Source organism: Bombina bombina, chromosome 3 (assembly GCF_027579735.1).
Source record: "Bombina bombina isolate aBomBom1 chromosome 3, aBomBom1.pri, whole genome shotgun sequence".
Taxonomy (NCBI): domain Eukaryota; kingdom Metazoa; phylum Chordata; class Amphibia; order Anura; family Bombinatoridae; genus Bombina; species Bombina bombina.
In genome coordinates, this window is record NC_069501.1 from 1026940469 (window position 1) to 1027012557 (window position 72089).

A 72089-nucleotide genomic window follows, 5' to 3' on the forward strand; every position below is an offset into this window, starting at 1 on the left:
AAGAGAGAAGCGCTCAACCTGGGAACGAACAATAGCATAATAGCTTGTTCTATGGCTAGTGGATCCATTCACTCAGCCTCAACGAATTTCAACGTTATTGAGATTGTGCCAAAGGATACTTTGTATACAAGCAGTCACTCTGAAATACAATGTATTGTTCCGGTTTACTTCGCATTCAAGTTAACCAGAACAATACATTGTAGTTCATAGTGACTGCTTTATAGAGCTTCCACGTTTGTCTAAGAAACAGGATCTTTGGTATTTATGTGTGAGATCTGTGTGCTCTCTAGGTATCTATTCTTGTATACAAAAGGATCCTTTGGCACAATCTCAATCGTGTTGAAACGCAGTGAGACTTTTATGACTATACAGGCAGTCAAGAGAAGTCAGTAGAAGTCATTAACCCCTTACCAGAAGCATATATATCCTGTATGTCAACTACCTGTTGTGCTTCCAGGGGACTAAGAGTGTGGGTCTGCCACTATTTCTGCATCAGGCAGACATATGCTATTATGGCCCTTGAAGCCTCTTGCCATTGCCACAGGTGATGTACAGGGTACCTAGTTGTCATTAAAGGATTAACACACTGTGCAATAATATGCTAAATTACTCTGGCAGTAAAGGGGTTAATGTGTAGCAAGGCTCACTGGACAATGGCATTAGACAAAGGTCAGTGTAATCCGAAGTCTCATCTTCTGAACATCCATTTTCTGTGTGTGATGAAAAAAATTAAGCCTCACAAACTTCGACATTTCTCTAGATTAAGCTTAAAATGCAATTCTGGAGTTTATTTCATGATATATATATATAGAGATATATATATATATATATATATATATATATATATATATATATATATATATATATATATATATATATATATACACATACATACATATATATACATACACCATGTAAGGTTTGGAAAAGGTAGAATTATACGTGCAATTTATTTGTTTTAGCTATAATATTTTTAAGCAGGGACCTAAGTTTATTAAATATAGTAAGCACAGCAGACAAGCAACAAGCAAAGGTAAGTTGTATAAAGGTAGTAAAACTCATAGACACAGTAATCAGTAATGTACACATAAGGTATATAGTAAATCCAATAGATGGCTTACCCATAGCTAGGCCAATAATAAACTATAATCTCTGAAATACCAGTATGATTAGTCTAGAATAGATATTGATGTATTAAACAAGGATATCTTTACAAAGCTGAAAATGCTAATTTCATAAAAAGTCATAAAAAGTATCAAACCTTAAAAAGAAGGTTTAGATAATTACTCAGAAATAAAGCTTAGAACATCAGTAGAAAATAGGGTATCAGGCATTAACGTTATAAAATACCGTAATAATAAAAAAGAAGGACAGCTGGGTGATCAATGTTATTACTACCATTAAAATATAAAATGCTATTAATTACTAGATAAGAGTGCTTAACAACAGCCAAATACAAATAAATAGTCTCAATTTGCCAGGTATAACAAAAAATACTTGTCATTAATATTACTTGTAATCATACTGAATATGCATTAAGAAAAACTAGATGTTGAGTGTTCAGTTGTACTAAGGTCTCAAAAATAATCCTCTCAGTAGTCAGAGAATAATCCTGATTTCCTAACTGATAGCTAAAATTATGATGTGGGAGAATTAACACAAAAGAACATTTTGATAGATCTTAGAACACGTTTTGTGACTCTTACTGTTTTTAAGATTTTAACAGATATTTATTTCAAATTGACTGGCCGATAAAAACAGGAGAGATTGTTTTAATAATTTGCCAGTTGACTGCTATTAAATGCTCTTATCTAGTATTAATAAATGTTTAAACATTGTTTTCCTAGAATTCTAAAGATAATTGAGCAAAAGTGTTCAAGTGTATTTCCTTTAATAAATAACCTAATAAAAATATTAACAAATACATTAATTGTGTCTGTGCTCTTGGCCCTGTACACGTACACATAACTAATCGTTCAAGTTTATTAAAAGAATAACTGACTTAAAAGGGTCATTTTTATAAATACATTTTAAAATATTCATGCTCTGTATACTAATAAAATATATATGCTTGTACACTTTATCTGTTGCTAATTGTCCTCAGTAGAAGAGGTTAGATAGGGGAAATCTAGATGGTGGTATCCATAATTTTATAGAAACTAAAAGTACTTTATAGAAAACATTCACACGTATTTCACACACACACATACATAGAGGGGTGGAAAAAAAATAGTACGGGTGACATGGGCACAGGAAAGCCTTTTATTTAGATTATTTCTGTTTATTTTATTTTTTAATTATATTTAAATTATCACCTGTGCTCAGGGATTTATAAAGGCAGGAGGACTAAAGTGGGTGGAGCAGCGCGGCTATCCAGAAATAGGTGCTGCATTACCCTAAAGTACACCGCTGCTGAAGTCAGAGGCTGCAGGTCAGGAGGGGATCCAGGTGGGCTCTCAATCAACAGCAAGCTATGGTGCACATTACTCCCGTGTGTAACCGGTTAGTTCGTTATTCTTATATATTCTAGAGCGTCCTTATCCACACTCAGCAGAAGAAGAGTCTGAAGGTGCACGATCACGCTGCTTCCTCTTAGGCTCTGTACATCTTGGCCAAAAATCAGATGGTTTACAGGAAGAAGAAATAGCAGTTTGTAATTTTATTGTGTCTTTAATTATAGAAACAGAAAACCAGGCCTGTCTTTTGGGCAGGGCAAGAGGGGCGCCAGCCCAGGGCCCTGCATTATTAGGGGTGAGGTTATGAGAAGGAGCAACGTATATCCTGTATTAGTTTATGAAGACGTTTTTATAGAATCAGGAGATGTGTGTCCCTGAAGAAAATTGTATCTGACAATAACACAACAATATTACCCTCCAGTTACGGCTCCCTTGTTGTAAAAGACTGCGTGGGCACCATCACATTCCATACCTTCGCCCTGCAGTGCTATCTTGGAAAGAAGCAGCTGCCTTATAATATACAAGGGTGCCACTAAACGCTCAAAGCAGGTGGCTGACTCGCACTGTGAATTGCCGGCTTTCTCCCTGCTCATTCTGCTGTGTTCTGACTGCCACTATGCCCAGAGACCCCAGCCGGGCAACCCACCAGGAGAGGGCTGGAATGTGATGGTGCCCCCACAGTCTTTTACAACAAGGACAACATCTTGAACACACTGACTCACAACATAGTAAAGCCACACTTAATTTTGAAGCAAGACTGGAAGACCTGGAGGACCGCTCCAGGCGAAATAACATAAGAATTATTAGGGTACAAGAAACCGTAGAATATCAAAATCTAATGTATTTCATCACAGATACCCTTCCAAACTTACTTAAAGGGACATTAAGTGCAGCTCGCTCCTGCTGTCTGACAGCAGGAGCGAGCTGCACTTAATCTTATGGCGCGGTCGGGCCGGGCTGTGACTATACAGCTGGCCCTATGCGCTGTGTAAAAAAAGCAGACCCGCTCAGCAGAGCGCAGAGAGCGGGTCTGTAAAACAGCGTTTTTTGTTAAAAATGAAAAGGGAATATTATGTGTTATAAAGTGTGGCTAATATAATGTTATATAATTCTGCACTATGTGCAGAATTATATAACATTAATTTTAAGGTTTACTGACCCTTTAATATAACAACACCTACACATCCTATTCAAGTAGAGAGGATTCATAGAATAGGCCCTATACGAAAAAATTCAGATGGAACAATCAGACCAAGACCAATTATAGCTAGGTTCCTGAATTTCCAGGATAAAGTAAATTACTTTAGGAGCTATAGGAGGAACATTCCCTTAATGATGCAGCAGGAAAATAATTTTTCTATTCCAGGATTTCTCGGCAACCTCTCCCAAGAGGAAGGAAATGTCCCCCTATTGCTCCAGGTTAATGGAAGCTAAAATTAATGTCAGACTAGAATATCCAGCAAAATTAATAACTAAAAATGGAGACATAAGAACCCTAAAAAATGTTCAAGAAGCACAAGATTTTTGTAAAAATATGGGATTAGACTAAATTCATAATGTCCTTCTCTTTTTTTTTTTTATCCTGTTTTTGCCGATTTAAAAGAATGGAACGTTACGATTTTAAATTTGTTTACACCGTTTTTAATTTCTCTTATTTGTGCGCTATTTTATTTTTTCCCTCTTTTGTGTTTTTATATATTTTGGCACACCATAGAGTATATGGGTTTGATATACAGATATATGTGCGTGTGCTGTTCTGGAAGAATATATCCTAACTAGGTTTTTTTTGGTTTATGCAGGTTCTTATTTTTCCTTTTACATTAGACTATGAGGCCCATACGGAGCTTGAGGGCCCGTGTTTCTGGCGAGTCTCCAGACTCGCCAGAAACAGCAGTTATGAAGCAGGCGGACAGGCATCTGAGCAGGCGGACAGGCATCGTCACAATTCAACCCGATCGAGTACGATCGAGTTAATTGACACCCCCTGCAGGCGGCCGATTGGCCGCAAGTCTGCAGGGGGCGGCGTTGCACCAGCAGCTCATGAGCTGCTGGTGCAATGCTGAATACGGAGAACGTATTGCTCTCCGCATTCAGCGAGGTCTTGCGGACCTGATCTGCACTGTCGGATCAGGTCCGCAAGACCTTTGATAATTCGGCCTCCATGTGTCTTCTGCTTTTGTGTATTAGAGAATATATGAATCTGATAGGCAGACATGTGTATGTAATGTATTTATAAGATGTATTCTAGCTAGGCCTTACCCTGGTACATGTAAGTTTTTATTTCTGTTTTTTTTTTGCTTTTTTTCCTTCTCTCTCCCCTTCCCGTGCCCCCCATCCCCGCCTCTTCTAATATGGTAATATTCAACATCATTAAGCATTTCATGATACAGACGTAAAAAGCATGCTTAAGATCCTATCTTGGAATGTGGGGGGGATTACCTCCCCAATTAAGAGGAAGGCGATCATCAGAGAATTAGCACAATACAAACCAGATGTAGCAATGCTACAAGAAACTCACTTGAATGACCAAGAAACAGCTAAACTAAGGTACAAATGGATTGGAGAGGTTATTGCCTCCCCAGGTAAGGAAATGAAGAGAGGATCAGCTATTTTAATCAGTAAACATTTGACATATCAAATCCTAGACCAAATAGCAGACCCAGAAGGCAGGTTTCAAATTATAAATATGGAAATAGATAAAATTAACTTTACCTTCTGTAATGTCTATGGCCCCAATAAAACTGATCATTTCTGGGATAATTTGGCATTAAAACTCATGGACTATACTGAGAAGAATTTAATAGTGGGGGGAGATATGAGCTGGTACAAGAGATAGGAAAATACGCACCTTACACAGATTCTGTAGCAAGACCGGCCTTCGGGACATATGGCAAATCCAAAACCCAGATCTAAAAGCATTTACATGTTTGTCAAAAGGACATCAAACTATGTCTAGAATAGATATGTTTTTGATATCAGATAGGTTGGCTGGCCTAGAAATAAAAACAGACATTAAAGATATATGCTTATTAGACCACGCCATTATTTCCTTGGAAGTGCAAGTAAAAGCCCTTCAACAAGTTCACTCCAATAATTTTTTCTTCCCAAAATATCTTGTACAGAACCCCAAATTTCAGAACTGGTTAAAAAATAAATGGCAGGAATTTACAAATTTCAACCATGCATACATAGATAAAGTAGAAATCTTTTGGGAAACTGGGAAGGCGGTTAAGCATACCTTTGTGGAAAGGTAAAATATAAACAGAACATACCACTATCAAATTGTGTTAAGAATACCTATAATAAGTATCTGGCTAAGCCCATTAAAATCAATTGGGACAAGTATATAAATGCGAAAACACAACGTGATCTCTTCCTTAAACAAAACATAATCCAAGAAGAACTACGTCTCAAAGCACTATATGGGGGATTTAGGGGTAGAGCAGCCAAATACCTAGCCTATATTACGAAACAAAAAACACGCAATCAGATTACAGCAATTAAAGCGGGTCCCAATAGATACACAACAAATACAAATATTAAAAAGATTTTCTATATTTTTTTCCAAAAATTATACAAAGAGGAGGGAATCAACATGGAACAATAAAATGCCTTTTGGAGAGATGTTAAAGTACTGAAACTGCACACTGAAGTAGTCCAAGAATTAAATCAGATAATAACGCAGGAAATAGCAAATGGGATAAAAGCAGCTAAATTAAATAAAGCCCCTGGGCCTGATGCACTTCCAACAGAATTTTATAGAATTCTGTATCAGCAGGTGACACCGATTTTACATAAATTGTATAATGCCTACTTTAATAAAGACATTGCACTTGCAGCCAATTTCACTATATTTAACATAACATTAATACCTAAAAAAGGCAAAGACCCAGAAAACCCAACATCCTATAGACCGATAGCCCTACTCAATGTGGATTACAAAATTTTAACATCAATAATTGCCAATCGGTTAAAACCACACCTACATAAAATAATCCATGAAGATCAAACAGGGTTTATACCTAATAGGAACCCAGTCAGGAACATACGTAAAACTATGTTGCTACTAGATTTTTGCTGGAATGAGCTTAGACATAAAAATGTATCTAAGAAAGAAAATGCTGCAATCTTGACAGTCGACGCCGAGAAGGCTTTCGACTACATAAATTGGGATCATCTATTCCATACACCAGAGCGAGGTGGCTTTTCAGGTAATATTTACAATCTTAGGCCTAGATTTAGAGTTGGGCGGTAGCCGTGAAAACCAGAGTTAGAGGCTCCTAACGCTGGTTTTGGGCTACCGCCGGTATTTGGAGTCAGACGCTCACTTTCCAGCCGCGACTTTTCCATACCGCAGATCCCCTTACGTCATTTGCGTATCCTATCTTTTCAATGGGATCTTTCTAACGCCGGTATTTAGAGTCGTGGCTGAAGTGAGCGTTAGAAATCGAACGACAAGACTCCAGCCGCAGAAAAAAGTCAGTAGTTAAGAGCTTTCTGGGCTAACGCCGGTTTATAAAGCTCTTAACTACTGTGCTCTAAAGTACACTAACACCCATAAACTACCTATGTACCCCTAAACCGAGGTCCCCCCACATCGCCGCCACTTGATTCAATTTTTTTAACCCCTAATCTGCCGACCGCCACCTACGTTATACTTATGTACCCCTAATCTGCTGCCCCTAACACCACCGACCCCTATATTATATTTATTAACCCCTAACCTGCCCCCCACAACGTCGCCGCCAGCTACCTACAATAATTAACCCCTAATCTGCCGACCGCAAAGCGCCGCCAAGATGGCGTCCCTCGAATTGCGAATGGCTGATAGGATTCTATCAGCCAATTGGAATTAAGGTAGGAGAATTCTGATTGGCTGATGGAATCAGCCAATCAGAATCAAGTTCAATCCGATTGGCTGATCCGATCAGCCAATCAGATTGAGCTTGCATTCTATTGGCTGATCGGAACAGCCAATAGAATGCGAGCTCAATCTGATTTTCCTACATTAATTCCGATTGGCTGATAGAATCCTATCAGCCAATCGGAATTCGAGGGACGCCATCTTGGATGACGTCCCTTAAAGGAACCGTCATTCATCAGGAAGTCGTCGGAAGAAGAAGATGGGTCCGCGGTGGAGGTCTTCAAGATGGAGCCGGTCCTCATCGGATGAAGATAGAAGATGCCGCTTGGATCAAGATGGTTGCCGGTCCGGATCGCCTCTTCTTCCCGGATAGGATGAAGACTTGAGCCTCTTCTGGACCTCTTCAGCCGCCGGATGATGGATGTCTAGCCCCCGCTTGGGCTTGGATCAAGACATCGGAGCCAGGACGGATCGGTGTGATACACGGCGAGGTGAAGACAAGGTAGGAAGATCTTCAGGGGCTTAGTGTTAGGTTTATTTAAGGGGGGTTTGGGTTAGATTAGGGGTATGTGGGTGGTGGGTTGTAATGTTGGGGGGGGGTATTGTATGGTTTTTTTTTACAGGCAAAAGAGCTGAATTCTTTGGGGCATGCCCACACAAAAGGTCCTTTTAAGGGCTGGTAAGGTAAAAGAGCTTTGAACTTTTGTAATTTAGAATAGGGTAGGGCATTTTTTTATTTTGGGGGTCTTTGTTATTTTATTAGGGGGCTTAGAGTAGGTGTAATTAGTTTAAAATTGTTGTAATATTTTTCTAATGTTTGTAAATATTTTTTTATTTTTTGAAACTTAGTTCTTTTTTATTTTTTGTACTTTAGTTAGCTTATTTAATTGTATTTATTTGTAGGAATTGTATTTAATTTATTTATTGATAGTGTAGTGTTAGGTTTGATTGTAGATAATTGTAGGTAGTTTATTTAATTTATTTATTGATAGTGTAGTGTTAGGTTTAATTGTAACTTAGGTTAGGATTTATTTTACAGGTAATTTTGTAATTATTTTAACTATTTTAGCTATTAAATAGTTATTAACTATTTAATAGCTATTGTACCTGGTTAAAATAAATACAAAGTTACCTATAAAATAAATATAAATCCTAAAATAGCTATAATATAATTATAATTTATATTGTAGCTATATTAGGGTTTATTTTACAGGTAAGTATTTAGCTTTAAATAGGAATAATTTATTTAATAAGAGTTAATTTATTTCGTTAGATTTAAATTATATTTAACTAAGGGGGGTGTTAGGGTTAGACTTAGCTTTAGGGGTTAATCCATTTATTACAGTAGCGGTGAGCTCCTGTCGGCAGATTAGGTCTTAATACTTGAAGTTAGGTGTCGGCAATGTTAGGGAGGGCAGATTAGGGGTTAATACTATTTATTATAGGGTTATTGAGGCGGGAGTGAGGCGGATTAGGGGTTAATACATTTATTATAGTAGCGCTCAGGTCCGGTCGGCAGATTAGCGGTTAATAAGTGTAGTTAGGTGGAGGCGACGTTGGGGGCGGCAGATTAGGGGTTAATAAATATAATATAGGGGTCGGCGATGTTAAGGCAGCAGATTAGGGGTACATAGGGATAATGTAGGTGGCGGGGGTGTACGGAGCGGCAGATTAGGGGTTAAATATAATATGCAGCAGTCAGCGATAGCGGGGGCGGCAGATTAGGGGTTAATAAGTGTAAGGTTAGGGGTGTTTAGACTCGGGGTACATGTTAGGGTGTTAGGTGCAGACGTAGGAAGTGTTTCCCCATAGAAAACAATGGGGCTGCGTTAGGAGCTGAACGCGGCTTTTTTGCAGGTGTTAGGTTTTTTTTCAGCTCAAACAGCCCCATTGTTTTCTATGGGGGAATCGTGCATGAGCACGTTTTTGAAGCTGGCCGCGTCCGTAAGCACCGCTGGTATCGAGAGTTGAAGTTGCGGTAAATATGCTATACGCTCCTTTTTTGGAGCCTAACGCAGCCCTTCTGTGAACTCTAAATAGCACGTGTAGCTAACGCACCCCTTTGGCCACAAAACTCTAAATCTAGGCGTTATTAAATTAATTTATAGTAAACCAACATCAGGTATTATAATTAACGGCATAGTCTCCGAACGTTTTAACCTTTATTGAGGCACCAGACAGGGCTGCCCTCTCTCGCCCCTCCTTTTTAACATCTCCCTGGAACCCCTAGCAATATTACTTAGACAACAACTACAAGGCATTAAAATAGGTGGACAACATTTCATCCTCTGTCTATATACAGATTATATAATACTATACCTAAGTAATTTAGAAACAACTTTGCCAATACTGATTAAGGCCATTAAGCACTTTGGCTCCATATCTGGCTATAAGATTAATATTGAAAAATCAGAACTGCTATGGCTAAATCAACCAACTAAATTACTCTACAAACACTCGTTTAAAGAAGTACAACAAATAAAATACTTAGGAGTAACCCTAACTCGAGACCCACAAGAATGGTATGAACGGAATTTTGCCCAATTCTTTATAGAATGTAAAAAGAAAACTACAGATTGGATAAATCTTCCAATTTCTATTACTGCTCGGACAATGCTGGTTAAAACAATTTTATTTACTAAACTACTTTACCTGCTCCAAAACATCCTTCTCTTTCTAAATAAATCTGATCTAAACAAATTTAATCAAAATATGTACAAAATTTATCTGGGGTGGAAAAATACCTTGAATTGCCATAAATAAATTGTTGAGAACCAAAGAGTTTGCTGGATTGACCTTTGCAAGTGTAAAATTTTATAATTTAGTAACATTGCTCAAATTTGCCTTCGATTGGGTGACTGAACAAGACTACGTGACATTCACTTCATGTGAAAATAATATGATTGCACCATATAATTTAAAAGCTGTACTACATTGCCATAAATCCAAACTACCAACTATAATTACTAGAATGTTTACCTTCAAACACATAATACTAGCATGGCAAAAATATTGCTCAGAAAATAAGATTACATTCTCACTGTTCAGAATATTTAACAATCACTGGGAACCCCGAATTTACACCAGGTCTCTCTCACTGGGTTTTTTCACAATGGAAATCCAAGGGTTTAATATATATTAAACAACTTCTATTACCAAATTTAATTATTGATTCTTTCCAAAATATAGCAAGTCAATTCAATCTACTCAACCAAGATTTTTTGGCCTATCTACAAGTAAGGCATTATATCAATGCGCTACAAACAAAATACAATTCAGATTGGACATTGGGGATACTAGAAAGTAGAATCAAACTATATCAAGGTGGAATACATTCAATATCTTACCTATATGATCTGATTAACTCCAATTCTAATTTAAGTCAGATAGAGGGAATCTGTGATAAATGGTGTCAGGACTTCCCTACCATAAATAGTTTAGACATACAAGAGAGTCTTAAAATAATAAATAAAACGTGGGTACCAACTACATGGCGTGAATCGCACCTAAAACTAATTAACAAGACGTATATAACAGCATACAATATAAAGAAGTGGTATAAGACAAATCATGCTTGTCCAAAATGTAATGCACAAGTAGCAGATATTCTACATTACTTCTGGGCATGTCCCAAGAGCCATCAGCTGTGGTCACAAATTAACTATTGGCTGAAAAGGAATTTGGTAATAGGAGATGAGATTCTAAGACAACATGTTTTTTTCTTAATAAAATATTCAGAACAATATAAGGATAATGACTTACTTAACACAATAATATTATCAGTACGGAATTTTATATTAAAAAGATGGAAGTCCTCAAAAGCACCTAAGTTTATAGAATGTAAAAAGGCACTGATAACTCAATGTACTATTGAACAATTATCCCTACAATATCCTGCTAATACCCAAATTCAAAAGTTTTTTTTAAAAATGGACAAAAGTTATCAGAAGCCTCCCAGAAAATGCACAAACTCAATTAGTAAAGCCATTTAGTACCACTGAATATGTATTGCAAAATATTTATACTGGCCAATTTCCAGAGTATTGGGTAGAGATGTAGGGGGTGACGGGTGAGAGGAAAGGGGATTTTATTTATTTTAATTTGTGCAAGATTATTATTTAGTAGCTATGCATGTGTACCAGAACATATATTTTTTTTCTGTGTTTTGTTTATTATGATCCATGTTGGAAAATGTTTTTCCATATTTTTTCTTTTCTCGTGTGCCTATCTTGAAAACTAATAAAATATATTTAAAAAAAACACAAAACAAAACCCAGTAAAACATGGGTTCACTCACACTCCATTCAACACAAATCACCTTGCATATATTAACACAAAACTACCAGCACTGAAATTAATACTTTGGTCACTTTCACTACCCTGTATGGGTGAATTTACATTCCCACATATTATCACTGTCATTACTCTAGATGAGTGAATTCACATACACATATCCCTGCACGGGTACACTCACATTACTCTGTTTGGGACCACTCACACTTGCATTGCATTGGATCTCCCATTCTGAGTTTCTGAATGTGTAAGCCTCTCAGATCACATGGGCTCCTGCGGATTGGTTGCATAATAGATTGTGAAAAAGTTTAAATTAAAATCTTTCCATTGTCACTTTTAATTACCTGCTCTATTTAAAACATGCAATAAAAATGAGCTTCGTTTAGCACACATTAAATAAACTAAGGGCACTTCTCTGGTCGATTATGTGAAATTGTAGAATAATGAATATCTGAAGTTTAGAAAACTCAGTATGGGTGTATATTTGCTGTGGACATGAAAAGAGTAAATACCTGGTTTTTGGTTTTGTTTAGGGAAAAAACTCTTACAATTAGGGGAATAATTTCTATACATTATCAGCAGTAAATTAATTGTGTATGTATATATATATATATATATATATATATATATATATATATATATTTGATACGTCTCAGGAGTGTCCTTCAGTAATGTTGGTGTATTTACCAGCAGCAATTGCTGCCAACGCGTTACATATTGTAATTATGAATATTAATAATTAATAGCAGTATAAAATTATTGTCAGCGATATATATCCAATTAATATAGCAGAATCTCTTCAATACACTTCAGTAAGATGCTAAAATTCTCTGTAGTGTACCCCAAAATAAACACTATTGTGATATCTATAAATTTGACAACAATATTATTATTTAAATTATTATTTAATCTCAATATAAAATATTCCTAAATTCTGATCAGTTAATCTTTATATAGCTGAATTTCACCTATGACCAGTTATATCTATCAATTGATCAGTACAATATTAGAATATAAAGCAGGCTATAGAGATATTTAGATTAATTACTATTCACTAGATATTGTCTATTATCCCATAAATAGATTAACATTTTCTATAAAATGAACCTTAACTCAAAATGAATCACTTAACAAATAGAATTTTGTTAGAACCAATATAATATATATACATATATATCTATATATATACATATACATATATATATATATACACATATATATATACATATATATAATACAAAAAGGAAACGAGGAACCGTAAAACTTAGATGCCAAAGTGGTTTATTCAAACGAAAAGGTGTGTAGCACAAAAACAGTGTGCAAGGGGGGCTGGATCTGACGCGTTTCGTGCATGCTCACATGTGCCTCATCAGAGATCTACAGGTGTTCACCTGTGGTGTGTTTAAATGCTGTATGATAGCCAATGGCCTCATAATTAAACAATGCAAATCACATGGGTACTTAAATAATAATGATGTCAAGTGTGAAACTATATAAGTGCAATGATAATCAAAAAATATATGTAAATACATGTGATCCATAATTAACACATTTTCCAAAAAGAAAGAAAAATGATTTGTTTATAATCTTAACAATTAACAGTATTTATCACTCTTAAAAATCTTATCTAAAACTCCTATAACCCATATAAAATGGGATATTACTAAAGCCACTAAAAAAAACTCTATTTTAAATATTCCCTCACCAAAAAGGGGAGGGAGAAAAAGAACAGGAAATTTAATCAAGAAGACTACTAGCTGAGTAATTCTGAAACTACAAATGCTCTTAGTATGCTAATAAGAGTCTGCATGCCTAGAAAAATAGCCTCCTGGTGTACCTGTGTGTGCAAGAATAATGTTGTAAGGAAAAAATAAAAATAAAAATTATTATAATTTAAATGTATGAATTTTAATTAAATTCAGTTAGATTTAATTTTATTGTATATTTGATGTATTATGTTTGTATTATACACATTGAAGGGACAGACGTGTTTAACGTATAAATAGTAAATACTTTGTCAACTGCTAAACAGTCCCTAATGTGTGAATAATCCCTATGTGGGAGGGAAAGGAGTACATAATGCACTGATTTAACAGTTACACTAGTTACTGAAACAAAATACAATAAAATATTCTGAAGGAGAGTACTGGTGAAGAAACAACAAAAGTTCAATCCTAACTACTATAAGTAGTAGAGTAATTCATATAAAAGAAAAATTAAAATTCAGGTAGGAAAATTGACATTAATAATAAAAACATGAGAAAATAGAAAGATGATATGATAAATGAGTGAGAAAAAAATAAGAAAAATATTTTAAATATTTTATATATTTTGGAAAAAAATAAAATAGGATGGAGCAAAAGAATAATAATAGGAATAAAAAATTAGTGATAAGGGGCGAACACTAAAAAATATATAGGTTAAACTTATGTACCTAGGGGCTAAAGACTAAGAAAAGGGGAACTAATGGTGACAAGGGATTAGGATGTAATCCCATGTGCATTACTAAGGGTACCATGGACTAATCTATAAATAAGTCCAAATCATGTCTCCTATTGATTCCCTTAGGAAATTTAGTCTGTTGGATAAAAATCCAATATGCTTCTTTTCTTTGAAGCTTGCCTATTCTATCCCCTCCTCTAATGTCTTTGCTAATATATTCGATGCCTACAAAATGAGAGATGCTTAATGTGTCTACCATGGGAACGGAAATGTTTTGCCACAGATGTTCTTGGGATATCTTCTTCTAATGATAATAAATGTTCCCTAATCCGATTTTTGAGGGGGCGTGTGGTAAGGCCTACATATTGTTGGGAACACTGATGGCATGTGACTAAATACACTACAAATTGACTAGTGCAATCAATTCTCTGCCTAATCGGAAAGACTATTCCTGTAATGGAAGATGTAAAATGATCAGTTTTTTGTGTGTAGTTACAACTTTTACATATATGGCCACATTTGAAGAAGCCTTTAGTGATGGTTAGCCAATTCGTACTATGCGGTGACTTACTAGTAAAGTGTTTCCTAACTCTGTCTCCCACTGTGGGGGCTTTTTTGGCTACACACTTAATTTGTTGTCTGGTTATATTATTTAATTTATTGTCACTCTGAAGAATGGGAAGGTATTTATGTACTATTTTACAGATGTCTTCAAATATATATATATTTATATTATAATGATATTGGTTCTATCAAAATTCTATTGCAGGTAGCATACTTATATCGCAGTTTATTATCCTGCGCCTACCTTGATTGTAGTTCTTCTCTATGGCTTACTTCTTTACCCACACAGGGAAGATACCGCTGCAATGTCCTCCATAGTTCCTGCAGTTTGCTTAGTCAAATGTTGTGTCCCTCCGTGAGCGTGCCTGTATCTCTACCATTTCTGTATTGACGGTGAGCATTAGCAGAGGGTTCAGCTGTAACCTTCTTACAGATTGAATTGTACTTGCGACATGCCTTTCACTGTGTGTGTGTGTGTGTGTATGTATATATATATATATATATATATATATATATATATACACACACATACACACCGAAATTCATTAAAATTATGGGGGGAGATAAAAAACTGAAATTAAAATCCTCCATGTCTCAAAATTAAATCAATCTAAATATTTGCATAGGAAATTAGCACAACTAGGCAAGAATCCCTGCTTGCTTTTTCCCCAGAAATAACTCATATACAATGTTACCAATGCACAAGAGAATTCTGGGTAAGCTATGCAAATTAGATATGCAAATTCTCAGTTTTTTGCTTCAAAAATACTGTTTTAACACAGCTATCCTTTTAACAGAATTATAGCAGCAAATCAGAAATCACTCCTAGACAGCCTGTTTTGTTCTATTTGGAACTCGTTCCAAAAAGAGAAATGTGCCAGGCTTGAGGGGAAAGAGATCCATGAATGGGAGAAAAAAGTTATACGCCTGCACATCTTCTTAAAAGTCCACATCTTTAAATCAGTGAAGTTAAAAATAGTAACAGCAATCATCAGTGGCAAAAGTCTAACATGTTTCGGGCTGGGTACATTCTCATAGACATACACTTGAAAATAATACTGCCAAAATTTAAAAGTAATAACTGACGTTCATTGACCGATACCTAAACACATAGGTTAATTGCACATTCATAATAGCAGTGTTAATTACATTTACTCAAAGAACCATCACTTAAGTTTATGATATTTGAAACTCTATCTGCATATACAATTTGAAAGCAAGTTAATCTTGTCTGAACACATATATTGATGCAAAATCAAGATAGCAAATGAGCAAAGACAAAATAATAAACAACAACATTACATTCCTCTAATATGTACAAAAAACATAATTTATGTAAGAATTTACCTGATAAATTAATTTCTTTCATATTGGCAAGAGTCCATGAGCTAGTGATGTATGGGATATACAATCCTACCAGGAGGGGCAAAGTTTCCCAAACCTAAAAATACCTATAAATACACCCCTCACCACACCCACAATTCAGTTTAATGGGGTGATAAACAAAGAAGCTAAAAGCATCAACAAAGGAATTTGGAAACAATTGTGCTTCTCAAGAGTCACTAGAGAGGGAGGAATAAAAATAAAAAAACAGCCATTTTCTGCTGAAAAAATAATCCACAACCCAAATTATAAGTTTGTTCTTAATGACAAGAAAAACTTAAAACAACATCAGCAGAAGAATCAAACTGAAACAGCTGCCTAAATAACTTTTCTACCAAAAACTGCTTCTGAAGAAGCAAATACATTAAAACGGTAGAATTTAGTAAATGTATGCAAAGAGGACTAAGTTGCCGCTTTGCAAATCTGAATTTATGAGAAGAACACCATGAAATCTAAATCTTCCAAACTCGATAATAAATCTTCTTAGAGAAAGATTTACAAGCTTGTAACATAGTATTAATCACTGAGTCAGAGAAACCTCTATGACTTAGCACTATGCGTTCAATTTCCACACCTTCAAATTTAATGATTTGAGATCCTGATGGAAAAACAGACCTTGAGACAATAGGTCTGGCCTTAACGGAAGTGGCCAAGGTTGGCAACTGGACATCCGAACAAGATTTGCATACCAAAACCTGTGAGGCCATGCTGGAGCCACGAGCAATACAAACTATTGTTCCATGATGATTTTGGAGATCACTCTTGGAAGAAGAACTAGAGGCGGGAAAATATAAGCAGGTTGATAACACCAAGGAAGTGTCAATGCATCCACTGCTTCCGCCTGAAAATCCCTGGACCTGGACAGGTATCTGGGAAGTTTCCTGTTTAGATGAGAGGCCATCAGATCTATCTCTGGAAGACCCCACATCTGAACAATCTGAGAAAAACACATCTGGATGGAGAGACCACTCCCCCGGATGTAAAGTCTGACGGCTGAGATAATCCACCTCCCAATTGTCTACACCTGGTATATGTACCGCAGAGATTAGACAGGAGCTGGATTCCGCCCAAACAAGTATCCAAGATACTTCTTTCATAGCTTGGCGACTGTGAGTCCCACCCTGATGATTGACATATGCCACTGTTGTGATATTGTCTGTCTGAAAACAAATGAACAGTTCTCTCTTCAACCGAGGCCAAAACTGAAGAGCTCTGAGAATTGCACGGAGTTCTAAAATATTGATTGGTAATCTCGCCTCTTGAGATTTCCAAACCCCTTGTGCTGTCAGAGATCCCCAAACCGCTCCCCAACCTGAAAGACTCGCATCTGTTGTGATCACCGTCCAGGTTGGCCGAACAAAAGAAGCCTCTTGAACTAAACGCTGGTGATGTAACCACCACGTCAGAGAGTGTCGAACATTGGGATTTAAGGATATTAATTGTGATATCTTTGTATAATCCCTGCACCAATGATTCAGCATACAAAGCTGGAGAGGTCTCATGTGAAAACGAGCAAAGGGAATCGCGTCCAATGCTGCAGTCATGAGACCTAAAACTTCCATGCACATAGCCACTGAAGGGAATGACTGAGACTGAAGGTGCCGACAGGCTGCAACCAATTTTAAACATCTCTTGTCTGTTAGAGACAGTCATGGACACTGAATCTATCTGGAAGCCTAAAAAGGTGACCCTTGTCTGAGGAATCAAGAAACTTTTTGGTAAATTGATCCTCCAACCATGTTTTCGAAGAAACAACACTAGTTGATTCGTGTGAGATTCTGCAGAACATAAAGACTGAGCTAGTACCAAGATATCGTCCAAATAAGGAAACACCGCAATACCCTGCTTTCAGGTTACAGAGAGCAGGGCACCGAGAACCTTTGAAAAGATCCTTGGAGCTGTTGCTAGGCCAAATGGAAGAGCAACAAATTGGTAATGCTTGTCTAGAAAAGAGAATCTCGGGAACTGATAATGATCTGGATGAATCGGAATATGAAGGTATGCATCCTGCAAGTCTATTGTAGACATATAATGTCCTTGCTGAACAAACGGCAGAATAGTCCTTATAGTCACCATCTTGAAAGTTGGTACTCTTAAATAACGATTCAAAATTTTCAGATCCAGAACTGGTCTAAATGAATTTTCCTTCTTTGGGACAATGAATAGATTTTAATAAAACCCCAGACCCTGTTCCTGAACAGGAACTGGCATGATTACCCCTGAAAATTCCAGGTCTGAAACACACTTCAGGAAAGCCTGAGCTTTTACTGGATTTGCTGGGATGTGTGAGAGAAAAAAATCTTCTCTCAGGAGGTCTTACTCTGAATCCTATTTGATACCCCTGAGAGACAATGCTCTTAATCCATTTATTTTGGACAGAATTTATCCAAACATCCTTGAAAAACCTTAATCTGCCCCCTAACAGCTGAGCTGGAATGAGGGCCGCACCTTCATGCGGACTTAGGGGCTGACTTTGGTTTCTTAAATGGCTTGGATTTATTCCAATTTGAGGAAGGCTTCCAATTGGAAGCAGATTCCTTGGGGGAAGGATTAGGTTTTTGTTCCTTATTTTGACAAAAGGAACGAAAACGATTAGAAGCCTTAGATTTACCCTTAGGTCTTTTATCCTGAGGCAGAAAAACTCCCTTTCCCCCAGTAACAGTTTAAATAAGAGAATCCAACTTGAACCAAATAAATTATTACCTTGGAAAGAAAGAGATAGCAATCTAGACTTAGATGTCATATCAGCATTCCATGATTTAAGCCACAAAGCTCTTCTAGCTAAAATAGCTAAAGACATGGATCTAACATCAATTTTAATAATATCAAAAATGGCATCACAAATAAAATGATTAGCATGTTGCAGTAAGCAAACAATGCTAGATAAGTCAGAATCCAATTCTTGTTGCGCTAAATTTTCCAACCAAAAAGTTGATACAGCTGCAACATCAGCTAAAGAAATTGCAGGCCTGAGAAGATGACCTGAATATAAAATAAGCTTTCCTTAGATAAGATTCAAGTTTCCTATCTAAAGGATCCTTTAAAGAAGTACTATCTTCCAAAGGACTAGTGGTACGTTTAGCAAGAGTAGAAATAGCCCCATCAACTTTGGGGATCTTTTCCCAAAACTATATTGAAATTGCTGGTAAAGGATACAATATATTAAACCTTAAAGAAGGAATAAAAGAAGTACCCGGCTTATTCCATTCCTTAGAAATCATATCAGAAATAGCATCAGGAATAGGAAAAACCTCTGGCGTAACCACAGGAGGTTTAAAAACAGAATCTAAACGTTTACTAGTATTAATGTCAAGAGGACTAGTTTCCTCAATATCCAAAGAAATTAACACTTCTTTTAACAAAGAACGAATATACTCCATTTTAAATAAGTAGATTTGTCAATGTCAATATCTGAGGAAGGATCTTCTGAATCAGATAGATCCTCCTCAGAGGAGGATAATTCATTATGTTGTCGGTCATTTGAAATTTCATCAATCTTATGAGAAGTTTTAAAATACCTTTTATGCTTATTAGAAGGCGGAAAAGCAGACAGAGCCTTCTGAATAGAATCAGTAACAAATTCTTTAAAATTCATAGGAATACCATGTACATTAGAAGTTGAAGGAACTGCAACCGGCAATGTACTATTACTGATGGACACATTATCTGCATGTAAAAGTTTATCATAACAACTATTACAAATGACATTCGGAGATATAATCTCCACAAGTTTACAACAAATGCACTTAGCTTTGCTAGAACCGATATCAGGCAGCAAAGTTCCAACAGATACTTCTGAGACAGGATCAGATTGAGACATCTTGCAAAATGTAAAAGAAAAAACAACATATAAAGCAAAATTATCAATTTCCTTATATGACAGTTTCAGGAATGGGAAAAAATGCAAATAGCATAGCCCTCTGACATAGAAAAAGGCAAGAGGCAAATAGCAATGGGGTGACAAAACAATGTCCGGATACTCGTGTCACTAACGACGCAACCTTGTGTAAGGAACTCGGCGTCAACTATGACGCCAGAAATGCCGAACATGCATCAACGGACGTACTTTCGCGCCAAAAAATTCTCGCGCCAAGAATGACGCAATAAAGTCTAGCATTTGGCGCACCCGCGGACCTAATCCTGCCCGCAATTTGCAAAGAAAAAACAGAATTTATGCTTACCTGATAAATTACTTTCTCCAACGGTGTGTCTGGTCCACGGCGTCATCCTTACTTGTGGGAATATCTCTTCCCCAACAGGAAATGGCAAAGAGTCCCAGCAAAAGCTGTCCATATAGTCCCTCCTAGGCTCCGCCCACCCCAGTCATTCGACCAACGGACAGGAGGAAAAAACAGGAGAAACTATAGGGTGCCGTGGTGACTGCAGTTAGAGAAATTAATTCATCAAACCTGATTAAAAAACCAGGGCGGGCAGTGGACCGGACACACCGTTGGAGAAAGTAATTTATCAGGTAAGCATAAATTCTGTTTTCTCCAACATTGGTGTGTCCGATCCACGGCGTCATCCTTACTTGTGGGAACCAATACCAAAGCTTTAGGACACGGATGAAGGGAGGGAGCAAATAAGGTTACCTAAATAGAAGGCACCACGGCTTGCAAAACCTTCTCCCAAAAATAGCCTCCGAAGAAGCAAAAGTATCAAATTTGTAAAATTTGGCAAAAGTGTGCAGGGAAGACCAAGTCGCTGCCTTACATATCTGATTAACAGAAGCCTCGTTCTTGAAGGCCCATGTGGAAGCCACAGCCCTAGTAGAGTGAGCCGTGATTCTTTCAGGAGGCTGCCGTCCGGCAGTCTCGTAAGCCAATCGGATGATGCTTTTAAGCCAAAAGGAAAGAGAGGTAGAAGTCGCTTTTTGACCTCTCCTTTTACCAGAATAGACGACAAACAGAGAAGATGTTTGTCTGAACTCTTTTGTAGCTTCTAAATAGAATTTTAGAGCACGGACTACATCTAAATAGTGTAACAAACGTTCCTTCTTTGAAACTGGATTCGGACACAAAGAAGGTACAACTATCTCCTGGTTAATATTTTTGTTGGAAACAACCTTTGGAAGAAAACCAGGCTTAGTACGCAAAACAACCTTATCTGAATGGAACACCAGATAGGGCGGAGTACACTGCAGAGCAGATAACTCAAACTCTTCTAGCAGAAAAAATAGCAACCAAAAACAAAACTTTCCAAGATAACAACTTAATATCTATGGAATGTAAAGGTTCAAACGGAACCCCTTGGAGAACTGAAAGAACTAGATTTAAACTCCAGGGAGGAGTCAAAGGTCTGTAAACAGGCTTGATCCTAACCAGAGCCTGAACAAATGCTTGAACATCTGGCACAGTTGCCAGTCGTTTGTGTAATAAGACAGATAAAGCAGAAATCTGTCCCTTTAGAGAACTCGCTGATAATCCTTTATCCAAACCTTCTTGTAGAAAGGAAAGGATCTTAGGAATTTTGATCTTATTCCATAAGAATCCCTTGGATTCACACCAGCAGATATATCTTTTCCATATTTTATGGTAAATTTTTCTAGTTACCGGTTTTCTGGCTTGAACCAGAGTATCTATCACAGAATCTGAAAACCCACGCTTTGATAGAATCAAGCGTTCAATTTCCAAGCCGTCAGCTGGAGGGAGACCAGATTTGGATGTTCGAATGGACCCTGTACAAGAAGATCCTGTCTCAAAGGTAGCTTCCATGGTGGAACCGATGACATATTCACCAGGTCTGCATACCAAGTCCTGCATGGCCACGCAGGAGCTATCAAGATCACCGAGGCCCTCTCCTGCTTGATCCTGGCTATGAGCCTGGGAATGAGAGGAAACGGTGGAAACACATAAGCTAGGTTGAAGGTCCAAGGCGCTACTAGTGCATCCACTAGAGTCGCCTTGGGATCCCTGGATCTGTACCCGTAGCAAGGAACCTTGAAGTTCTGACGAGACGCCATCAGATCCATGTCTGGAATGCCCCATAATTGAGTCAACTGGGCAAAGATCTCCGGGTGGAGTTCCCACTCCCCTGGATGGAATGTCTGACGACTCAGATAATCCGCCTCCCAGTTTTCCACTCCTGGGATGTGGATCGCAGATAGGTGGCAGGAGTGATCCTCCGCCCATTTTATTATTTTGGTCACTTCTCTCATCGCCAGGGAACTCCTTGTTCCCCCCTGATATAAGCAACAGTCGTCATGTTGTCTGATTGGAATCTTATGAATCTGGCCTTTGCTAGTTGAGGCCAAGCCCTGAGAGCATTGAATATCGCTCTCAGTTCCAGAATGTTTATCGGGAGAAGAGACTCTTCCCGAGACCCTAGTCCCTGAGCTTTCAGGGAGTCCCAGACCGCGTCCCAGCCCACTAGACTGGCATCGGTCGTGACGATGACCCACTTTGGTTTGCGGAAGCTCATTCCCTGGGACAGGTGGTCCAGGGTTAGCCACCAACGGAGTGAGTCTCTGGTCTTCTGATCTACTTGAATCACTGGAGACAAGTCTGTATAGTCCCCATTCCACTGTTTCAGCATGCACAGTTGTAATGGTCTTAGATGAATTTGTGCAAAAGGAACTATGTCCATTGCTGCAACCATCAATCCTACCACTTCCATGCACTGAGCTACAGAAGGACAAGGAATAGAATGAAGAACTTGACAAGCGTTTAGAAGTTTGGACTTTCTGACTTCTGTCAGGAAAATCCTCATTTCTAAAGAATCTATTATTGTTCCCAAGAAAGGAACTCTTGTCGACGGAGACAGGGAACTTTTTTCTATGTTCACCTTCCATCCGTGAGATCTGAGAAAGGCCAGAATGATGTCTGTGTGAGCCTTTGCCTTTGAAAGAGACGACGCTTGTATTAGAATGTCGTCCAAGTAAGGTACTACTGCAATGCCCCTTGGTCTTAGAACCGCTAGAAGGGACCCGAGTACCTTTGCGAAAATCCTTGGAGCAGTGGCTAATCCGAATGGGAGGGTCACAAACTGGTAATGTTTGTCCAGAAAGGCGAACATTAGGAACTGATGATGATCCTTGTGGATAGGAATATGTAGATATGCATCCTTTAGATCCACGGCAGTCATAAATTGACCTTCCTGGATTGTAGGTAGAATTGTTCGAATGGTTTCCATTTTGAACGATGGAACCCTGAGAAATTTGTTTAGGATCTTTAAATCCAGAATTGGTCTGAAAGTTCCATCTTTTTTGGGAACTACAAACAGATTTGAGTAAAATCCCATCCCCTGTTCCGCCTTTGGAACTGGGTGTATCACTCCCATTTTTAACAGGTCTTTTACACAATGTAAGAATGCCTGTCTCTTTATTTGGTTTGAGGATAAGTGAGACATGTGGAACCTTCCCCTTGGGGGTAGTTCCTTGAATTCCAGAAGATAACCCTGAGAGACTATTTCTAGTGCCCAGGGATCCTGAACATCTCTTGCCCAAGCAAAGAGAGAGAGTCTGCCCCCTACTAGATCCGGTCCCGGATCGGGGGCTACTCCTTCATGCTGTTTTGTTAGAAGCAGCAGGCTTCTTGGCCTGCTTACCCTTGTTCCAGCCTTGCATCGGTTTCCAGGCTGGCTTGGTTTGTGAAGCATTACCCTCTTGTTTAGAGGATGCAGAATTAGAGGCCGGTCCATTCCTGAAATTGCGAAAGGAACGAAAATTAGGCTTATTCTTGGCTTTGAAAGGCCTATCTTGTGGGAGGGCGTGGCCCTTTCCCCCAGTGATGTCTGAGATAATCTCTTTCAATTCTGGCCCAAAGAGAGTTTTACCCTTGAAGGGGATATTAAGCAATTTTGTCTTGGAAGATACATCCGCTGACCAAGACTTTAGCCAAAGCGCTCTGCGCGCCACAATTGCAAACCCTGAATTTTTCGCCGCTAATCTAGCTAATTGCAAAGCGGCATCTAAAATAAAAGAATTAGCCAACTTGAGTGCGTGAACTCTGTCCATAACCTCCTCATACGGAGTTTCTCTACTGAGCGACTTTTCTAGTTCCTCGAACCAGAACCACGCTGCTGTAGTGACAGGAACAATGCACGAAAATGGGTTGCAGGAGGTAACCTTGCTGTACAAAAATCTTTTTAAGCAAACCCTCCAATTTTTTATCCATAGGATCTTTGAAAGCACAATTATCCTCGATAGGGATAGTAGTACGCTTGTTTAGAGTAGAAACTGCCCCCTCGACCTTAGGGACTGTCTGCCAGAAGTCCTTTCTGGGGTCGACCATAGGAAATAATTTCTTAAACATAGGAGGGGGAACAAAAGGTATGCCGGGCTTCTCCCACTCCTTATTCACTATGTCCGCCACCCGCTTGGGTATAGGAAAAGCGTCGGGGTGCACCGGAACCTCTAGGAACTTGTCCATCTTGCATAATTTTTCTGGAATGACCAGGTTGTCACAATCATCCAGAGTAGATAACACCTCCTTAAGCAGTGCGCGGAGATGCTCTAATTTAAATTTAAATGTCACAACATCAGGTTCAGCCTGTTGAGAAATTTTTCCTGAATCTGAAATTTCCCCATCTGACAAAACCTCCCTCATGGCCCCTTCAGATTGGTGTGAGGGTATGACAGAGCAATTATCATCAGCGCCCTCTTGCTCTTCAGTGTTTAAAACAGAGCAATCGCGCTTTCTCTGATATGCAGGCATTTTGGATAAAATATTTGCTATGGAGTTATCCATTACTGCCGTCAATTGTTGCATAGTAATAAGCATTGGCGCGCTAGAAGTACTAGGGGCCTCCTGCGTGGGCAAAACTGGTGTAGACACAGAAGGAGATGATGTAGAACTATGTCTACTCCCTTCATCTGATGAATCATCTTGGGCAACTTTACTATCTGTGGCAGTACTGTCCTTACTTTGTTTGGACGCTATGGCACAATTATCACACAATTTTGAAGGGGGGGACACATTGATCTTCAAACATATAGAACATAGCTTATCTGAAGGTGCAGACATGTTAAACAGGCTTAAACTTGTCAATAAAGTACAAAAACCGTTTTAAAACAAAACCGTTACTGTCTCTTTAAATTTTAAACAGTGCACACTTTATTACTGAATATGTGAAAAAGTATGAAGGAATTGTTCAAAATTTACCAAATTTTCACCACAGTGTCTTAAAGCATTAAAAGTATTGCACACCAATTTTCAGAGCATTAACCCTTAAAATAAAGAAACCGGAGCCTGTTACAGTTTTAACCCCTCTACAGTCCCAGCTACAGCCTTTGCTGCGACTTTACCAAACCCAGGGGGGAATACGATACCAAATGAAGCCTTCTAGGAACTTTTCCAACCACTTTCAGATCCACACACATGCATCTGCATGTCTTGCTCCCAAAAGTAACTGCGCAGTAATGGCGCGAAAATGAGGCTCAGCCTACAACTGGGAAGGTCCTTCCTGACTGGAAAGGTGTCTTACTCAGTGCCTGACGTTAAAAAAACGTTCCCCAAGCTTATAAGTGTGAATTTCAAACATAAACATGTATAAAATGCTCAAATAAAGCAATCGATTTTGCCCATAAAAGTGTCTACCAGTTTTACAGCCCATATTAAGCCCTTTATTCTGTTTGAGACTAAGAAAAATGGCTTACCGGTCCCCATGAGGGGAAAATGACAGCCTTCCAGCATTACACAGTCTTGTTAGAAATATGGCTAGTCATACCTTAAGCAGCAAAGTCTGCTAACTGTTTCCCCCAACTGAAGTTACTTCATCTCAACAGTCCTATGTGGAAACAGCAAACGATTTTAGTTACTGCTGCTAAAATCATCTTCCTCTCACAAACAGAACTCTTCATCTTTTTCTGTTTCAGAGTAAATAGTACATACCAGCACTATTTTAAAATAACAAACTCTTGATAGTAGAATAAAAAACTACAACTAAACACCACATACTCTTAACCATCTCCGTGGAGATGTTGCCTGTGCAACGGCAAAGAGAATGACTGGGGTGGGCAGAGCCTAGGAGGGACTATATGGACAGCTTTTGCTGGGACTCTTTGCCATTTCCTGTTGGGGAAGAGATATTCCCACAAGTAAGGATGACGCCGTGGACCGGACACACCAATGTTGGAGAAATGTAGTCAATTTAAAACCCCAGGTAAGAAAAATATTTAATATGTTTATTTTCCCAAATATGAAACTGACAGTCTGCAAAAAGGAAATACATGAACCTGACTCATGGTAAATATAAGTACAATACATATATTTCGAACTTTATATTAATGCATAAAGTGCCAAACCATAGCTGAGGTGTCTTAAGTAATGAAAACATACTTACCGAAAGACACCCATCCACATATAGCAGATAGCCAAACCAGTACTGAAACAGTTATCAGTAGAGATAATGGTATATGAGAGTATATAGTCGATCTGAAAAGGGAAGTAGGAGATGAAACTCTATGACCGATAACAGAGAACCTATGAAATAGATCTCCCGTGAGGAAAACCATTGCATTCAATAGGTGATACTCCCTTCACATCCCTATGACATTCGCTGTACTCTGAGAGGAATCGGGCTTCAAATGCTGAGAACCGCATGTAACGTAGAAATCTTAGCACAAACTTACTTCACCACCTCCATAGGAGGCAAAGTTTGTAAAACTGAATTGTGGGTGTGGTGAGGGGTGTATTTTGAAGTTTTGAGGTTTGGGAAACTTTGCCCCTCCTGGTAGGATTGTATAGCCCATACGTCACTAGCTCATGGACTCTTGCCAATTACATGAAATAAATATATTCTATACTTCTGGATTATGACTCAGTAAGAAAAATCAGAGTGAGAAATAGATAAGGAGAAATTTAGACATAATTAATTATGTATATAGAAAAGTTAAAAGTTCAGTCAAGAGAAATGATACAGGGAAATAGACAAAAATAGAACAATACATTTCAAATAAAAAGAGAATTTGTTCTCATCCGTCTGTCACAAACGATCCCTGATAAATCTCATAATCTCAAGTATAGTACAACAATATGTAAATATTTAAAGTAAACTCTCAAGGGGAGAGTTATAGTTAACAACATCATACTAGAAACTCAGAAGAATAATATGTATAATAGACACAAATCATTCCCCAAAATTGATGACGTCATAGAGAGAGTTATAGCCCTTGGGGGTACGTGACTCTAGTGTAAATATCCAGTATGCTTCCCTCTTAAAGAGGATTTTATTGGTATCCCCTCCTCATTTAGGTGCTGCAACTTGCTCTATGATCATCACTTAAAGGTTGTATTTGAACTCTTATGTTCATTTATAAAATGTTTAGCCATCTCAGAACAGGGGTCGGGCCTTTTGATGTCTGACAAATGCTGCCTTATTCTTTCCCTGACTTCTCTTGATGTACATCCTACATACTGTCTATTTGTACAAGTGCACCATATTAGGTATACTGCATTTTTGGTCCTGCAGTTGACACATGACGTCACTTTATAATTCTTCCCTGTGGAGCATGATTGAAAAGAATCACCTCTCTGAATAAAGGTGCATGGTATACAGGCACTGTATCCGCATCTGTACATTCCCTTAGAGACCAACCACAAACTGGTTGCTTTTAATGTAGGTAACACACTTGGTGAAATTTGGTTTCCAATAGTTTCCCCTCTTCTATAGGATAATCTACAGCCTTGTCTTATGGTTTCCACCAAACCATCGTCTGCCAAAAGCATAGGTAAGTTTTTGTGAATAAGTTTGCAGACATCAACCACAACAGGCGATACCAATACTGTAGGTAACACTATGAAGTTAGACACAAACACTAGCCATGATCTTAACAACAACATTATTAACTTAACAGATTATCAGATAAGTAGGTCAGAAAAGAAAGTACTTAACTATGGTTTAGGGTTAGTTCCAACTAGTAGGTTTAACCGGTTTCAAACGTTGGTTGATGTGAATAGATTGATCTTATTATTAACCCTAAAAAAAAATTTCATACAGAAATTGACGACACGTTGAACGTGGGTTTACATAAAGAATTTCAGGTACAAGAATCGGATCCATCTGTTCACATTGATTTTACGGAAGTCAGAGATGTGCATAGACTTACCACTCTAAGAAGAGAAAATGAACTAGAAACAGGCCATACAAATTCACATATTGGTTTTAAGCCGAGATCAATTTTTTACCTGTTACAATCACATGGTGATATACTGGTTAATTTCCAGAAGCATATTGAGGCAGACCTTATTGAACTCTCTACAAAACCTTCTAAAGGTTCACAAAATCTTACCAAGGAAGAAAAACTTGCCCTTAAAACTCTTAAATCAAATAGTAATTTGGTGATAAGAAATGCAGATAAGGGAGGAAGTGAAGTTATATGGGATAGAGTATCCTACACCACCGAAATTCTCAGACAGTTAAATAGTGCTAATGATTACAAACTACTTACATGTAATCCGGTTTATAAATTTAAGAGAGATCTGAGATCTCTTCTTGATGATGGACTAAGTGAAGGGCATATAGACCAACATACCTTTGATTTTTTATATGTTGATAATCCAGTCATACCCATTTTTCACGTCTTACCTAAAGTCCATAAACGTATATATGACATGAAGGGCAGACCCATCGTGTCTGGAATAGGCTTACTATGTGAGCTATTATCTGAATGGCTTGACAGCATTTTACAGCCTCTGGACCTTACGCTACACAGCTACTTACGTAAAACCAAGCATGTCCTACAGATTTTTAACACATTTGTATGGGAAGAACATTACCACTGGTTGACGATTGACGTGGTGTCCTTATATTCTTCTATCCCTCACACTTTGGGTATACAAGCGATTAAATATTTTCTTGAAACTAGTACAAAATTATAATGAGTGCTTTTCCCAGTACATACTTGAAGTGTTACAATTTTTATTAACACATAATTACTTCAAATTTGAAGATAGTTTTTACTTACAACTACAAGGTACTGCCATGGGGGCAAAATTTGCCCCGTCATATGCTAACCTTACAATGGGCTGGTGGGAATTAACTCAAATATATGGTGAAAATAACCCCTGTGCCCGGTATATCAAAAGTTATCATTGCTACATAGATGATCTTATTCTAGTGTGGATGGGAGAGGCTACGACTATGGAAGAGTTTGTACAATTCCTCAATGAGAACGCATGGGGATTAAGGATTATCTTTGAGACCAGTAAAAAATCTATACATTTTTTAGATTTACAATTAAACTAATATTGAGAGCTGTAGAGGGGAGTCAACTATCTACAGATAACCTATAGCAGGGAATACCTTATTACATGGTAAGAGCAATCACCCCAGGAAAGTCCCCTATTCGATTGCAAAAGGGCAGTTCATCAGAACTAGAAGGAATTGTTCAAATGACATTGACTATGCTACCCATAGCGATGATCTTGCAGAGAGGCTAAAACAAAGGAGATATAGAGAAATGGTCATACAAAAGAACAAAAATAAGAGGTTAATTCTAGAGACAGAAATACCTTGTTGTTGGACAAACCTAAGCCTAAAACCACCAATCGTAGACAGCTAAGTGGGGAACCTGTGACATGTGTCACTCAATACTTATCTGATTATGATAATGTCTGCAAAATTATTCGAGAAAAACGTTCCTATGCTTTTGGTGGATGATGGTTTGGTGGAAACCATACGAGAAGGCTGTAGATTCTCCTATAGAAGAGGGGTAACTATTGGAAACCAAAATTTCACCAAGTGTGTTACCTACATTAAAAGCAACTAGTTTGTGTTTGGTCTCTAAGGGAATGTACAGATGCGGATACAGTGCCTGTATACCATGCACCTTTATTCAGAGAGGTGATTCTTTTCAATCATGCTCCACAGGGAAGAATTATAAAGTGACATCATGTGTCAACTGCAGGACCAAAAATGCGGTATACCTAATATGGTGCACTTGTACAAATAGACAGTATGTAGGATGTACATCAAGAGAAGACAGGGAAAGGATAAGGCAGGATTTGTCAGAAATCAAAAAGGTCCGACCCCAGTTCTGAGACGGCTAAAATTTTTATAAATGAACATAAGAGTTCAAATACAACCTTTAAGTGGGTGGTCATAGAGCAAGTTGCAGCACCTAAATAAGGAGGGGATACCAATAAAATCTTCTTTAAGAGGGAAGCATACTGGATATTTACACTAGAGTCACGTACCCCCAAGGGCTATAACACTCTCTATGACATAAATTTTTGGGAATAATTTGTGTCTATTATAAATATTATTCTTCTGAGTTTCTAGTATGATGTTGTTAAAGGGACACTCAACACAAATTTTTTCTTTTGTGATTCAGAAAGAGCATTCAATTTTAAACAACTTTCTAATTTACTCCTATTATCAATTTTTCTTTGTTCTCTTGCTTTCTTTATTTGAAAAAGAAGGCATCTAAGCCATTTTTTTGGTTCAGAACCATGGAAAGCACTTGTTTATTGGTAGGTGAATTTACCCACCAATCAGCAAGAACAACACAGTGTGTTAACCAAAAATGGGCCGGCATCTAAACTTACATTCCTGCATTTAAAATAAAGATACCAAGAGAATGAATAAAATGTGATAATAGGAGTAAATTAGAAAGTTGCTTAAAATTGCATGCTCTATCTGAATCACGATAGAAAATTTTTGGGTTCAGTGTCCCTTTAACTATATCTCTCCCCTTGAGAGATTTACTTTAAATATTCACATATTGTTGTACTATACTTTTCTATATATTTTTTAATATATATGTTTGTATTAACATGAGATTTATCAGGGATTTTTTGTGACAAACAGATGAGAACAAATTCTCTCTTTATTTGAAATGTATTGTTCTATTTTTTGTCTATTTCCCTGTATCATTTCTCTTGACTGAACCTTAAACTTTTCTATATACATAATTAATTATGTCTAAATTTCTCTATTTCTCACTCTGATTTTTCTTACTGAGTCCAAGTACAGAAGTACAGAATATATTTTTATAAAGTATTTGAGGAATGTAAAAACACTTGTTGTTATTATTTGTCTTTGCTCATTTGCTATCTTGATTTTGTATCAATATGTGTGTGTTCAGACCAGATTAACTTGCTTACAAATTGTAAATCCAGATAAGTTTATGATATTTGAAACTCTAAGTGATGGTTCTTTAAATAAATGTATTTAACACTGCTGTTATGAATATACATACATACTAGCTGTTGCCCGCGGCTTCACACACGTGGATTTTGTGATTTGAAAGAAAAAAAAATAGCTAAAAACCTGACCACTCGGAACGACATGTGCCCTCACGTGTGTGCCTGTTTGGGTTGCACACTCGCTGACATGAACATGAGTTTTCGTTAATACCAATTTTCAAGTCTGTAACATAGTTTTTGAGATATAGGTATCCCCATAAATCACCCCCCTTTGGGGAAATGGTAAAACACGTGTTTATTTTTCAAGTAGAATCTAAATACCAATTTTCACGTCTAACATTGTTGGTTTTTGAGATATAGGTATCCTCATAAATCAGCCCCCACCTTTTTGACACCTCTTAAGTGAATTTTGGGGAAATGGTAAAACACGTGTTTCCTTATTTTTCACGTCTAACAGTCGGTTTTTGAGATATAGGTATCCTCAAAAAAACTTCTTCCCTCTTTTTTATCCCCTTAGGAACGAAATTTCCAAAAATCCTTCCTTAGTCGGAGCCTACGTCATAAAAGCAACGTACCTTCCAAATGTCACGTTCCTAGGTTAAACAGTTTGAGCTGGGCGTTGATGAGTCAGTCAGGATATATATATAGAATTATTGTATATAAAATGAGCAAATCTAGGCAAGTATCTAGGCTTATGCCCAGAACTACTTGGTATACATTGTTACCAATACACCAGGGAACTCAGGGCAAGATATACAAGTTAAATATACAATATCTCACGCTTTTTGCTTCCAAAGTAGTGTTTAAAAGGGACAGAAAACCTAAAAAATAATGTTATATAATTCTGCACATAGTCATAATCAAAGGATTTTAGAGATTTTATGATATACACACCCGGAAGAAGCCTTGGAAAAGGTGAAACACCTTGGATTATACAGTAACACTGACTTACGGCTAGATTTAGAGTTTGGCGGTAGCCGTGAAAACCAGCGTTAGAGGCTCCTAACGCTGGTTTTAGGCTACCTCCGGTATTTGGAGTCAGTCAAAAAAGGGTCTAACGCTCACTTTTCAGCCGCGACTTTTCCATACCGCAGATCCCCTTACGTCATTTGCGTATCCTATCTTTTCAATGGGATCTTTCTAACTCCGGTATTTAGAGTCGTGTCTGAAGTGAGCGTTAGAAATCTAACGACAAAACTCCAGCCGCAGAAAAAAGTCAGTAGTTAAGAGCTTTCTGGGCTAACGCCGGTTCATAAAGCTCTTAACTACTGTGCTCTAAAGTACACTAACACCCATAAACTACCTATGTAACCCTAAACCGAGGTCCCCCCACATCGCCGACACTCGATTAAATTTTTTTAACCCCTAATCTGCCGACCGCCACCTACGTTATACTTATGTACCCCTAATCTGCTGCCCCTAACACCGCCGACCCCTATATTATATTTATTAACCCCTAATCTGCCCCCCACAACGTTGCCTCCACCTGCCTACACTTATTAACCCCTAATCCGCCTCACTAACCCTATAATAAATAGTATTAACCCCTAATCGGCTGTTCCGATCAGCCAATAGAATGCGAGCTCAATCTGATTGGCTGATTGGATCAGCCAATCGGATTGAACTTGATTCTGATTGGCTGATTCCATCAGCCAATCAGAATATTCCTACCTTAATTCCGATTGGCTGATAGAATCCTATCAGCCAATCGGAATTCGAGGGACGCCATCTTGGATGACGTCATTTAAAGGAACCGTCATTCGTCGTTCAGTCGTCGGCCAGGATGGATGTTCCGCGTCTGAGGTCTTCAGGATGCTGCCGCTCCGCTCCGGATGGATGACGATATTAGATGCCTCTTGGATGAAGACTTCAATCGGATGGAAGACCTCTTCTGCCCCGCTTGGATGAAGACTTCTACCGGATGGAGGACCTCTTCTTGCTCCGCTTGGATGAAGAATTTCGCTCGGCTGGGTGAAGACGACTCAAGGTAGGGAGATCTTCAGGGGCTTAGTGTTAGGTTTATTTAAGGGGGGTTTGGGTTAGATTAGGGGTATGTGGGTGGTGGGTTGTAATGTTGGGGGGGGGTATTGTATGTTTTTTTTTACAGGCAAAAGAGCTGAACTTCTTTGGGCATGCCCCGCAAAGGGCCCTGTTCAGGGCTGGTAAGGTAAAAGAGCTTTGAACTTTAGTAATTTAGAATAGGGTAGGGCATTTTTTTATTTTGGGGGGATTTGTTATTTTATTAGGGGGTTTAGAGTAGGTGAAATTAGTTTAAAATTGTTGTAATATATTTCTAATGTTTGTAAATATTTTTTAATTTTTTGTAACTTAGTTCTTTTTTATTTTTTGTACTTTAGTTAGTTTATTTCATTGTATTTATTTGTAGATATTGTATTTAATTAATTTATTGATAGTGTAGTGTTAGGTTTAATTGTAGATATTTATAGGTATTTTATTTAATTTATTTATTGATAGTGTAGTGTTAGGTTTAATTGTAACTTAGGTTAGGATTTATTTTACAGGTAAATTTGTAATTATTTTAACTATTTTAGCTATTAAATAGTTCTTAAGTATTTAATAGCTATTGTACCTGGTTAAAATAAATACAAAGTTACCTGTAAAATAAATATAAATCCTAAAATAGCTATAATATAATTATAATTTATATTGTAGCTATATTAGGATTTATTTTACAGGTAAGTATTTAGCTTTAAATAGGAATCATTTATTTAATAAGAGTTAATTAATTTCGTTAGATTAAAATTATATTTAATTTAGGGGGGTGTTAGTGTTAGGGTTAGAGACTTAGCTTTAGGGGTTAATACATTTATTAGAATAGCGGCGAGATTAGGTCGGCAGATTAGGGGTTAATAATTGAAGTTAGGTGTCGGCGATGTTAGGGAGGGCAGATTAGGGGTTAATACTATTTATTATAGGGTTAGTGAGGCGGATTAGGGGTTAATAACTTTATAATAATAATAGCGGTGCGGTCCGCTCGGCAGATTAGGGGTTAATCAGTGTAGTTAGGTGGAGGCAACGTTGTGGGGGGCAGATTAGGGGTTAATAAATATAATATAGGGGTCGGGGGTGTTAGGGGCAGCAGATTAGGGGTACATAGGGATAATGTAGGTTGCGGCGGTGTACGGAGCGGCAGATTAGGGGTTAATAATAAAATGCAGGGGTCAGCGATAGCGGCGGAGGAAGAATAGGGGTTAATAAGTGTAAGGTTAGGGGTGTTTAGACTCGGGGTACATGTTAGAGTGTTAGGTGCAGACGTATAGCAAACAATGGGGCTGCGTTAGGAGCTGAACGCGGCTTTTTTGCAGGTGTTAGGTTTTTTTTCAGCTCAAACAGCCCCATTGTTTCCTATGGGGGAATCGTGCACGAGCACGTTTTTGAGGCTGGCCGCGTCCGTAAGCAACTCTGGAATCGAGAGTTGCAGTGGCGTTAAATATGCTCTACGCTCCTTTTTTGGAGCCTAACGCAGCCATTCTGTGGACTCTCAATACCAGAGTTATTTTAAAGGTGCGGCCAGAAAAAAGCCAGCGTTAGCTTTTCGGGTCGTTACCGACAAAACTCCAAATCTAGCCGTTGGTGAGGTAATTAACTGCATTTATGCTGAGAAGGGAGAAGGCGTGGGGCCACATTACCCGACATCTCCATAGCTTTGATGGACAGGGGTGACCCAGATACTGGCTACGTTTGAGATTTAGCACACTTTTGTCATCTCAGTACTAGCGGTTCTCACCTTGTTTGCCCTTTTGGCAAAAGTTAGCCCGTTGTGGGAGAAGGCGTCGGCTTACACTTACCGACATCTCCGTGTTTGAATGTCTGTATTAAATCAGTTACCGACCGTGTTAGAGATATAGCTCACTCCCCTAGGGCTCTCTTGTATCCAACTTCTCGTCTGCTACTTTTGAAGTCATCAATGATAGCCATCGCTACTGTGTGAGAATTCGAGGAACTTTTGAGCATTAACCAGAGAGAATCTATCTACAAGCAACCTAAGGAGGACTTGCATATGACTTTCTCGTGTAATGTGATCTTGTTGCCCTGTGTGTCTGTGCTGAAATCGTTGTGATAAGTAATCGATTCCTTATGTTATGATCGTAATACTTTGTTTCTCATACTGTTATTGTAGCAGGATCTGTCTTTTGCTGCATATGAGTTGGTGTATCTATTTTCTTTTGTAAGTTTATTTACAATACAGAATATACTTTTTCTCTCTTCATTGTAAATTAATTCTGTCACTTGATGGCGTATTGTGTTCACTTCATAGAGGAACATTCTCCTCTGGTGATTAAACTGGTTTATATAAAGATAAGAGTGCTATTGTGAGATGATTTTTTTTTTTTCTTCCTCTTTTATTGCCTTCCATATTTATTATTAAATATAAAAATTATGAAAGCGGTCGCTAAGATAATGTTATATGTGCAGAATTATAAAACTTTTTTAGGTTTACTGTCCCTTTAACCTCAATCCCCTTTATGGGATGGGTACAGCAAAAAACAAAAAAATATTCTGGACAGATATTTCAAGTTTTTTAACTCACATCAACAGAGGAATTATTTATCTGGAAATAGGATTAAATTTGCTGCTTGGTGAAGCTTATTTCTAGAGAAATAATTATTTTGATAATGAGAGAGTTAATAAACTCAAAACAGCTGTCCATAAGTGTTGTGTTTTTTTTGCGGCACTCACCCTATAAAAGGGGATTGTTGTAGTTAAACACAATACTTAGAGAGAGACTTTTTTTTTCATTCTTCTAACTTGCATAACTTACCCAGAGTTCCCTGGTGCATTGGTAACAATGTATACAGAGTACTTCCGGGAATAAGCAAGCAGGAATACTTCCCTACAATTGCTAATTTTATATACAATAAATTATATGGCTCTATCTACATTATATACACTTATACACAAACACACATTAGATATGTACATTTGTGCAGATCGTTCTTTAACTAATCGGGAATAAGGCGGCCGCACACTTTATTATATATATATGTATATTTACACACACACACACACTATATGGCCAACAGTATGTCGAGAGCCCTAATTGATTTCAGGTTAATAAAATGCAGAACATAGCCATTAAAATTTCCATAAACACTGGCCATACAACAGCTCAGTGACTTGAAAACGTGGCACTGTCATAGGAGGTCATCTTTGCCACAAGTCAGTTTGTGAAATTTCTTCCATGTTAGATCTGCCCAGGTCAACTGTAAGTGCTAATATTGTGAAGTGGAAGCATCTAAGAGCAACAAGAGCACAATAACGGTTTGTTGGGAGCTTTATGAAATGGGTTTCCATGGCTGAGCAGCTGTACACAATTCTTACATCTACATGCACAATGCCAAGAGTCGGCTGGAGTGGTTTAAAATAATGGACTGTGGGAGGAGTGAAAACGTGTTCTCTGTGTTTAGGTGGTTAAAAATATGTTGACACTGCTACTAATTATTGGTTTCAGGTGTTTTAGCCACATTTATTAGTAACAGCTGCATAAAATCCAGCACATGGCTATGAAATCTCCATAGACAAACATAGTGGTATATACTGAAAGCTCAGTGGCACAGTTCATAAAAATTTCTACCCTACTAGATCTGCCTCGGTGAACTGTAAGTAGCAACAGCCCAGCTGCAAAGTAGTAGACCATAAAAACTTCCAGAGTGGGGCTATACATATTCATACACACGATTCTCATGATCATCTTTGCTTTATACTATATGACCAAATTAATTTGTACACCTGATCATCACACATATATGAGCTTGTTGAACATCCTTTAAAAAAATAAAAAATAAAAAAACACATGGGCATTAGTATGTAAGTGTGTCTGTGGGAATTTGTGCCCATTCAGCCAAGAGAGTATTTGTGAGGTCAGGCACTGATACTGTATCAGGTCTGGATTGCAAATAGCCTTCAAATTCATCCCAAATGTGTTCAGTGGCTGTAACATCCTTATGGGTAGTGATGGGTTAATCCTCCCAGCCTCCATCTCACCTTACATCACCTTTATAAGGCACACCTCTGTTTAGCATCATTGCTTGGTATTGAATGTTCTTCCTACTGAGATACTGGCCCTCCGTTTTCCACGGACTTCCTTTTGCTCTCAAGTTATGATATTTGTCTCTTACTGAGACTCTCTACAACCTTTTACTCAGATCTTGTTACTTTCTGCCTAACCGCAGAACCGGAACTTTCAACAACCTTCTCCAGCTCCGGATGCAACTCCTCCGGATTCTACAGGCTCAGCTGTTTGGCGGGTGACGTCACCGACGGCCGCATTGGATCCAGCCGCAACGCCACGCTGCAAACATCTCTCCGGCTGCTCTCTGCTACACCGCACCGCTCTGCTCAGTGCTAGTAGCAAACCTCACAGCCACAGGCAGCTTTGGTATCACAACAACGATTGGTAAACGTACTTTGACTTGTTAATATCTTCATATTGTCCCATAACTTGACTGCATTTTATCTTTATCTGTTTCTACGCTGCTCAACATTCTATGTGTGATCACTTGCTCTATATATTATATTCACCACCATGTTGTCTTGTTAGCCTCAGTGTCATTCAGACATTGACACTGAGCTAGCAAATAACTATATTAAATATCTTAAGCATTTCATATAGGTATCAGAATCTACCTATATATTTCAGTGCTTAGGATAACACACCTATATCTTACATTTATTGATGTATATTGTTTCTGGATTGTCAGCTCTATTTATCGAATCTATGAGAAACTCAGTATATCTATTTGCAGTAATAATAACAACACTTTGTATGTCTGGGTTGTTACAGGAATACCAAGCCCAAAAAAGATATATAGGTGTGATGAATCCTGTAGAGCTCTCTAATTATGTGGTCACTCTAGGCCAAAAGGTGGATCAATTAAATTTGGGCCTGAGAGATCTACAGGTAGAAAACCAAACCCTGAAGAATATAATTAAAGAAGGGCTAACCCCAGCACCTCATCACACTGACACCCCACCAGAGCCCCCTGTCAGCCCACCAGATAAATTTAGTGGTGACAGGAAGCAATTCAGACAGTTCATTAATGCTTGCACCTTATTCTTTACTTTAAAACCAAAAACCTTTGCAAATGATAAAATCAAGGTTTTGACAATGATATCCGATTTAAGGGGTGAACCCAGGGTTTGGGCTGACTCGCTTTATGAACAAAATAGTCCTATGTTAAACTCACTTGATGACTTCCTCAGCTCCTTATCCTCCCTATATGAGGACCCCCATAGACAAAGTACTGCAGAGCACAAACTCAGAAATCTTAAACAAAATAAAAGAGCTGTGGAGGATTACATTTCTGAGTTCAAAATCTGGCAATTAGATTCAGGCTGGAATCAGGTCTCCCTAAAAAGTCAGTTCAGACTAGGACTGTCAGAACATATTAAAGATGAGTTTGCTAGACTGGACTTACCAGATGATTTGGAAGGTCTAATGCAACTAAGCATTAAGATTGATCACAGAATTAGAGAGAGAAAACAGGAAAAGGTTTCTCATGACACCAATATTAGATACCATGATTCCAGAGGTCCTCCACAACTAAAGGGTACAGAGGAGCCAATGGATATCGGCGCCATCAAGGGACCTCTCACCCTAGAGGAGAAAAACAGACGTAGACTTAACCACTTATGTCTATATTGTGCTTCAAAGGAACACGATGTATCCTCTTGCCCAATACTTAAAAGAACTAAAAAGGGTAAGAATTGTGAGACAGTGTTTACCTTGAAAATTACCAACTCCCAGGTAACAAACTGTATTATTCCAATCTCTTTACAGTGGGACCACCTCCGCCTCTGCTCTGAAGCTGTTATTGATTCTGGGGCATACTCCTGTTATATTGATCATGCACTTGTTAAGTTAAATAAAATACCACTTGTTAAGAAACAGAAACCTGTTCTGGTGCGCCTTATTGACGGTAAACAACTTGAGTCAGGGCCTATTACACACCAGACAGTACCTATACTGGTTACATCACAAAACAATCACCACGAGTACATAACTTTTGATGTACTTACCTCACCCATCTTTTCCTTGATTCTTGGGCTACAATGGCTTAGGTTACATCAACCCACGATACTATGGGAATCTAACACCGTGCTTTTCACCTCTCCTTACTGTCAGTCTACATGTACACCAAACATACCTATATTGTCAGTCACAGAGGTTCAAATACCACACCAATATATAGAATTTGAACAAGTTTTTTGTAAAAAAGAGGCTGAAACACTCCCACCACATAGGCCATATGACTGCCCAATAGATTTAATCCCGGGATCCGATATTCCTTATGGGCACATTTTCCCACTATCTGAAAATGAGTTCTCATTTAAAAACATACATAAACGATAACTTACGAAAAGGGTTTATAAGACCTTCCACCTCTCCAGCAGGAGCAGGTATCTTTTTCGTCAAAAACAAAGATCATTCCCTGCGTCCCATTGTAGATTATAGGGAATTGAATAAAAGGACTGTTAAAAACCGGTACCCCCTTCCTTTGATTCCAGAGTTAATTGAACATCTTAGGGGTGCATCTATATTTACAAAGCTTGATTTAAGGGGAGCATACAATTTGATAAGAATTAGACCAGGTGATGAATGGCTTACAGCGTTCAGAACCCGTTACGGATTGTATGAATACACCGTAATGCCTTTCGGGCTCTGTAACGCCCCTGCTACTTTTCAAAGGTACATAAATGATATATTCAGAGATTTACTTGACAGATCTATGGTGATTTACCTAGATGACATATTAATTGATTCATCTAACATCGATGAACACATCAAGTTAGTCAGAACTGTACTTTCTAGGCTACAGGCACATCACTTGTACGTGAAACTAGAGAAGTGTATCTTCCACTCACAGGAGATTACATTTCCCAATCCCAAAAACAAAGAAAGACGTTCAGAAGTTTCTTGGTTTTTCTAATTTTTACCGGAAATTTATAAAGAATTTCGCTAGCATAACAAAACACCTAACTGATCTAACGAAGAACCAAACACCATTCCTATGGTCACAGAGCACAAACAAAGTTTTCCAGTATTTGAAAACATGTTTTACTACAGCACCCATACTTTCTTTTCCCAAATCAAACCTCCAATATATCTTAGAGGTTGACGCCTCCCATTACGCAATTGGTGCCATCCTTTCCCAACGACCCTCACCCCAAGAACCCATACACCCCATAGCTTTCTATTCTAGAGTTCTAACAACTTCAGAACTAAATTATCATATTGGAGAGAAGGAGCTACTTGCTATGAAAGCAGCCCTAGAGCATTGGAGGCATCTTCTAGAGGGTACTGACAAACCCATCCAAATTTACACAGATCATAGAAACCTTCAATACCTCAAGACCCATAGGACATTGACTTCTAGACAAGTCAGATGGAGTCTATTTTTTTCAAGGTTCACATACAACATAACCTATAGACCCGCTTCAAAAAATAAAAAAGCTGACATCCTTTCAAGACTACCTGAATTACCTACTGTACAACCACCATATGGAACTATTATTCCAGAAAACTGCTTTCGCGAATCACTTGGTTTACTTTTTAATGAAGGATCTTCCTTCCAAGAACATCAGCGAAATGATGTTACATTGCCACAACACTTGCTAAAAAGGGGTACTGATGGATTATACCATAAAGACAATATGGTGTATGTACCCCCATCTCTAAGAATGTTAATTCTCAAATCCATGCATGATTCAACCTTAACGGGTCACCCAGGGGTACAAAGGACCCTAGAACTAACTAAGAGATCTTACTGGTGGCCACATATGTCCACAGATATACTGAAATATATTCAGTCATGTAACATTTGCACAACCTGCAAGATTGAAAAACACAAGCCGGTAGGATATCTACTTTCACTACCCATACCTGAAAAACCTTGGACTCATATTGCTGCTGACTTTATAGTCGAACTACCAAAATCCAGCAATAATACTACAGTCATGGTGGTTGTTGACTTGTTCACGAAAATGGCACACTTCATTCCGTTCCACAAACTGCCAACCTCTATGGAATCCGCTTCACTACTTATTGATAACTTCATAAAACTACATGGGTTGCCTCTATCAATTACTACGGACAGAGGAACGCAATTTACTTCTAGAATGTGGAGAGAACTCTGTAAGGCTCTTTCCATTGAGCAACGGTTGAGTACCGCATACCATCCCCAGACTAACGGTCAAACGGAGAGAACGAATCAGTGGTTGGAAGAATATCTTAGATGTTTTGCTACGCAAAATCAAGATAACTGGTCATCACTACTTCCATTAGCAGAGTTTGCCCATAACAACGCCTATCATTCCACCATCAAAACCACTCCGTTCTTCGCCAACTATGGATTTCATCCATTGTTCCATGTCAACCCACAAAACGACAGTCAGTGCCCAGTAGTTAATGACACCACTAACAATATCGCTGAAACCTTCTCTATTCTGGCCGACAACATTAAGACTGCTCAGAACAGACAGAAAGTCTACTATAATCTAAGGAGGAAACCAGCACCCGAATATATGATAGGAGATCTGGTGTGGCTGTCAACCAGGAACCTCCGTCTCAGTACACCCACTAGGAAATTGAATAGGTTCTACATTGGACCCTTCCCAATTAAGAGGATAATAAACTCCAACGCGGTCACTTTGCAACTCCCTGAAGACTATAGGATACATCCCACCTTTCACGTTAACCTGCTAAAGCCATACAAAGAACTAAGGAATCCATCTACAAGTTCTACTACTCAGGTTCCTGTTATTCCAGACTGTGAATTTGAGGTGGAGAAAATATTAGACTCTAGAAGAGTATCTGGCCGGTTGCAGTACCTAATTCATTGGAAAGGCTATTCGTCCGAAGATGATTCCTGGGAACCTTCCGTTAATCTGTCCGCTCCAAGACTGATATCTATCTTCCATCGGCGTAACCCAGACAGGCCTCATCCTTGAACCCCAGAGTGGTTCATTTTGGGGGACCCCTCTGTAACATCCTTATGGGTAGTGATGGATTAATCCTCCCAGCCTCCATCTCACCTTACATCACCTTTATAAGGCACACCTCTGTTTAGCATCATTGCTTGGTATTGAATGTTCTTCCTACTGAGATACTGGCCCTCCGTTTTCCACGGACTTCCTTTTGCTCTCAAGTTATGATATTTGTCTCTTACTGAGACTCTCTACAACCTTTTACTCAGATCTTGTTACTTTCTGCCTAACCGCAGAACCGGAACTTTCAACAACCTTCTCCAGCTCCGGATGCAACTCCTCCGGATTCTACAGGCTCAGCTGTTTGGCGGGTGACGTCACCGACGGCCGCATTGGATCCAGCCGCAACGCCACGCTGCAAACATCTCTCCGGCTGCTCTCTGCTACACCGCACCGCTCTGCTCAGTGCTAGTAGCAAACCTCACAGCCACAGGCAGCTTTGGTATCACAACAACGATTGGTAAACGTACTTTGACTTGTTAATATCTTCATATTGTCCCATAACTTGACTGCATTTTATCTTTATCTGTTTCTACGCTGCTCAACATTCTATGTGTGATCACTTGCTCTATATATTATATTCACCACCATGTTGTCTTGTTAGCCTCAGTGTCATTCAGACATTGACACTGAGCTAGCAAATAACTATATTAAATATCTTAAGCATTTCATATAGGTATCAGAATCTACCTATATATTTCAGTGCTTAGGATAACACACCTATATCTTACATTTATTGATGTATATTGTTTCTGGATTGTCAGCTCTATTTATCGAATCTATGAGAAACTCAGTATATCTACTTGCCGTAATAATAACAACACTTTGTATGTCTGGGTTGTTACAGTGGCGTTGAGGTTATGGCTCTGTGCAGCCCACTCATGCTCCTCCACATCAAAAACTTGTCAAACTATATCTTCATGGACCTCGCTTTGGGCACTGGTATAGGAAAGGGGATGTATAAAGAGTGGGACAGGAAAGGGTCTTCCCCAAACTGTTGCCACAAAGTTGGAAGCACCCAATTTCCTAAATGTCTTTATATCCTGTAGCATTAAGATGACAATTCTAGAACAAACCCTGGAGAACAGATCCAGACCATTAACCCTTTTAAGCACTATGCATTCTGCCCTCCTCTAATAATCTTTACAGTAAGCACTATGCATTCTGGTAGGTAGCATCTTCCACACTAAGATTGTTCAATCAGCATGTCAGATAGTGAAGTGTAATTCATCACTCCAGAGAATGCTTCTCATTTCTCTAGAGACAAGCCGACACTTAACATTGCACAAGTTGATGTGAGGCTTGTGCACAGCTGCTTAGCCATAGTAAACCATTTAATGTAGATCCCAAATGTACATTTTTTGTGCTGATTCTGCTTCAGAAGGTAGTTTGGAACTCTGTAGTAAGTGATGCAACAGATGATAGGGGAATTTTATGAGCTACGTGCTTCAACACTTCGCAAAATATTTCACAAGTTTAATGTGTTGGATTTTATGCACCCGTTAGCAATAGGCGTGGCTGAAACCCACATACTTTTGGCAATATAGTGTATCTAGCATTTATTTACTATTTAAAAGAGTAGCAAGGGCAAAACCTTTTTTTTTTAATTGACTCATTGTTTCCTTCCAGTGTAATTTATAACAGTTTTTCAGCAGCATACACACATATGTCGTGAGTTCCCTGTGCACCAGCATTCAAACACCACACCTTCTCAGAGAGTCGGCAGTGGTGGTTATGACACAAATTAAGACTTCCCTGATGCAATACACACCACAGCTAGCTCTTGGAGTTCTGAGTAGACATGATTTTTGAACCCTGATGCTTTATTCACACATGGCGTATGTACATGCGAAACAGTAATAACTCTTACTTGAAGCATTTCTGCTAATGAGAGAAACATTTTTTGCAATATACTATTAAAAAGCACCCATACACATCTCAATTTTGACCTTTCTGTCCCTTTATTTTTAAATTAATCTTCTCCAAATTTCCTCACAGACACAAACTCATGTGATAGCTTATTGTTCTAAAGTTATTGCATCCCATAATACAAGACTGACATATACAGCTGTTGCTCCATTATATTTTATTAAGAAATAAGTTTGCTAGTACTGAAGTAAGAATTGTACAAATACATGTGTTGCCAGCAGCATAGGTTTGCCATTCATTGATTTATCTTGGATATTGCCTTATTAATGCTGATGGCACGTCCCTGTAATGTTTGTTGATTGTTTACTATAACCAAGATTACAAGTTGTGTGGTATGGCTTTATCTCTCTAAAAAAAAAAAAAAAATGACCTTTGAGTGCAGAATGGTCAGCTACCCAGTATCACAAGTTGCGCAGTATGGCTGTACTGCGATCGTTATGACCTATACCGCAACGATCCATTCCGCATTCAAAAGACCTGTAGTTATGGATTTTGCGAAACAATTTTTTTTCACAAAACCCATAAAAAAATGTTACGGGGGGGGCGTGTCTGAACAGCAATCCTGAGCGGTCGCGCCGATTGAGTTTCTATTAATCTGCTGATTAATAGAACTTTTCCTACAGCAAAATTCTGTTCTTCTGTATATTACAGGGTCTCACTTTATAGTGGCGCCTCACACAACCTGAATAATGCTGTGTTATTGATATTGGAGCTTGGAATCAGATGACAAGGGCCTAGAGCAGCGGCACACAGTGGGCGACGCCACCCCTTTGGTAATACGAGGTGTCTTGCCTTATCTATCCTCACTGACTTTAAAACAAAGACTTCATTTACACCATTCTAAAACCAAGGAACATCCTAGAGAAAAGAAGAATAACTTTGTCAGGGAAGGGGGCAATAGATTCCCACAACCAAAATGGCAACCACTGAAGAGACAAGTTAATAAGATAATTTTAATAACCACTGGCAAAAAGTGCTTTGCCAACACCTCATTGCATCTGCCCCATTAGATTACCTGCTAAGTCGCTGTCCTGACGAGGGCTTCATAGCCCTGGCACCCACTGAAACTACGGGGAAGAACCTATCTGCTATAAGCCAACAGAAAAATGGGCCTCGACATCCATCCATGTTGTCAGTGAGTTTGGCTTCGGCCTCTAGTTTACTAGCTTTGTCTATGTTCAGTTATAAAATCCTTATATCTTATTTACAACAAATCAGCAAGGATCCAAGAGTGATCCATTTTTCTTGTATTAGGAACTAAAATGGGGATGGTCAACCAAATACTCTAACATGCTTACTGTACAACATTTATATTCTTACTGAATGTATTTGCAATGCATAAGTTTGATGGTTATAATTTGTAATTCCTCAAAATAAAAATATGTTAAAAAGTACACTACACTAACACGCATAAACTATACTAAACCCTAAACCAGCATCACAACTAATAAATAAAGCTGTTAACCCCTAAACCGCCACCCCCCACATGGTGACTACTAAAATAAAGCTATTAACCCCTAAACCTAACACCCCCTAACTTTAAGTTAAATTTACAATACCTATAAATAAATTAAAAAAAAAAAAAACATACCTGTGAAAAAAATAAAACCTAAGCATAAACTAACATTACAGAAAATATTAAAAATCTAAATTACACAAAATAAAAAAACTAACATTACATTAAAAAACAAAAACCAACGTTACAAAAATTAAAAAAATAGCTAAGATTGCAAAAAAAAATAAAAAACTAACATTATAGAATATAACAAACGAAATTATCCAAAATGTATTCCTAATCTATTACCCCCTTAAAAACAAAAAAGCCACCCCAAAATAAGAAAAAATCCCTAATCTAACAGTAAACTACCAATAGCCCTTTTAAAGTGCCTTTTGTAGGACATTGTCCTAAAGAAATCAGCTCTTTTTCCAAAAAAAAGTCCCCAATAAAATTACAACACCCCACCCACCCAAAATAAAAAAACACCTGACTAAAAAAAAAAAACAAACTAATCTGCCCATTGCCTATAAAAGGGCATTTGTATATGCAATCAGCTCTTTTACTGCCCATAAAAATAAAAAAAATAAACTACAGGGAGTGCAGAATTATTAGGCAAATGAGTATTTTGACCACATCATCCTCTTTATGCATGTTGTCTTACTCCAAGCTGTATAGGCTCGAAAGCCTACTACCAATTAAGCATATTAGGTGATGTGCATCTCTGTAATGAGAAGGGGTGTGGTCTAATGACATCAACACCCTATATCAGGTTTGCATAATTATTAGGCAACTTCCTTTCCTTTGGCAAAATGGGTCAAAAGAAGGACTTAGGCTCAGAAAAGTCAAAAATAGTGAGATATCTTGCAGAGGGATGCAGCACTCTTAAAATTGCAAAGCTTCTGAAGCGTGATCATCGAACAATCAAGCGTTTCATTCAAAATAGTCAACAGGGTCGCAAGAAGCGTGTGGAAAAACCAAGGCGCAAAATAACTGCCCATGAACTGAGAAAAGTCAAGCGTGCAGCTGCCAAGATGCCACTTGCCACCAGTTTGGCCATATTTCAGAGCTGCAACATCACTGGAGTGCCCAAAAGCACAAGGTGTGCAATACTCAGAGACATGGCCAAGGTAAGAAAGGCTGAAAGACGACCACCACTGAACAAGACACACAAGCTGAAACGTCAAGACTGGGCCAAGAAATATCTCAAGACTGATTTTTCTAAGGTTTTATGGACTGATGAAATGAGAGTGAGTCTTGATGGGCCAGATGGATGGGCCCGTGGCTGGATTGGTAAAGGGCAGAGAGCTCCAGTCCGACTCAGACGCCAGCAAGGTGGAGGTGGAGTACTGGTATCATCAAAAATGAGCTTGTGGGGCCTTTTCGGGTTGAGGATGGAGTCAAGCTCAACTCCCAGTCCTACTGCCAGTTTCTGGAAGACACCTTCTTCAAGCAGTGGTACAGGAAGAAGTCTGCATCCTTCAAGAAAAACATGATTTTCATGCAGGACAATGCTCCATCACACGCGTCCAAGTACTCCACAGCATGGCTGTTTGCAACATTTCTCTGCAGTCTTCCAAAAGATTAGGTTACATTTAGCAGAGTGTGAACTTTATTAAAACCTTGGTTTTTTAATGGCCAAACTCCAACTACCACTTTATTTATTTATTTGGAGGCGCAAATCCTTAGTTGAGTCTGGAGAAGACAGGGCTTTCAACTGTCATTGTATTAACAAAATATCTATTGTTTGACTTTAGCAGAAAGGATAAGATGATAAATTGCAAACTATAACAAAGACAAGGAAAGAGGCGCCGTATGTGTGAATCAATAACCAGCTGGGTATAAGAACATGGAAGACACAGGGTACTCACATGGTGTAAAGGCACCCACTTGTGCCAATAGAGGCGGGTTGGTTTTGTAGCAGCAGAACAGCTAGCTGAACCAGGGCAATGTACTGGATACACCGGTGCGGTTACCCCCAGATGGATGGCTGGGCTCAGGTGATGCTTCACTCCCAAGGATAACAACCAGAGAGATACAGGGGAAGTTATGCCAAAACCTCCCAAGGCAGCGTAGTAGAATATGCACACAGCAATAAGAGTTATTGTATGAAACTTTCCAAACTTGTTTAATAAAACAATAAAAGCAAAATTAAAAACAGCTCATGCTAAAATTGTGCACAAGTAAAACAATGCAACGCGTTTCACAGTATCCACCATTTCATCAGGCAAACTAGAGACAGATATGTGGCAAGATTAGGCTTGTAAAGTCTGCCATGTGCTGTCTCAGTCCTCACCAAGTGAAAGGGGCTGGGACAGCAAGAAGCGCAGACACTCCCCCCCTCCCTTCATATGAAAAGGCAGATTACACAAGCAGAAATTTGTAGACTTCAGTCTACATTTAATACTTTGGGGTTAGGAGTCTGAAAATCAGCACAATGTTATTAAAAAATTATCAAAACTATACATTGTTACAAAAACACTCCCAGATGGGCTATATAAATGGATAATCTATCAAACATGTATGCAAAGAAAAATCTAGTGTACAATGTACCTTTAAAAAAAATTAAACAAGGTAAAATCCTTTTTAGATGGTGAATAATTCATACTGCAATGATTTCTAATAATTATAAAACTACTTCTTAATGCTTTTTTCTTAAAAACAATGAAACAGACTGTTTTATATCCCTTTAAATGCTCTAATGATCACAGGACCGCCTATTGTTACATGTGTTTCTTGCTATTGTGTTCCTTGGGATTTAACCCTTACCAATTTGCCTAATCTATGATACCACAAATTAAGTTAATCTCACATAATGTGAGAGGTTTAAATGCAGATATTAAACACTGAATGGCTATGTCTCGGTATACCAAATTACATGCTAATATACTCTTTCTACAGGAGACCCATTTCCCTAAAAACCAAATTCCTAAATATTGGTCCAAGCTCTTCTCACTACATTATCATGCTACAGCCAATACCAAAAAAAAAGAGGAGGTATCCATATTGGTCCACTCGTCTATTAGGTTCATCCATGAATCCACAATAGCAGACGATGAGGTCAGATATCTGATAGTGAGGGGACAACTCAATGGCACAGATATAACCCTCTGTAACATTTAAGCCCCTAATGGGAAACAAGAGATATTCTTCAGACACATCTCACATATGTTAACCCAATGGCCCCACAGCAAAATTATCTTAGCAGGGGATTTTAACATTACCATGACATCCATAAAACCACTTAAAAATGGCTCTATATCTAGAAAATCTCAAAAGACACCACTGCACAGTTAAGCTAATACAGGAACACTTCGTACCCCACTTCTTTATATATACAAGGAGAACATTATATGGTATAACCTCAAATACAACCTACTATTCAGCAGCCCACAAAATCTACACCAGAATATATTATATAAACACTAGCCAGATAGTACAGCCACTACTATTATCTTCCAATATACATCTGTGTGTCTGGTTAGATCACTCCATAATCTCCCTTCTCATAGATGGGGTGCATGCAGGATAGGAAGAGAGACAGAAAATGGACTTATGACCCTAGCTACTTTAAACATCCCCCTGCTCAAGAGCAAACACTAAAATATCTATCAGAATATTGGAACATAAATAAATATAGACTCCACATCTAACCCGCTATTTACCTGGGCAGCTCACAAAGTTTATATTAGAGGATTACTAATACAGGGTAAAAATATTTATACTAAGCAGAAAAAACTACAGATATCTCAACTCCATACAGAAATAGAAAATTTGGAGAAACAACATAGATTAACACAAAGACAATCAGTCCTTAACACCCTCCAAGAGAAGCGAAAATCATTAGCAAAGCTATTGACCACAGATGCATCTAGAGCTATACAAAAACTTAAAGCGCAATACTATATATTTGCCAATAAGCCAGACAAATACTTAGCCCATAAAATATGAGAAAGATGCAAAACACTAGCCATTCCTAATATTCAAAAAGAGGGCAGCACCCTAACTTCACTTCCTCAGGGCATAGTTGATGGCAAGTTATACGATTGCAAAAAGGTACATCACACCCCTAATATAGAACAATTCACTACCGATTTTCTATCAGAGGCCCAACTACCTGCTATATCTGAAACAGATCGAGAGGCGCTAAATGCAGACATATCGGTATCGGTTAGTCAGGTTATTAAAGAACTAAAACCGGGAAAAGGTGCATGCCCAGATTGCTTTTATGGGTAGTATTATAAATTATTCAAAATGTCCCAGATCCCTCACCTCATCAAATTTTGTAATCACATCTTAAAAAGGTCACAAGACCCCTATGAATTACTACAGGCTAAGATAGTGGTTATACCCAAACCAGGTAAAGATCCTAAGCTATGCGCTAACTATTGTCCAATCTCCCTTATAAATCAAGACCTTTAAAATATTCACCAAGATTATGGCTAATCGACTTAAATTGATTTTGCCCTCCATCATACACCCAGACTAGGTGGGTTTAATAAAAGATAGAGAAGCCCCAGACAACATTAGGTGAATTATTGATATAATAAATAATCTCAACTGTGACAGACCCCTCTGTCCTGGAACTATGTGGCTCTCCTGGTTTCGTGTGGATTCGTATGATTTCCTGTCCGTACTTCCCCGTTCGTTTATTCTTTTTTTAATCTCCCGAACACCACTGAAACTGCCAACCTCCATACGGATGATGGATTCTGGCATTATGTTTAAGTCACCCTGTGCCCATTATAGGTACAGGGTGTGAATCCAACAGTACTAAAAGGGTTAACTCTCTCCTTGTTCAGTTTTTGAGAAACTGTATTTTTTGATACAGGTTTCCTGGCATCAGCTATTGTTTACTGTAATTAGGTTTAGGTGATACGCTTTCACCTTGTGTAATCCACTCCAGAGTCCAGACTGCTAGGTTCCATAAAGGAATCCATTGTTTTCTTGTGTTTGATTGTTTAATTGTTTATGTAATGTATTTTTGTTGTATCCTGTAAAAGGGCGTTTTTCCTCTAGCCATGGAGATAATTGAATTTCTTCCCAATTATCTCCAGGATAGAGAGGAGGGGTTTACTGGTACCAGGTGGGAGACCTGCTTAAATACCGGGCATGTAGCCCTTAATAAAGATATTCCTGTTTTACCCTCAAGACGGAGCTTGGTCTCGTGTTTGGGGGGGGGAATTGCTACTTTGGTTTATTCTTTTGCCTGTTTTAGGAGAGAAAGATTTCGTGTATTTTCCCTGTTGGTGTATTAACTGGGTTCGTGAGTTGCTATTCCCGTATAAAGGGCATCTTTCATCTGGTATTAACCCTCGATATCCGGGTTATACCATAACATCAACAAAACGCAGATGCCTTCTATGTTTCTATCTGGATACGAAGAAGGCGTTTGATAGAGTAGATTGGAGATATATGATGACAGTACTAAACCACTTGGGATTTGAGGGCCCCTTTATGCACAAACGGTGCAGATCTCATCAGCGGGATATAGATCTAAACCATTTGCCATCCTCAATGGTACGAGGTAGGGGCAGCAAGAATAAGATTATCTCCAGATATCACAGGAGCAAGAATCTCAAGCAATAATTATAAATTGACACTATTTGTGGATGACATCCTACTAACGCTCACAAAAACCCCTTATATCCTTCCCTAACCTATAAGATATAATAGATACATTTTCAAACATATAAGGATATAAAATCAATTTGGGCAAATGCGAGGCACTGCCAGTGGCATTACCACCCCAAACACAAAAAGTTCTAGAGATTAATTTTGACATAAAATGGGCAAAACACTCCCTTAAATACCTGAGCATCAATCTGATGACCCAAACTAGTCAATTATATAAATGTAATTACATCCCAATATTTAAAACTATTCTACAGGATATTAATAGATGGAGAGCTTACACTTTTTCCTGATATGGACGATTATCTGCGAAAAAAATGACCATATTCCCCTCATTTACTATATCTTTTTAGGGCTCTCCCAATAAAAATCTTGGTCCCAGAACTAAAACTATAAGCGAAGCTGCTAGCCTATGTAAGAGGCAACAAAATGGCCAGGATTTCCTCAGTAAACTTTACTAGACATAAAACAGCAGGGGGAGGGGGTCTCCAACCTAATGGACTATTATAGAGCATCTAGGGTGGCCCAAACATCACTACTGGGTAGACAAGATATTCTCTGGACTAAATTTAAAGCTAGATTAGGCGGATTGGAACACTCAGATGCTGCTTTACGGAATAAACAAACCCAGAAAACATCCTCATAGTCCTCAATTGATTGACAGATGACGAATCTGCAATCCCCTAATTGTTGGGGGGGGGGGAGACAACGATTAGTGGATTGCAGATTCGTCATCTGTCAATCAATTGAGGACTTTGGCGGGCAGAGGAACGGCACTTATTGTTATAGCATTAGAAAAAAAAAAAAAAAAAAAAAAAAAAAAAGGTAAAAATCTCAGAAGATCAGGATATATTACCAATTTGATGAAAGAAAGTCTCACTAATTTTTTTATTTCCATCCCATGACTTGAGCGATAACGCTCAAGTTTACATTCATATTAACATCTACACATACTAGATAGAATGAGATAGAACTGTAATGTAACAATTCACTTATCCGATTAAGTTGTAAACAATGTTCATTTTTCTGTAAACCTGTTCAATAAAAATGATTTAAACAAATGCTCTAATGGATGTGTTTAACCCTTGAAAACGGGGTTAAACACATAGTTAAAGTCATCTCCAGAGCAGCAATACACTACTGGGACCTAGCTGATCACATCTGGTGAGCCAATTTAAAGAGACTATCTAGGAATGCTTTTCAACAAAGCATATCAACGCCTAGATTTAGAGTTCTGCGGCCAAAGGGGTGCGTTAGCTACGCTGGCTTTTTTCTGGCCGCACCTTTTAAATACCGCTGGTATTGAGAGTTCACAGAATGGCTGCATTAGGCTCCAAAAAAGGAGCGTATAGCATATTTACCGCAACTTCAACTCTCGATACCAGCGGTGCTTACGGACGCGGCCAGCTTCAAAAACGTGCTCGTGCACGATTCTCCCATAGAAAACAATGGGGCTGTTTGAGCTGAAAAAAAACCTAACACCTGCAAAAAAGCCGCGTTCAGCTCCTAACGCAGCCCCATTGTTTGCTATGGGGAAACACTTCCTACGTCTGCACCTAACACTCTAACATGTACCCCGAGTCTAAACACCCCTAACCTTACACTTATTAACCCCTATTCTGCCGCACCCGCTATCGCTGACCCCTGCATATTTTTTTTAAACCCTAATCTGCCGCTCCGTAAACCGCCGCTACTTACTTAAATGTATTAACCCCTAAAGCTAAGTCTAACCCTAACACTAACACCCCCCTAAGTTAAATATAATTTAAATCTAACGAAATAAATTAACTCTTATTAAATAAATTATTCCTATTTAAAGCTAAATACTTACCTGTAAAATAAATCCTAATATAGCTACAATATAAATTATAATTATATTGTAGCTATTTTAGGATTTATATTTATTTTACAGGTAACTTTGTATTTATTTTAACCAGGTACAATAGCTATTAAATAGTTAATAACTATTTAATAGCTAAAATAGTTAAAATAATTACAAATTTACCTGTAAAATAAATCCTAACCTAAGTTACAATTAAACCTAACACTACACTATCAATAAATGAATTAAATACAATACCTACAAATAACTACAATTAAATAAACTAACTAAAGTACAAAAAATAAAAAAGAACTAAGTTACAAAAAATAAAAAAATATTTACAAACATTAGAAAAATATTACAACAATTTTAAACTAATTACACCTACTCTAAGCCCCCTAATAAAATAACAAAGCCCCCCAAAATAAAAAAAATGCCCTACCCTATTCTAAATTAAAAAAGTTCAAAGCTCTTTTACCTTACCAGCCCTGAACAGGGCCCTTTGCGGGGCATGCCCCAAGAAATTCAGCTCTTTTGCCTGTAAAAAAACACATACAATACCCCCCCCCCAACATTACAACCCACCACCCACATACCCCTAATCTAACCCAAACCCCCCTTAAATAAACCTAACACTAAGCCCCTGAAGATCTTCCTACCTTATCTTCACCTCACCGGGTATCACCGATCGGTCCTGGCTCCAAAATCTTCATCCAACCCAAGCGGGGGCTGGCGATCCATAATCCTGCGGCTGAAGAGGTCCAGAAGAGGCTCCAAAGTCTTCATCCTATCCGGGAAGAAGAGGCGATCCAGACCGGCAACCATCTTGATCCAAGCGGCATCTTCTATCTTCATCCGATGAGGAACGGCTCCATCGTGAAGACCTCCAGCGCGGACCAATCTTCTTCCTCCGACGTCCAACTGAAGAATGACGGTTCCTTTAAGGGACGTCATCCAAGATGGCGTCCCTCGAATTCCGATTGGCTGATAGGATTCTATCAGCCAATCGGAATTAAGGTAGGAAAATTCTGATTGGCTGATGGAATCAGCCAATCAGAATCAAGTTCAATCCGATTGGCCGATCCGCCAATCAGATTGAGCTCGATTCTGATTGGCTGATTCCATCAGCCAATCAGAATTTTCCTACCTTAATTCCGATTGGCTGATAGTCCCTTAAAGGAACCGTCATTCGTCGGGAAGTCGTCGGTGAAGAAGGATGGATCCGCGATGGAGGTCTTGAAGATCAGCCGGTCGTCATCGGATTGAAGAACATAGAAGATGCGGCTTGGATGAAGATGTTTGCCGGTCCGGATGTCCTCTTCTGCCCGCTTGGATCAAGACTTCAGCCGGAGGATGGACGTCACTCTTCAGCCCCCGCTTGGGCTTGGATCAAGACATCGGAGGCTCTTCTGGATCGATCGGTGAACCTGGCATGGTGAAGACAAGGTAGGAAGATCTTCAGGGGCTTAGTGTTAGGTTTATTTAAGGGGGGTTTGGGTTAGATTAGGGGTATGTGGGTGGTGGGTTGTAATGTTGGGGGGGGGTATTGTATGTTTTTTTTTACAGGCAAAAGAGCTGAATTCTTTGGGGCATGCCCCACAAAAGGTCCTTTTAAGGGCTGGTAAGGTAAGAGCTTTGAACTTTTGTAATTTAGAATAGGGTAGGGCATTTTTTTATTTTGGGGGTCTTTGTTATTTTATTAGGGGGCTTAGAGTAGGTGTAATTAGTTTAAAATTGTTGTAATATATTTCTAATGTTTGTAAATATTTTTTTATTTTTTGTAACTTAGTTCTTTTTTATTTTTTGTACTTTAGTTAGCTTATTTAATTGTATTTATTTGTAGGAATTGTATTTAATTTATTTATTGATAGTGTAGTGTTAGGTTTAATTGTAACTTAGGTTAGGATTTATTTTACAGGTAATTTTGTAATTATTTTAACTATTTTAGCTATTAAATAGTTCTTAACTATTTAATAGCTATTGTACCTGGTTAAAATAAATACAAAGTTACCTGTAAAATAAATATAAATCCTAAAATAGCTATAATATAATTATAATTTATATTGTAGCTATATTAGGGTTTATTTTACAGGTAAGTATTTAGCTTTAAATAGGAATAATTTATTTAATAAGAGTTAATTGATTTCGTTAGAATAAAATTATATTTAACTTAGGGGGTGTTAGTGTTAGACTTAGCTTTAGGGGTTAATCCATTTATTACAGTAGCGGCGAGATTCGGTCGGCAGATTAGGGGTTAGTAATTGAAGTTAGGTGTCGGCGATGTTAGGGAGGGCAGATTAGGGGTTAATACTATTTATTATAGGGTTATTGAGGTGGGAGTGAGGCGGATTAGGGGTTAATAAGTGTAGGCAGGTGGAGGCGACGTTGAGGGGGGCAGATTAGGGGTTAATAAATATAGTATAGGGGTCGGCGGTGTTAGGGGCAGCAGATTAGGGGTACATAAGTATAACGTAGGTGGCGGTCGGCAGATTAGGGGTTAAAAAAATTTAATCGAGTGGCGGCGATGTGGGGGGACCTCGGTTTAGGGGTACATAGGTAGTTTATGGGTGTAGTGTACTTTAGAGCACAGTAGTACAGAGCTTTATAAACCGGCGTTAGCCCAGAAAGCTCTTAACTACTGACTTTTTTCTGCGGCTGGAGTTTTGTCGTTAGATTTCTAACGCTCACTTCAGCCACGACTCTAAATACCGGCGTTAGAAAGATCCCATTGAAAAGATAGGATACGCAATTGACGTAAGGGGATCTGCCTTATGGAAAAGTCGCGGCTGGAAAGTGAGCGTTAGACCCTTTCCTGACTGACTCCAAATACCGGCGGTAGCCTAAAACCAGCGTTAGGAGCCTCTAACGCTGGTTTTGACGGCTACCGCCAAACTCTAAATCTAGGCCCAAGAGAATAAAGTTCATTTGATATCAGAAGTAGATTGAAAAGTCAAGTAAAATTGCATGGTCTGTCTCAACCATGAAAGTTTCATTTTGACTTTCATGTTCATTTATTGTGAGATTCTAATGAAAAAACTGCATGATTCATTTGTCACAGGATGCTATTTGCAGTGCAACTGGCTTACACATGTTTAGCCGACAGAGAGTTAAATAGGAATGGCATAAAAAAGGTATCCACCAATCACCAACAACGTCCTGCTCAGGGGCTGCAGTGTTTTTTCAACAGAGGTTTAGGATTAAATGTATCAATGGTGTGTATTAGTGCTCCAAAAAAAGGGGCAGCTAATGCACCACACATAGTCAATATGAAAGTGCAGAAATATGCTAATATTTATATTAAACAAAGGTTGCAATGAAGGCTGAATTTGAAAAGATGATAAATCATGTGACTTGTAAGGGGCATGTTATTTCACCTATTGAAAGTTACAGTGATTGATGTAAATAAATGCAGGATAACTTCTGTCTAGTTTTGTTGGCTACAGGTAAAAGAGAAGAGTTGCAAATATTTTCTTAATAACAAAAATAAATTATATATATATATATATATATATATATATATATATATATATATAAAATGTATACTCTTAAAAAAAAAAAAAAAATTAGTTTGACAGGTTAAAAAGAAGAAAAAAAGGGCGCCTCCTAGTGTAGCCAATAGGTTGTGTAATAGGAATGCAAATGCTGATGATATACACACACAATATGAGAAGGCAAAGATAATGCCTAGGGAGATGGTCTAGGAACTTAGCAGTGTCTCAGCTAACTGTGCATAGGAATGGGCAGCTGCTCCTGGAATCGATGCAAGATTCAACGATCTAAAGAGTGGAAATAAGAAGGGCGACTCCTAGTGCAAAGCAATAAAGTAAAGACACCCCGTATCCAAATCCCAGGTGTAATGGTACTCACAATTGGAAGCGCACACAATAGTGCAAGTGACACCTACTGGGTTATTATAGTGACCCAGTGCACATATGAATCACAAAGGCAGATGCAAAAGGTCCCAGTGTGTTCTTTGTTGATCCTCAGCCTGAGGAAATGGCGTGGTTAACGCCGAGAAACGCGTAGTGTATAATACTGTCTTGTTTTTATGATTGTATCACAGTTCATGGTAACCCCCTTTTTAATAAATATATATATATATATATATATATATATATATAGCGATATGAGGGAGGAGATAATATCACAATATATATATAATTAGTTTAAAGTGCAACCCTTTGACATAATATGCACACTATGAGTAAAGAAGAACTAATGTAAAGTTTTTTACTTTTTTAACATCATCTTGAGTCTCCTTTCATACACGGCTATCAACGGCGATCAACAAAGAACACATCTGCCTTTGTGATTGATATGTGCACTGGGTCACTATAATAACCCAGTAGGTGTCACTTGCACTATTGTGTGCGCTTCCATTTGTGAGTACCACTACACCTGGGATTTGGATACGGGGTGTCTGCACTAGGAGTCGCCCTTCTTATTTCCACTCTTTAGTTTGACAGGTTGGTAGATTATGCCACTTTTTTAGGGCAGAACTTATGTAGTTACATTTTCAAATAGTCTAATGTATATTTATTAGCTAGGTGTCTGTGTGCCAAATGCAACTTTATTTAAATTTACAAAAATAAGTTCTGCTTCTTAATTTAATGGTAGGTAGCTTATGACCTTTTTAGGGGGCAAAAAAAGCTTTAGGAAACATCTATAGCCCTTTAAAGGGCATATATATTTTCTTTTTTAGAATAGTGTTATTAAAAAAACAAAACAAATTTCTATACAACAGGTATCGGAGAATAAAACACCATTTTGCAATAGAAGATTTTTTATTTTTATGTGAGGAATCCAGGCAGCATGTAATGCCCTTTTTTAAAGGCATATGTTTAGGCCCTGTGTTTAATTTCACATATATTTCATAGCATTGCAAATAAGTTCATGTCCTTTTATGTGGCAGCCTCGCAGGTGTCTGGACTCGTTATTTTATGGTCTCTACTCTGGTTCTTATTCCTATGACTTAGTTCTGTGTATTTGGCAGGGACAAAACTAACGGTGATGCAGAGGTCGCGAATGCGACTGGGCCCAGAAGGTCCCTCCATCAGAGGGGCCCCAAGTTACTTCAGCAGTCAGCACATGAAAGTTTTTTGGGTTTTTTTTGTTTTGTTTTGTTTCAAGAATTCCAAAACTTTCTTTGACCCACTACTTTGCTAGTTTTACTTTGGGCTGGGGCTGCGGCTACCTGTGTTACAATACTGAGTCTAACAAGCTAAGAGGGAGGTCGGAGGCTATTGGCGCAGTGCAGTTCAGCCACCAGGAAGTTCCAATTTTGTCTTCTTTGGCGTGCAGCTCCTCCTGACTGACTGTATGTGTAGTCTAGTTAGTAGGACTCGGAGGCTGCAGCACGACAATGACTGGAGTCCCGGCCGGCACTTGCAGAGGCAGCACTGAGGTAGGGGCCAGGTGAAGCATGCAGCAGCAGCAGACGCTTAGCTCAGGCTGAGAGGGGCCGAAAACATTTCTTAACTGTGTCGCATTGGAGTCCCGGCACTTGCAGAGGCAGCACTGAGTTGAGGTAGGGGCCAGGCGAAGCATGCAGACGGTTAGCTCAGGCTGAGGGGGGCCGAGGAGGGCCGGGGACCAAAAACATTTTTGAACTGTGTCGCATTGAACTATGTATAATACTGGATAGCCGTTTACTCATTTCTCCAGAATCATTTATTCATTACTGACAGTAATAAATTATTCTGGAGAAATGGGTAAACGGCTATCCGGTATCATACTGTTTACCTGTTGTGTTTGCCATGTGCTGCTGGCAGCCATTTTACTCACCTCTCTTGCAGACTATGGTGCACTGTGGGGGATGCTGCTCATTTCCTGCACTTCCTTTTATGGCCAGCCTGGTGTGCATCATCCGTGTGAGACAGGATGGAGTCTCAGAATTGTGATGTCATCACTTATTATTTAAAGGGCCTCTGTTCAGTATGCTTTGCCTTTGTTTTGTCTCAGACCTGTTTGTGAGAGCTCCTGTATATTACTCGGCTATCTGACGTCCCTCCTGGTTCCCGATTCCTGGCTTGTTCCTGACTCTGCTGTTTTCCTTGTTCCTGATTCCGGCTCGTTTGACTACTCGCTTTGACACCCCGCCCCCCACCCCCGCGGCAAAAAAATTGAAAGGTGGTGGGCGAGGCTTAAAAAAAAATCATAAGATCAAAGTAATATAAATAAAATTCTAAATAAAGTCATAGATTTTAAAACACTTAGGCAGCAAATCAAACACAAGCTCAAACCACTGGTATGGCTATGTGAGCTATGTATTTAATTATCCTTTGCAAAGGCATTGCTAAATATTTTTATCTTAATTGGACATTTAATAATAAATTATTTATAACTGCTCTCTGCATTCCCCATTAATATTCTAAATGCTGGCCTTTAAAGTTAGCAAAAATGCACAGTAGCACAATACATAGCATACACTTACACATGCAGATACACACACATTACATAGCATACACTTACACATGCAGATACACACACACACATTACATAGCATACACTTACACATGCAGATACACACACATTACATAGCATACACTTATACATGCAGATTTACACACACTACATAGCATACACTTATACATGCAGCATACACAGACACTACATAGTATACACTTATACATGCAGACACACACTACATAGCATATACTTACACATGTAGATACACACACACTGCATAGCTTACATGTATACATGCAGACACACACACACTACATAGCATAAACTTATACATACAGATACACACACACAGTTATGGATACAGATAGACACACACAAACTACATCATATATGGGTATCTGTAATTCATTGTATGGGGTCCTGGGGTTGGCAAGCACATTAGCTGGCAGTCTGCGGCTGCCACTGTTCGTTACCCTGGTATTAGCACTGCTCATTGTATAAAACTGAAGGCATGCTACTATTATCATCAGTGGTTAGACATCATCAGGTAGGTTAGAGAGGTCACCATTACCCATGGTCAGAGTGTATACAGCCTTCTTACTCCTGCTTAACCCACACACCATTCCTTTTCCACAGGGAATCTTACATGTATCTAACCCTGTGAGAGCAAAGCCAGCTGCTTCTGAGTATCGGCCCAACAGAATTAAAAAAAAAAAAAAAATTTAAAATGCCTGGGGCAAATCGTGACAGATGGCTAGCAACCCGGGACAGGGGGACAGACTGCGAAAATCTGGACTGTCCCGCGAAAATCGGGACAGTTGGGGGGTATGGTCTGATTCCTGGCACCCTGACACATACACAGTTCAATACGACACAGTTCAAAAATGTCTGGGCATATCTGGTTCATTTGGAACCCTAAAGCATTGACAAATAACTGAAAAGGAATTTATCAGGCTCCTAATTCTTTTTCAATAGGACCTGACATCATAACTTGTGGGATTCTTTGGAGCACTGCACAATCAGTGTGACATACACTATGCGATCAATACAAATTGAGATATGAGACACACACTATGCTGTAACCTGTATTAGCCCCAGCTGTATGATATTCACTATCAGATCCATATTAGGTCCAAATGAATGACCCTATTTAAGTCCAGATGAGCTTTATATCTGTGTGACATTCACTATGATACACATTTAATTTCCAATTTTGTGATACTTAATAAGCTTTGTGTGCTGAATGATAGTGACTGTGTGGTAACTGCACCAGCTCTGTGTACAAATATGGTGGGAGGTTTTTCTGTACAGCCATCTTGGAAACCCTACCACCATATTTGTAAGGGGGGATGATCCAGCTGTATCCTCTTTGAACCAACTGCCAGCCCAGTCTCATTTGAGACCCCTGTAATTACACCCTGAGGACAAGTATAGAACAACTCTTGGCCAGAATGGACAGCCATCCTATTCAAAGATATGTTCAAACACATTATTTTGTCATTTGTTAATTTATTGTGAACAACTAAGGAATCATATCCAGGGGCTACTAATCTCTTCACATTCCACAGTAAGATAAGAAATGTTCATGCTCCGCATATGGTTATCTTTAAAAAAAAATTCTGATATTCCATATACTGCAATTTATAAATATAGTCAGACTGCCTGGGACTTTAGCGTCCAGAAAAAAATTGTTTTCTCCTAGCTCTTAATAGTATTAACTGGACATTATTTTTGTTATTTTGCCTAGTGTGACAATTACATGTTTTGCCTAGTGTGACACTTTGTTGGGATCAACGTTTTAAAAAATGTTTTTGGAAATCCAGTGACATTTTTATGTCACCATTATTAGTATGACATTTTTATGTGTGCCAAAATGCTTGTCCTTGTGCTGTGTCACAATCTGGCACTACCCTGTGCTGTGTGACACATTTTGTCACTGTCCCTGTGTGGTATAACATCCTCTGGCATTGTCCCTGTGCTGTGACACTCTCTGACACTGTTCTTGTGTGTGACATATTTTGTAGTCCCTGATTAGTGTGACACTCTTTGGCAATGTCCCTGTACTTTGTATCTGTAACAATGTGACAATCTCTCTGTGACTGTTACTATATAAAAAGACATCACTATTGGGAAGGGCACCAAATCTGAATGATACAAAACTTTTATTAGTACACTAAAATCTTGATATGATCAGGTGCGGCAGTCTGACATGGCTGTACCTTTGTATGTCCTCAGAGATGAGAGCCTGTCTGTCCCTGTCCCGTATGACTGCTACTGTCCCGTGTAACTAGTACTGTGTGTTACTGCTATTAGTTTTCTATTAGTTTTTCTCATTTTAAGTGTAAGTTGACATGCTTAACATATATATATTTTTTTTACTGTGTTACGTGTTTTTTTTTTAAATGTTTAAAAATAACTTTTTTTTCGGGGGGGGGGGGGTCCCTTAATGTATTCTTGCACCGGGACCCTGATGTTTCTAGTTACGCCTCTGGTATTTGGCCTAAGAAGTGTTAATTCCTGTATAATTGTGCTATACTGCAAAAGGAATTAGAAAACACCTGATTAGTAATCATGTCTCCTCAAAAATGTGTAGTGTATTCCTTCTATGTATTTTTATTTTATTTTAATACAATGGTCAAATCTGTTGGTAAAATTCTTGGTACTCTCCTCCTGACTCTGCCCCGATGTTGTTCAGCGGCAGGTAATGGGTATCTCCTTTGCCCACTTCTGGAGGCAACATCAGAGCATGTGCCATAGTACAGGCTGTGGAGTACTGGAATGACATTGTGTAAAGAAAAAAACTTGTCTGCCACTCGAGGAGAGGAGAGTTGAATAGTTACTTTTGTTTTGCAAACAAAAAAAGGGCATATTATGATAAATAGTTGTAACGTGCAATCATTTTTTAGTTGCACAAATCACATTGTACATTGAACTCAATACAGGCAGCAGGCATTTCCATACAGTAAATGCACCATTGTGATGCCATGCGAACATATTAGACTACAAATTTCTGCCCTTTTTTGCTGCAAAACATTTTCATAAATATCCAATATAATTTGTGGACTTTTTTTTGGGCAGAAAAATTGCAAGTTGTGCTTGATAACTTTACCACTTAGTACAAGTTTAACTCCAGCAAAGGTGGTAAACATGTAGTTTAACAAGGTTAACTAAAATTAAATAGTATAATACTTATTTGTTGATTTTATACCAGAATTGTCTTTTGGATCTATGAAGGATGAAACACTACGAACTATGTACTTCCAAAACATCCTAATCCTAGTGAGTATTATCATTTATTAGTGGAGTGCCAAAAGATTCTGCAGCATAATAAATACAAACTGATATATAAATATGGCAGGCTCAATAACTATTAGAGTAAATGAAATATTATACATTGAGTTCATGTAAGTAATATGGATTAGTAAAGATTACTGGTGCTTCTTAATCTTGACTGGTATAATAAGCTTACATTTAGGTTTCCTTAAATATCCTTTACTGTGTAAATTACTTATAGTCAGCCTGTCATTTTAAATTCTCTCTACCTGATTGGAGAGTGCAAAGCACAAGTGCAATGCTGCTTAGATTGGCCTTTAGCAAAATCGTTTAAAACAGGGTTCTTCAAACTTTTTTTTCCCCCAAGACCCAGTGCTACACCACATACCTTTGCAACCCTATTCTTATGCTTAGTCTGAAAATTTCTGAAGTAATATACAAAACAGCTGCATTTTTTGGCAAAGTGAATAAAATGTGTGCATACTTTATTCCTGATTGTAGTCAAAATTAAAAGTTTGTAAAAGGTAATAACACACACGCACCACACAGGCTCTCATTCAACACACACACTTGAATAGTAGACTAAGGGAAGAAATATGAATGGAGAGGATGCAGATATTTGCGAATAAACTATATAAATCCATTTTCTAATGCTAAAAATGTGTCACTTTCCTGCAATACACAAAAGATCTGAAGCCTCCAAGAAAGAAAATTGTTATATATAAAATATATACAAATATAAATTAAAGCTTTTTTTTTCTTTAAATATTCTAAAAATGTTAACCCTGAACAAAATGTTAAAGGGATAGGGAACCCAAAATTTTTCTTTCACGATTCAGACAGAACATCCAATTTTAAACAACTTACCAATTTACTTCTATTAACAAATGTTATTCATTCTTTTGGTATCCTTTGTTCAAGACTAGTTCTACAACTGGACCTAGTGGGACGACGGGACTCAGGCAACACTTGACCGGGGCAGCACATAAGGAAAGCATATTCTGGATAATAGCGTTTTTAAAAGTGAAACTAATCTTATCCGCCTGTTCTTATGTGAATTTTGAATCTACTGACCTTTAATCTTTGAGACTCTGGTTGGGTTAGACTGTAGTGTGTAGTTGAGGGGTGTCATATTATTCTTGGACCCAGGTAGCACAATATATTAAGCCGGCCCTGCCAATGTTTATTAAACAGCAGCAATGTACTACTGGGAGCTAGCGGAACACATCTGTTGAGCCAATAACAAGAGGCATGTATGTGCAACCAGCTACCAATCAGCTGCTAGCTCTTATTAGTGCATTGCTGCTACCTACTTTGGTATACTTTTCAACAAATTCAATAAAGCATATACATGAATTTATATAAACATGTATCATGTGTGGTGATTTTAAACATGATTAAGGATCAATTGGTGGCTTGATCCTTTTTATCCAGTTTTATGAAGATTGATGGCTAGACTACTTTATTGAATATGACATACAGTAGGATACAGGGAGATTGCCCTGTCCGTGCCCGATTTAGGAAGATAAATGAGGTTCTGTATCAAGTTTATTGCTGTTATTCTTTGCAAAAAAAGGAAAACAAGAAAATAAACAAATTAGATAATAGAAGTAAATTGTATGTTTCATTTTCACTTTACTCTCCCTTTAGCTAACTCAAAAATTATACAAACAGCAGCAGTTACATAATAATGTTCAATGGCTGAGGAGGACAATCTGTTGCTGGAGAGTAACTCTGCAAACCAACCTGACAAAAAAGGCGAACAAACGGAGTATTTTAAAAAAAACAAACAAAAAATAAATAAATATAAAATATTGAAATACTCTCTTTAATACAAACTAATGAAAAAAAACTAAAAATAAATAAAAAAATTCCAGCAGAGAAGGAGCACCTATGCTCATCTGTCCACCTTGCTCATTTTTCCTTCTCCAATAAAAATAAAGATGAAAGCAAACCTAATGCTAGCTTAGCCACATAGAAAATAACGATTTGTAACTATGCCCCTTTAATACAGGTTTGTTGACAAAGGCCTTGATTGAAAGAAAATGAAATTCCATTTGGATTTACATATTATTTTGCGCAGTGTGTGCGCAGATTAGCTTGGAGTTCTAAGTAGACTAGGTGTAATACAGTTGCACAACAGTTTCCATATTGGCAAGACATTGCTGATGAAGCAGAGATATTAAAAATGTTATTCATTATATGGGATATAAAAACCCCAAATGTTTCTTTCATGATACAGGTAGAGAATACAATTTTAAACAACTTTCTAATGTACTTATATCATTTATTTGTGTTGTTTCTTCTTATCCTTTGTTAAAAAGAATACCTAGGTAGACTCAGGAGCTGGGAGCTAGCTGCTGATTGGTGGCTGCACATATATGCTTCTTGTCATTGGCTTACAGATTTGTTCATCTAGCTCCAACTAGCGCATTGCTGCTCCTTCAGTAAAGGATATCGAGAGAATACAGCAAAATTAATAATGGAAGTAAATTGGAAAATGGTTAAAAATGTTATGTTCTATCTTAATCACGAAAGAACATTTTTGGGTTTCATGTCCCTTTAATCAAGACCTGTTTTTCCTTGAGGTCACAGCTGTGAATCTGAATCTGACTGTACAACACATTTAAACATCTTTAGTAACTCAAAACTCATGTCGTTATTATAGATACGCAAGAATTAAAGGAGCAGCAAGTTTTACTTTATGTTTTAGATACACCTGTTTTAAAGTTGTTGCGTTTTTTTTCTACATAAAACAGAACAATAATAAAATGCTCTAACAGGTTACTGACTTTCCAGATTAGCAATGCACTGCTGATCCTTAAAGTGAAAGTAAACCCTAGCGTTGTATAAACACTAGGATTTACTATTGAAACATATAAAGGGCACTTTCATTCATGAAGTATAAGATTCTTCATGTAGAAAGCTCCTTTATTTGTTTCAACCGTTTGCCGATTTTAGCTGCTACAGCAGCCCACGGCTAAAACATTTTTTGGCTAAGAGGTGACGTTTTCACCTCTTAGCCAATAGCAGTGCGGTAAATCCGGCTCCCATGGGCGCCAAGCCGGATTTACTGCACTGCTATTGGCTAAGAGGTGAAAACGTCACCTCTTAGCCAAAAATATTTTTAGCCGTGGGCTGCTGTAGCAGCTAAAATCGGCAATCGGTTGAAACAAATAAAGGAGCTTTCTACATGAAGTATCTTATACTTCATGAATGAAAGTGCCCTTTATTAGGGTTTACTTTCACTTTAACTGAACACACTCATTGGCCATATTTAGCTCCAGACTAGTAGCGCATTGCTACTCTGGAGCCAACTGTAACTTTGTGTTTTATGAGAGTCAAACCCCTAGCTTTCTGCAAGCAATAGTGCAATGGCAAAGTGATCTAATCGTGCATTAGAACATTTTATTATCAACCTTTTATGTCCCTTTAAAGGGGCATTATAGCTCAGAGGAATCTGTTAGTGCTCTACAAATGATAATGATTATTAATAATAATAAAGTTATAGCTTTTATTATTCTATGAATTTTCCATTGGAATCTATGGGCTAGATTATGAGTGGGGCGGTATTTTGCACTACTGTTCGTGCATTAACTCCACTAGAAGTAAACTATTTGCGCGCCTCGGGTAGTGCGCATATTCCAAGTTGAAAGCAAAAAGGTTTTGCACAAGCGTTAACCCGACGTGCGCAAAAAGCCAAAGTTGGAATATTGCAACCGCCTTAATGTATTCCCCCATAGACGTCAATGGAGCAAGAAAAATGAAGAAAAAAAAAAAAACTAAAACAACCACTTGAGCTCCTTCTGTTCTTGTCTGAAGAAGGGGCTCAGGTGGTCCCAAAACATCACATATGGAATAAACATCACATATGGAATAAACCTTTTAGCTTGAAGTCCAGTGAGTGCTTTATCTTTCAGTGTGTGTGTATATATATATATGTGTGTGTGTGTGTGTGTGTATAATATAATTCAAGAAAAAACGAGAACAAGTGGGCACTGTTGTAAGCAATACACCACAAAATGATTACTGAAAAAGCCCAGGGAAGCGCTAATGAATGGGAATACTACAGAAGCAGCTATATAATGGGTTCGAAGGAGTTAGGAGGATTTGTCAAATCGAATGAACAGAAAAAAACAAAATAAATATATAGGAACACAGCACGTCTATAGTAAAAACAAAATCAAGCAATAATAAAAATATGTATAAAAAGTCAAATCATCCATCAAATGCGTTTCTGGATAAGAAATCGTTTCCATATACAAACAGTTCAATCTTGACAAATCTAAACAATTTAAAAAAGAATAGATAGGCAAAAAGTATACTCACAAGAATAACCCTTCACTCTCATGAGGTAAGTATAAGCTCCTGTGGAGAGGGTAATCTATCCCACATACATATATGTGATCATTCTGATGTTGGCAAACAGCTGCAATAAACCTGATAACGCTCGAGCCAAACAGTCAGTGCGCTACTTGTAATCTGGTTTATTATAAATTAAAGGGATATGACACCCAAAAATGTCTCTTCTTTGATTCAGGCAGAGCATAACATTTTTTAAAAAGTTTCCAATTTACTTCTATTATCAAATTTACTTTGTTCCCATGATATTCTGTGTTGGAGATACCTAGGTAGGCATTTGAAGCATTACATAGCAGGGAATAGCTCTTGCTAATGGATAACATTCTTGAAAATCAGCTGCAAAATAGTGCTCCAGAAATGGGCAGGCTCCTAAGCATACATCCCTGCTTTTCAACAAAAGATACCAAGAGAAGACAGAAAAATCAATTATAGTAGTAAATTAGAAAGTGGTTTAAAATCACATTCTCTATCTGAATCATGAAAGAAACATTTTGGGTTTCATATTCCTTTATTCCTGCAAAGGGGTTAAACACATAGGTAAACTCACACACAGAAATATGTAAATAGGTCAAAATACTTGCTTAGAATGCAATCCCCTGGCCAGACATTTAGCCTTGGTAAAGTCACTGTTCTTAATCTGTACCCCTGCTGGATCCATCTGCTTTCTGTTGTTAATAGATAAACCTCACCACATCTTGTTTAATTTGGAGTTTCTCGTTAGTGTGTGTAGATGCCTCAGTCATGGGCCATTATCTCAATACAGGAATTTATTGTATTTGCCTTTATAATCCAACCACACTAGATTTGTATATAAATGTGGCCAAAAGTTGCCACTAAAATGTCAGAATATATTACAGACACACACACATTATTACGTACATACCCACTTCCTCCTTATACCTAACAATATTTTGTCATATATGTTACATAGATCTATTGTTCTATAAATATTATGATGTTCTTAAAATAGTATAGTGGTATAAATTCAATTGTTAATACTCATGTGAACTATTATAAAATAAATAATAAGAATTTCACAATAAAAGTTTTGATGTTGTTATCTGCATGTGTAAGTGTATGCTATGTAGTGTGTGTCTGCATGTATAAGTGTAAGCTATGCAGTGTGTGTGTGTGTGTGTGTGTGTGTCTGCATGTGTAAGTGTATGCTATGTAATGTGTGTGCGTGCATGTATAAGTGTAAGCTATGCAGTGTGTGTGTGTGTGTCTGCATGTGTAAGTGTAAGCTGTGCAGTGTGTGCGTGTCTGCATGTGTAAGTGTATTAAGAAAAAGTAACAAGAAGGAGGCGCCAATGGTGCAGATCAAAAAGGTATTTCAAAATATCAAACTCATGTGAACACAAGGTACTCACAATAGGAGGAGGCACTCAATTGTGCCAGTAGATGCAGGCTGGGTTTTAACAGCAATCCAGCTAGCTGTAAAAGGCAGCAAAAGATGGCAGCTTCTCTATCAGCATCCAATGGAAGTAGATCTAAAAATGTAAACAAGGATAGAGGCGCCTATGGTGCAGGTAAATGATGGTACAATAAGTGCTGATCGCTCACTCTAACACAATGTACTCACATTTGTTGAAGGCACTCACTTGTGCCTATAGAGGCAGGCTGGATTTTAACAGCAATCCAGCTGGCTGTGACAGGGTGGAAAAGTTGATTTCTGGGTGTCAGAGTGCAAAGACTCTATAGTAGCATAGCAAGGTGGTACCAAAATAACACTGAGAGTGGATGTGTAATAAAAAATGGATTTATTAAAACATAAAAAATAAAAAGTTATAAGTGTATGCTATGTAGTGTGTGTGTGTGTGTCTGCATGTATAAGTGTAAGCTATGCAGTGTGTGTGCCTGCATGTATAAGTGTAAGCCATGCAGTGTGTGTGTGTTCTATGTAGTGTGTGTTTCTGTGTATTTGAGTGTGTGTACATGTACAGTATCTCACAAAAGTGAGTACACCCCTCACATTTTTGTAAATATTTTATTATACCTTTTCATGTGACAACACTGAAGAAATGACACTTTGCTACAATGTAAAGTAGTGAGTGTACAGCCTGTATAACAGTGTGAATTTGCTGTCCCCTGAAACTAACAACACACAGTCATTGAATGTTTAAACCGTTGGCAACAAAAGTGAGTACACCCCTAAGTGGAAATGTCCAAATTGGGCCCAATATTTTGTGTGGCCACCATTGTTTTCCAGCACTGCCTTAATCCTCTTGGGCATGGAGTTCACCAGAGCTTCACAGGTTGCCACTGAAGTCCTCTTCCACTCCTCCATGAGGACATCATGGAGCTGGTGGATGTTAGAGACCTTGCGCTCCTCCACCTTCCATATGAGGATGCCCCACAGATGCTCAATAGGGTTTAGGTCTAGAGACATGCTTGGCCAGTCCATCACCTTTACCCTCAGCTTCTTTAGCAAGGCAGTGGTCATCTTGGTGGTGCGTTTGGGGTCATTATCATGTTGGAATACTGCCCTGTGGCCCAGTCTCCGAAGGGAAGGGGGGGGGGATCATGCTCTGTCAGTATGTCACAGTACATGTTGGCATTCATGGTTCCCTCAATGAACTGTAGATCCCCAGTGCCGGCAGCACTCATGCAGGCCCAGACCATGACACTCCCACCACAATGCTTGACTGTCTGCAAGACACACTTGTCTTTGTTCTCCTCACCTGGTTGCCGCCACACACGCTTGACACCATCTGAACCAAATAAGTTTATCTTGGTCTCATCGCACCACAGGACATGGTTCCAGTAATCCATGTCCTTAGTCTGCTTGTCTTCAGCAAACTGTTTGTAGGCTTTCTTGTGCATCATCTTTAGAAGAGGCTTCCTTCTGGGATGACAGCCATGCAGACCAATTTGATGCAGTGTGCGGAGTATGGTCTGAACACTGACAGGCTGAGCCCCCCCACCCCTTCAACCTCTGCAGCAATGCTGGCAGCACTCATATGTATATTTCCCAAAGACAACCTCTGGATAGGATCGCTGAGCATGTGCACTCAACTTCTTTGGTCGACCATGGCAACGACTGTTCTGAGTGGAATCTTCTTATAGTCTAGGATATCTTTATGCAGAGCAACAATTCTTTTTTTCAGATCCTCAGAGAGTTCTTTGCCATGAGGTGCCATGTTGAACTTCCAGTGACCAGTATGAGAGAGTGTGAGAGCGATAACACCAAATTTAACACACCTGCTCCCCATTCACACCTGAGACCTTGTAACACACTAACGAGTCACAGGACACCGGGGAGGGAAAATGGCTAATTGGACCCAATTTGGACATTTCCACTTTGGGGTATACTCATTTTGTTGCCAACGATTTAGACATTAATGGCTGTGTGTTGAGTTATTTTGAGGGGACAGCAAATTTACACTTATACAGGCTGTACACTCACTACTTTAGATAACATAGTAGATAAGGTTGAAAAAAGACTGAAGTCCATCGAGTTCAAACTATACAAATCTAAAATACTTACAAAAAGCTCCAGTTAAGCTTAAATAACCTCACTAAAAGGTGACCCATTTAATACTAGCAATCATATCCATGAATTTTGTTTATATACAGAAATGTATCCAGACTATTTTTAAATGTATCTAGGGTATTGGCATTCGCTACCTCCTTTGGTAATGAGTTCCACAATTTTATTGCTCTTACAGTGAAAAAATGTTTCTGTTGCAGGAGATTAAATCTCCTTTCCTCCAACCTTAAATTGTGACCTCTTGTCAGAAACAATTTTCTTGGAATAAACAGAGCTTCTGCTATCTCCGAATATAGGCCTTGAATATAAAGTAATCATGTCACCTCTCAAGCTCCTTTTTTCTAAAGAAAACAGACCCAGTTTGGCTAGCCTCTCCTCATAGGTTAATTTCTCCAATCCCCTTATTAGCTTTGTGGCCCTTCTCTGAATTTTTTCTAGTTCTGCAATATCTTTTTTTTCGATCGGTCCCCAGAACTGCACTCCATACTCAAGGTGAGGTCTTACCAGGGCTTTATATAGTGACAGAATTATGCTTTCCTCCTTTGAATCAATGCCTCTTTTAATACAAGCTAGTATCTTATTAGCCTTTGAAGCTGCTGCCCTGCATTGTGCACCCATCTTTAGCTTGTTATCTATTACTACCCCCAAATCCCTTTCTTCCTCTGTTTGGCTAAGTCTTGTCCCATTTAAAAAATACGTTGCCTGCTTATTTTTTACTTCCAAAATGTAGAACCTTGCATTTTTCCGTATTAAATCTCATTTTCCATTTACTTGCCCATATTTCTAATTTTTGCACATCCCTTTGTAATGAAAGTTCATCCTGCTCTGACCTAATGACCTTACTTAGTATCATCTGCAAAAATAGAGATGTCGCTATTTAATCCTTGCTCCAAGTCATTTATAAAAATAATAAAAAGAACAGGGCCCAGTAATGATCCCTGGGGGACTCCATTGATTACCTTTGTCTAATCCGAGTATGATCCATTTAATACTACTCGTTGCTCCTTATCTTTTATCCAGTTATTTATTCATGAGCTAACATTTTCAGCTATTCCCAGTCCCTTAATTTTACATTGTAGCAAAGTGCCATTTCTTCAGTGTTGTCACATGAAAAGCTATAATAAAATATTTTCAAAAATATGAGGGGTGTACTCACTTTTGTGAGATACTGTATATGTGTAGTTTGTGTTACTGTGCATTTTTGTTGACTTTAAAGGCCAGAATCTAGAATATTAATGGGGAATGCAGAGAGCATTTTTAAAGAATCCATTATTAAATGTCCAATTAAGATAAAAAATATTTAGCACTGTCTCTGCAAAGGCTAATTAAATACAGAGTTCACATAGCTATACCAGTGGTTTGAGCTTGTGTTTGATTTGCTGCCTAAGAGTATTAAAAGATAATCTAATTTTTTTTTAAGCCCCATCCCTGCTCCTGTCCACCAGATATCACACTTTTGCCAGGGGGGGCTGTCCCTCTTTTGAATTTTTAAATGTTGGAACTTGCGCATAATATTGAGCCTGGCAGTCACACTCCCTGACAGCCAGGCAGAAAAGACACAGATACATATAAAGTCATGTC